This window comes from Ranitomeya imitator, chromosome 1 (genome assembly GCF_032444005.1).
Source record: "Ranitomeya imitator isolate aRanImi1 chromosome 1, aRanImi1.pri, whole genome shotgun sequence".
NCBI lineage: Eukaryota > Metazoa > Chordata > Amphibia > Anura > Dendrobatidae > Ranitomeya > Ranitomeya imitator.
The window spans coordinates 101,613,650-101,685,738 of record NC_091282.1 but is presented as its reverse complement, the minus strand read 5'-3'; positions in this window follow the sequence as shown (position 1 = coordinate 101,685,738).

The following is a 72,089-nucleotide window of genomic DNA, read 5'->3' as shown; positions in this document are numbered from 1 at the left end:
AGACTGGCACACAAGCAGAAGGGGCAATATGAATCTCCCACAGATTTTTTTTTTTTTTTTTTTTTTCAGGGAGACTTGAGAGAAAAAAAAATACAAAAAAAATGATTTTTTTCAGGAATAATTTAGAAACCAAAGAAAATAAAATGATTGTTTCAGGGAGAATTTAGAAAACAAATAAAACAAAAAATAGGCTTTCTAGGGCCCACTGAGTGACAGATGACGCACACAGGAGTCAGGAGTGGCACACAAGCCCAGAGGCCAATATTAATCTCCCACTGATTGATTTAGTGATTTTTTTCGGTAGATTTTGGAACCCAAATCAAGCAAAAAAATTAATAGGCTTTCTATGGCCCACAATTGGGGAGAGAGAGAGAGATGGCACACCCAGGAGTCAAGACTGGCACACAAGCAGAAGGGGCAATATGAATCTCCCACAGATTTATTTTTTTTTTTTTTTCAGGGAGACTTGAGAGAAAAAAAAATACCAAAAAAATGTTTTTTTTCAGGAATAATTTAGAAACCAAAGAAAATAAAATGATTGTTTCAGGGAGAATTTAGAAAACAAATAAAACAAAAAATAGGCTTTCTAGGGCCCACTGAGTGACAGATGACGCACACAGGAGTCAGGAGTGGCACACAAGCCCAGAGGCCAATATTAATCTCCCACTGATTGATTTAGTGATTTTTTTCGGTAGATTTTGGAACCCAAATCAAGCAAAAAAATTAATAGGCTTTCTATGGCCCACAATTGGGGAGAGAGAGAGAGATGGCACACCCAGGAGTCAAGACTGGCACACAAGCAGAAGGGGCAATATGAATCTCCCACAGATTTATTTTTTTTTTTTTTTCAGGGAGACTTGAGAGAAAAAAAAATACCAAAAAAATGTTTTTTTTCAGGAATAATTTAGAAACCAAAGAAAATAAAATGATTGTTTCAGGGAGAATTTAGAAAACAAATAAAACAAAAAATAGGCTTTCTAGGGCCCACTGAGTGACAGATGACGCACACAGGAGTCAGGAGTGGCACACAAGCCCAGAGGCCAATATTAATCTCCCACTGATTGATTTAGTGATTTTTTTCAGGTAGATTTTGGAACCCAAATCAAGCAAAAAAATTAATAGGCTTTCTATGGCCCACAATTGGGGAGAGAGAGAGAGATGGCACACCCAGGAGTCAAGACTGGCACACAAGCAGAAGGGGCAATATGAATCTCCCACAGATTTATTTTTTTTTTTTTCAGGGAGACTTGAGAGAAAAAAAAATACAAAAAAAATGATTTTTTTCAGGAATAATTTAGAAACCAAAGAAAATAAAATGATTGTTTCAGGGAGAATTTAGAAAACAAATAAAACAAAAAATAGGCTTTCTAGGGCCCACTGAGTGACAGATGACGCACACAGGAGTCAGGAGTGGCACACAAGCCCAGAGGCCAATATTAATCTCCCATTTTTTTTTTTCCAGGGAAAATTTATAAACCCAATAAAAAAAATAATAATAAATAGGCTTTCTATGGCCCACTATCTGAGAGAGAGAGATGGCACGCTTAGGACTGGCACACAAGCCCAAAGCCCAATATTAATCTCCCACTGATTGATTTAATGATTTTTTCAGGTAGAATTTAGAACCCAAATCAAGCAAAAAAATTAATAGGCTTTCTATGGCCCACTGAGTGAGAGATGGCACACACAGGAGTAAGGAGTGGCACACAAGCCCTGAGGCCAATATTTTTCTCCCACTGATTGATTGATTGATTTTTTCAGGTAGAATTATGAACCCAAATCAACCCAAAAAATAAATAGGCTTTCTATGGCCCACTATTTGTGAGAGAGATGGCACGCTCAGGACTGGCACACAAGCCCAGAGGCCAATATTAATCTCCCACTTTTTTTTTTTTTCCAGGGAAAATTTATAAACCCAATACAAAAAATAATAATAAATAGGCTTTCTATGGCCCACTATCTGAGAGAGAGAGATGGCACGCTTAGGACTGGCACACAAGCCCAAAGGCCAATACTAATCTCCCACTGATTGATTGATTGATTTTTTAAGGTAGAATTATGAACCCAAATCAACCAAAAAAATAAATAGGCTTTCTATGGCCCACTATTTGTGAGAGAGATGGCACGCTCAGGACTGGCACACAAGCCCAGAGGCCAATATTAATCTCCCACTTTTTTTTTTTTCCAGGGAAAATTTATAAACCCAATAAAAAAAATAATAATAAATAGGCTTTCTATGGCCCACTATCTGAGAGAGAGAGATGGCACGCTTAGGACTGGCACACAAGCCCAAAGGCCAATACTAATCTCCCACTGATTGATTGATTGATTTTTTAAGGTAGAATTATGAACCCAAATCAACCAAAAAAATAAATAGGCTTTCTATGGCCCACTATTTGTGAGAGAGATGGCACGCTCAGGACTGGCACACAAGCCCAGAGGCCAATATTAATCTCCCACTTTTTTTTTTTTTCCAGGGAAAATTTATCAACCCAATAAAATAATAAAAAAATAGGCTTTCTATGGCCCACTATCTGAGAGAGAGAGAGATGGCACGCTTAGGACTGGCACACAAGCCCAAAGGCCAATATTAATCTCCCACTGATTGATTTATTGATTTTTTCAGGTAGAATTTAGAACCCAAATCAAGCAAAAAAATTAATAGGCTTTCTATGGCCCACTGAGTGAGAGATGGCACACACAGGAGTAAGAAGTGGCACACAAGCCCTGAGGCCAATATTTTTCTCCCACTGATTGATGTTGTGATTTTTTCTGGTAGATTTTGGAACCCAAATCAAGCAAAAAAATAAATAGGCTTTCTATGGCCCACTGAGTGAGAGATGACACAGACAGAGATGGCACTCTAGCAGAAATGTCAATCTTAATCTCCCACCAAAAAAAAAAAAAAAAAAAAAAGGAACTGTCCTTCAATTACTATCTCCCTGCAGTAATCTCAGCCAGGTATGGCAGGCAGCAATAAGGAGTGGACTGATGCACAAATTAAATAAAAAGTGTGGACAAACAAACAAGATAGCTGTGCAGAAAGGAAGGAACAAGAGGATTTGTGCTTTGAAAAAAGCAGTTGGTTTGCACAGCGGCGTACACACAGCAATGCAGCTATCAGGGAGCCTTCTAGGGCAGCCCAATGAGCTACAGCGCTGAGGAAAAAAAAAAAAAAAAGGAGCTTCCACTGTCCCTGCACACCGAAGGTGGTGTTGGGCAGTGGAAATCGCTACAGCACAAGCGGTTTTGTGGTTAATGGACCCTGCCTAACGCTATCCCTGCTTCTGACGAAGCGGCAGCAACCTCTCCCTAAGCTCAGATCAGCAGCAGTAACATGGCGGTCGGCGGGAACTCCCCTTTATAGCCCCTGTGACGCCGCAGACAGCAAGCCAATCACTGCAATGCCCTTCTCTAAGATGGTGGGGACCAGGACCTATGTCATCACGCTGCCCACACTCTGCGTTTACCTTCATTGGCTGAGAAATGGCGCTTTTCGCGTCATTGAAACGCGACTTTGGCGCGAAAGTCGCGTACCGCATGGCCGACCACGCACAGGGGTCGGATCGGGTTTCATGAAACTCGACTTCGCCAAAAGTCGGCGACTTTTGAAAATGTTCGACCCGTTTCGCTCAACCCTACTATGCGCCAGTCCTGCGGAACAGACCCCGTCGCTATAGAGTCCCTAAAAATAAGAAATAATGGTTTATCTATTACATTACTTAGTTCTCTTGGTACTCGTGGGTGTATGCCATCCGGACCCGGAGATTTATCTATTTTAATCTTATTTAGCCGGTTCCGCACCTCTTCTTAGGTTAGATTGGTGACCCTTAATATAGGGTTTTCATTGTTTCTTGGGATTTCACCTAGCATTTCATTTTCCACCGTGAATACCGTGGAGAAGAAGGTGTTTAATATGTTAGCTTTTTCCTCGTCATCTACAACCATTCTTTCCGCACTATTTTTTAAGGGGCCTACATTTTCAGTTTTTATTCTTTTACTATTGATATAGTTGAAGAACAGTTTGGGATTAGTTTTACTCTCCTTAGCAATGTGCTTCTCTGTTTCCTTTTTGGCAGCTTTAATTAGTTTTTTAGATAAAGTATTTTTCTCCCTATAGTTTTTTAGAGCTTCAATGGTGCCATCCTGCTTTAGTAGTGCAAATGCTTTCTTTTTACTGTTAATTGCCTGTCTTACTTCTTTGTTTAGCCACATTGGGTTTTTCCTATTTCTAGTCCTTTTATTCCCACAAGGTATAAACCGCTTACACTGCATATTTAGGATGTTCTTAAACATTTCCCATTTATTATCTGTATTCTTATTTCTGAGGATATTGTCCCAGTCTACCAGATTAAGGGCATCTCTAAGCTGGTCAAACTTTGCCTTCCTAAAGTTCAGTGTTTTTGTGAGTGCCTGACAAGTCCCCCTAGTGAAAGACAGGTGAAACTGCACAATATTGTGGTCGCTATTTCCTAGATGCCCGACCACCTGCAGATTTGTTATTCTGTCAGGTCTATTAGATAGTATTAGGTCTAAAAGTGCTGCTCCTCTGGTTGGATTCTGCACCAATTGTGAAAGATAATTTTTCTTGGTTATTAGCAGAAACCTGTTGCCTTTATCGGTTTCACAGGTTTCTGTTTCCCAGTTAATATCCGGGTAGTTAAAGTCCCCCATAACCAGGACCTCATTATGGGTTGCAGCTTCATCTATCTGCTTTAGAAGTAGACTCTCCATGGTTTCTGTTATATTTGGGGGTTTGTAACAGACCCCAATGAGAATTTTGTTACCATTTTTCCCTCCATGAATTTCGACCCATATGGACTCGACATCCTCATTCCCTTCGCTAATATCCTCCCTTAAAGTGGACTTTAGACAAGACTTTACATATAGACAAACCCCCCCTCCTCTCCGATTTTTACGATCCTTTCTAAACAGACTGTAACCCTGTAAGTTAACTGCCCAGTCATAGCTTTCATCTAACCATGTCTCGGTTATTCCCACTATGTCAAAGTTACCTGTAGATATTTCTGCTTCTAGTTCTTCCATCTTGTTTGTCAGGCTTCTGGCGTTTGCGAGCATGCAGTTTAGAGGATTTTGTTTTGTTCCAATCTCCTCGCTGTGGATTGTTTTAGAAATGTTCTTACCTCCCATCTGAGTATGTTTTCCTGGGTCTTCTTTGTTCGAGTCTAATGTTTTTCTTCCCGTCCCCTCTTCTTCTAGTTTAACGCCCTCCTGATGAGTGTAGCGAGTCTTCTGGCGAATGTGTGTTTCCCAGGTTTGTTGAGGTGTAGTCCGTCTCTGGCGTGGAGTCCATCGTACCAGTAATTCACACCGTGGTCCAGGAATCCGAATCCTTGTTGTCTGCACTATCGTCTTAGCCAGTTGTTTGCATCAAGGATCCTGTTCCATCTCCTGGTGCCATGCCCGTCTACTGGAAGGATAGAAGAAAAAACTACCTGTGCATCCAGTTCCTTTACTTTCTTCCCCAACTCTTCAAAGTCTTTGCAGATTGTCTGTATGTCCTTCCTTGCCGTGTCATTGGTGCCAACATGTATCAGAAGAAATGGGTGGACGTCGTTGGAGCTGAAGAGCTTTGGTATCCTACCGGTCACATCCTTGATCATCGCACCTGGAAGGCAGCATACTTCTCTTGCAGTTATGTCCGGTCTGCAGATGGCTGCTTCTGTGCCTCTCAGTAGTGAAATGATCTCTTATTGCCAGTAGCCCCGTCACAGGTGCTGAATCTGCCTGCCACAGCCTTGGTTCAACTGAACTACCTTTTGGCCAGAGCTATTGCAACATTTGCCAAAATATGATGGTACCATTACTGTCCATCTGGCATCGACCTCTAGGGCAGTCAGTGCTATTTCTGTTCACAACTCCGGGATCATGTTGCACATTTTAATAACACTCTGCAACCTTTCTGTCCAGTCATGCAATGCCATGTTTTTACCATCATATTTTGGCAAATGTTGCAATAGCTCTGGCCAAAAGGTACTTCAGTTGAACCAAGGCTGTGGCAGGCAGATTCAGCACCTGTGACGGGGCTACTGGCAATAAGAGATCATTTCCCTCCATGCACCCATCCGTGGCAATTGCGGTATCCTGCAAACTTCACCAAGTTGTACACCGTGTACTGGGATGGTCTCTCCCAGAAAACAGCGGTTAAGGACAAAGATCACGACCAGACAATTTGTCAAGGGACTACTTTTTACTGACAACAGAACTGAGTTACCCTGACAACACAATAAAGAAACACGGTTACTTTTCATATGAGCCTAGCTCATGTCGGCTGCACAACCTATAGGCCCAGAATGTTTTATCAGATACACTATATTTTGCCTGACCTGTGTTTCCACCTAATAACGTAACAGAGTTAACCAAGGGCATAATTGGATGGATACAAGAGGCGGTCGCTGCAGTTGTGCAGTGCAGCTGTTCACAAACTTAACAATTCTCTAAATTACAATTACATTTCTATAAGGCTATGTATAGCCTACAATCTGAAGTAACCACCGATCGACCAAGCCACTGCACGACCAGCTCTACCCTCGCCTACTGTATCCTCACCCATCCCTTGTAGATTGTGAGCCCTCGTGGGCAGGGTCCTCACTCCTCCTGAACCAGTCATGACTTGTATTGTTTAAGATTACTTTACTCGTTTTTATTATGCATACCCCTTTTTACATGTAAAGTGCCATGGAATAAATTGCGCTATAATAATAAATAATAATCTGTCTGTAAGGCTATGTGCACACATCAGGATTTCTTGCAGAAATTTCCTGAACAAAACCGGACATTTTCTGCAAGAAATCCGCATGCATTTTTTTTCGTGTTTTTTTGCGCGTTTGTTTTGTGGATTTTTTGCGTTTTTTTCCGGAGGTTCCCAATGTAATAACATAGAGGAAAACCTTACATTTATCATTGTTAAACCTCATCTGCCACCTTTCAGCCCAAGTTTCCAACTTATCCAGATCCATCTGTAGCAGAATACTATCTTCTCTTGTATTAACTGCTTTACATAGTTTTGTATCATCTGCAAATATCGATATTTTACTGTGTAAACCTTCTACCAGATCATTAATGAATATGTTGAAGAGAACAGGTCCCAATACCGACCCCTGCGGTACCCCACTGGTCACAGCGACCCAGTTAGAGACTATACCATTTATAACCACCCTCTGCTTTCTATCACTAAGCCAGTTACTAACCCATTTACACACATTTTCCCCCAGACCAAGCATTCTCATTTTGTGTACCAACCTCTTGTGCGGCACGGTATCAAACGCTTTGGAAAAATAGAGATATACCACGTCCAATGACTCACCGTGGTCCAGCCTATAGCTTACCTCTTCATAAAAACTGATTAGATTGGTTTGACAGGAGCGATTTCTCATAAACCCATGCTGATATGGAGTTAAACAGTTATTCTCATTGAGATAATCCAGAATAACATCCCTCAGAAACCCTTCAAATATTTTACAAACAATAGAGGTTAGACTTACTGGCCTATAATTTCCAGGTTAACTTTTAGAGCCCTTTTTGAATATTGGCACCACATTTGCTATGCGCCAGTCCTGCGGAACAGACCCCGTCGCTATAGAGTCCCTAAAAATAAGAAATAATGGTTTATCTATTACATTACTTAGTTCTCTTAGTACTCGTGGGTGTATGCCATCCGGACCCGGAGATTTATCTATTTTAATCTTATTTAGCCGGTTCCGCACCTCTTCTTGGGTTAGATTGGTGACCCTTAATATAGGATTTTCATTGTTTCTTGGGATTTCACCTAGCATTTCATTTTCCACCGTGAATACCGTGGAGAAGAAGGTGTTTAATATGTTAGCTTTTTCCTCGTCATCTACAACCATTCTTTCCGCACTATTTTTTAAGGGGCCTACATTTTCAGTTTTTATTCTTTTACTATTGATATAGTTGAAGAACAGTTTGGGATTAGTTTTACTCTCCTTAGCATGTGCTTCTCTGTTTCCTTTTTGGCAGCTTTAATTAGTTTTTTAGATAAAGTATTTTTCTCCCTATAGTTTTTTAGAGTTTCAATGGTGCCATCCTGCTTTAGTAGTGCAAATGCTTTCTTTTTACTGTTAATTGCCTGTCTTACTTCTTTGTTTAGCCACATTGGGTTTTTCCTATTTCTAGTCCTTTTATTCCCACAAGGTATAAACCGCTTACACTGCCTATTTAGGATGTTCTTAAACATTTCCCATTTATTATCTGTATTCTTATTTCTGAGGATATTGTCCCAGTCTACCAGATTAAGGGCATCTCTAGGCTGGTCAAACTTTGCCTTCCTAAAGTTCAGTGTTTTTGTGACTGCCTGACAAGTCCCCCTAGTGAAAGACAGGTGAAACTGCACAATATTGTGGTCGCTATTTCCTAGATGCCCGACCACCTGCAGATTTGTTATTCTGTCAGGTCTATTAGATAGTATTAGGTCTAAAAGTGCTGCTCCTCTGGTTGGATTCTGCACCAATTGTGAAAGATAATTTTTCTTGGTTATTAGCAGAAACCTGTTGCCTTTATCGGTTTCACAGGTTTCTGTTTCCCAGTTAATATCCGGGTAGTTAAAGTCCCCCATAACCAGGACCTCATTATGGGTTGCAGCTTCATCTATCTGCTTTAGAAGTAGACTCTCCATGGTTTCTGTTATATTTGGGAGTTTGTAACAGACCCCAATGAGAATTTTGTTACCATTTTTCCCTCCATGAATTTCGACCCATATGGACTCGACATCCTCATTCCCTTCGCTAATATCCTCCCTTAAAGTGGACTTTAGACAAGACTTTACATAGAGACAAACCCCTCCTCCTCTCCGATTTTTACGATCCTTTCTAAACAGACTGTAACCCTGTAAGTTAACTGCCCAGTCATAGCTTTCATCTAACCATGTCTTGGTTATTCCCACTATGTCAAAGTTACCTGTAGATATTTCTGCTTCTAGTTCTTCCATCTTGTTTGTCAGGCTTCTGGCGTTTGCGAGCATGCAGTTTAGAGGATTTTGTTTTGTTCCAATCTCCTCGCTGTGGATTGTTTTAGAAATGTTCTTACCTCCCATCTGAGTATGTTTTCCTGGGTCTTCTTTGTTCGAGTCTAATGTTTTTCTTCCCGTCCCCTCTTCTTCTAGTTTAACGCCCTCCTGATGAGTGTAGCGAGTCTTCTGGCGAATGTGTGTTTCCCAGGTTTGTTGAGGTGTAGTCCGTCTCTGGCGAGGAGTCCATCGTACCAGTAATTCACACCGTGGTCCAGGAATCCGAATCCTTGTTGTCTGCACCATCGTCTTAGCCAGTTGTTTGCATCAAGGATCCTGTTCCATCTCCTGGTGCCATGCCCGTCTACTGGAAGGATAGAAGAAAAAACTACCTGTGCATCCAGTTCCTTTACTTTCTTCCCCAACTCTTCAAAGTCTTTGCAGATTGTCGGTAGGTCCTTCCTTGCCGTGTCATTGGTGCCAACATGTATCAGAAGAAATGGGTGGACGTCGTTGGAGCTGAAGAGCTTTGGTATCCTATCGGTCACATCCTTGATCATCGCACCTGGAAGGCAGCATATTTCTCTTGCAGTTATGTCCGGTCTGCAGATGGCTGCTTCTGTGCCTCTCAGTAGTGAAATGATCTCTTATTGCCAGTAGCCCCGTCACAGGTGCTGAATCTGCCTGCCACAGCCTTGGTTCAACTGAAGTACCTTTTGGCCAGAGCTATTGCAACATTTGCCAAAATATGATGGTACCATTACTGTCCATCTGGCATCGACCTCTAGGGCAGTCAGTGCTATTTCTGTTCACAACTCCGGGATCATGTTGCACATTTTAATAACACTCTGCAACCTTTCTGTCCAGTCATGCAATGTCATGTTTTTACCATCATATTTTGGCAAATGTTGCAATAGCTCTGGCCAAAAGGTACTTCAGTTGAACCAAGGCTGTGGCAGGCAGATTCAGCACCTGTGACGGGGCTACTGGCAATAAGAGATCATTTCCCTCCATGCACCCATCCATGGCAATTGCGGTATCCTGCAAACTTCACCAAGTTGTACACCGTGTACTGGGATGGTCTCTCCCAGAAAACAGCGGTTAAGGACAAAGATCACGACCAGACAATTTGTCAAGGGACTACTTTTTACTGACAACAGAACTGAGTTACCCTGACAACACAATAAAGAAACACGGTTACTTTTCATATGAGCCTAGCTCATGTCGGCTGCACAACCTATAGGCCCAGAATGTTTTATCAGATACACTATATTTTGCCTGACCTGTGTTTCCACCTAATAACGTAACAGAGTTAACCAAGGGCGTAATTGGATGGATACAAGAGGCGGCCGCTGCAGTTGTGCAGTGCAGCTGTTCACAAACTTAACAATTCTCTAAATTACAATTACATTTCTATAAGGCTATGTATAGCCTACAATCTGAAGTAACCACCGATCGACCAAGCCACTGCACGACCAGCTCTGCCCTCGCCTACTGTATCCTCACCCATCCCTTGTAGATTGTGAGCCCTCGTGGGCAGGGTCCTCACTCCTCCTGAACCAGTCATGACTTGTATTGTTTAAGATTACTTTACTCGTTTTTATTATGCATACCCCTTTTTACATGTAAAGTGCCATGGAATAAATTGCGCTATAATAATAAATAATAATCTGTCTGTAAGGCTATGTGCACACATCAGGATTTCTTGCAGAAATTTCCTGAACAAAACCGGACATTTTCTGCAAGAAATCCGCATGCATTTTTTTTCGTGTTTTTTTGCGCGTTTGTTTTGTGGATTTTTTGCGTTTTTTTCCGGAGGTTCCCAATGGAATAACATAGTGGAAAATCAGCAAAAAATCAGCAAATTAATGAACATGCTGCATTTTTTACCACGATGCATTTTTTTCGTGGAAAAAAATGCAACATATGCACAAAAATTGCGGAATGCATTATAAATAATGGGATGCATATGTATGCATTTTTAAAGCGTTTTTATAGCGAAAAAACTCAAAAAATCCTGAACGTGTGCACACAGCCTAACAGAGTCTCTCCAAGAGACAACAGTTACCTTTTTTGGCTAGAGCTTGATACTGCAAGGCTATTCATTTATATCTCACAGAAACCCAACAAGTTGGCTAGACACAACTTACCTTTCATGAATCCATGCTGGATATCAGTTAATTATTCTCTGCAATATATTTCTGCAAGTCATCTCTTATAATACCCTCTAAAACCTTGCATACTACTGATGTCAGACTTACCAGGTGGTAGTTGCCATTTCATTTTCTCGATACCATGTCAGTCATCCTCCAATCCTGTGGTACCAACCCTGTTACAAGAGAGGAGATGAGATACAGCGGTCTGTTAATTTCAGAGCTCAATTCTCTCAATATCTATGGATGAATGCCATTGGGGGTGGGCGACTTGCAAAGACACAAGAGTACTTCTTGTGTTTAACTAGTTTTATCAGTTGGTGAATTTTGATTTTTGCCTTTTTGAGTGATCCCTGGAATAATCAGTTCATTGGTGAACATGGATGAAAAGTGCCTGTTTAACATCTCAGCCTTTTCTTTGTCTTGTATGATTATCTTATTACTAGATGGTGGCTCGATTCTAACGCATTGGGTATTCTAGAATATGTATGCGTAGTGTATAGCACAGTACATTGCGCAGCCCACGCAGTACATTGTGCAGCCCATGCAGTACATTGCGCAGCCCACGCAGTACATTGCTCAGCCCACACAGTACATTGCGCAGCCCATGCAGTACACATTGTATATTGCACAGCCCACGTAGTACATTGCGCAGCGCATGTTGTATATTGCGCAGCCTACGTAGTATATTGCGGAGCCCACGTTGTATATTGTGCAGCCCACATTGTATATTGTGCAGCCCACGTTGTATTTTGCGCAGCCCACGTAGTATATTGCGCAGCCCACGTAGTTTATTGCCCAGCCCACGTAGTACATTGCGCAGCCAACGGTGTACATTGCGCAGCCCACGTAGTATATTGCGCAGCCCACGTTGTATATTGCGCAGCCCACATTGTATATTGCGCAGCCCACGTAGTATATTGCGCAGCCCACGTAGTATATTGCCCAGCCCACGTAGTACATTGCGCAGCCCACATAGCACATAGTATATTGCGCAGCCCACGTTGTATATTGCCCAGCCCACGTAGTATATTGTGCAGCCCACATAGTATATGCACAGCCCACGTTGTATATTGCACAGCCCACGTAGTACATTGCACAGTCCATGTAGTATATTGCACAGCCCACGCAGTCTATAGCAATGTGGGCACCATATCCCTGTTAAAAAAAGACTTAAAATAAAAAATAGTTACATACTCACCCTCCGATGGCCCCCCCGAATCGAAGCGGTTACCGACGCTCCTCGTGCGCTCTGGTCTGAAGAGTGCATTGCGGTCTCGCGGGACCGCACGTCATCATCTCGCGAGACCGCAATGCATGGAGCGGTCACCGTGGTGTCACGAGGAGCGTCGGTAACCGCTTCGATCCCGGGGGGCCACCGGAGGATGAGTATATAATTATTTTTAATTTTTTTAAATTATTTTTAACATTAGATTTTTAACATAGGCAGCACGAATAGTAAAAAGTTGGTCACACAGGGTTAACCCCTTTCTGACATCGGACGTACTATCCCGTCGAGGTGGGGTGGGCCCCCATGACCATGGACGGGATAGTACGTCCAGCGCGATCGGCGGCGCTCACGGGGGGAGCACAGCCGATCGCGGCCGGGTGTCAGCTGCCTATCGCAGCTGACATCCGGCACTATGTGCCAGGAGCGGTCACGGACCGCCCCCGGCACATTAACCCCTGGCACACCGCGATCAAAGATGATCGCGATGTGCCGGCAGTGCAGGGAAGCATCGCGCAGGGAGGGGGCTCCCTGCGGGCTTCCCTGAGCCCCCCGCAGCAACGCGATGTGGTCGCGTTGCTGCGAGGGTCTTACCTCCCTCCCTGCCTGCTCGAGCCCCGGATCCAAGATGGCCGTGGATCCGGGTCCTGCAGGGAGGGAGGTGGCTTCACAGAGCCTGCTCAGAGCAGCCTGCACTGCTATCAGATCGGTGATCTGACAGAGTGCTATGCAAACTGTCAGATCATCGATCTGTGATGTCCCCCCCTGGGACAAAGTAAAAAAGTTAAAAAAAAATTCTTCAAATGTGTAAAAAAGAATAAAAAAAAATATTCCAAAATAATGAAAAAAAAAATCTTATTCCCATAAATACATTTCTTTATCTAAATAAAAAAAAAAACAATAAAAGTACATATATTTAGTATCGCCGCATCCGTAACGGCCCGACCTATAAAACTGGGCCACTAGTTAACCCCTTCAGTAAACACCGTAAGAAAAAAAAAAAAAAAAACGAGGCAAAAAACAACGCTTTATTATCATACCGCCGAACAAAAAGTGGAATAAAACACGATCAAAAAGACAGATATAAATAACCATGGTACCGCTGAAAACGTCATCTTGTCCCGCAAAAAACGAGCCGCCATACAGAATCATCAGCAAAAAAAATAAAAGTTATAGTCCTGAGAATAAAGCAATGCAAAAATAATTATTTTTTCTATAAAATAGTTTTTATCGTATAAAAGCGCCAAAGCATAAAAAAATGATATAAATGAGGTGTCGCTGTAATCGTACTGATCCGAAGAATAAAACTGCTTTATCAATTTTACCAAACGCGGAACGGTATACACGCCTCCCCCAAAAGAAATTCATGAATAGCTGGTTTTTGGTCATTCTGCCTCACAAAAATCGGAATAAAAAGCGATCAAAAAATGTAACGTGCCAGAAAATGTTACCAGTGAAAACGACAACTCGTCCCGCAAAAAACAAGACCTCACATGACTCTGTGGACCAAAATATGGAAAAATTATAGCTCTCAAAATGTGGTAACGCAAAAAATATTTTTTGCAATAAAAAGCGTCTTTCAGTGTGTGACAGCTGCCAGTCATAAAAATTCGCTAAATAACCCGCTATAAAAGTAAATCAAACCCCCCTTCATCACCCCCTTAGTTAGGGAAAAATTAAAAAAATGTATTTATTTCCATTTTCCCATTAGGGTTAGGGCTAGGGTTAGGGCTAGGGCTAGGGTTAGGGCTAGGGTTAGGGCTAGGGTTAGGGCTAGGGTTAGGGCTAGGGTTAGGGTTAGGGCTAGGGTTAGGGCTAGGGTTAGGGCTAGGGATAGGGCTAGGGTTAGGGCTAGGGTTAGGGCTAGGGCTAGGGCTAGGGTGAGGGCTAGGGTTAGGGCTAGGGTTAGGGCTAGGGTTAGGTGTTGTGAATTCTGTGGTCGAGCTCCCTCCTGTGGTCACAAGTGGTACTTCGGCTGATTTTGTCTATGAGCTTCCGTTGGTGGAGGTGAGTGGTACTGCGGCTTCTAAGTTTCCTTCCTCAGGTGATGTGGTGAAGTCGTTAGGTGCTGCTCTATTTAACTCCACCTAGTGCTTTGCTCCTGGCCTCAAGTCAATGTTCTAGTGTGGATCTTGCATTCTCCTGGATCGTTCCTGTGGCCTGTCTTTCCTGCATAAGCTAAGTTTTGCTGGTGTTTCTTTTGTTGCTATATTTTCTGTCCAGCTTGCGCTATTGGTTTTTCTTGCTTGCTGGAAGCTCTGGGACGCAGAGGGGGTACCTCCGTACTGTTAGTCGGTGCGGAGGGTCTTTTTGCACCCTCTGCGTGGTTGTTTGTAGGGTTTTGTGTTGACCGCAAAGTAATCTTTCCTATCTTCGGTCTGTTCAGTCAGTCGGGCCTCACTTTGCTAAAATCTATTTCATCTCTGTGTTTGTACTTTCATCTCTACTCACAGTCATTATTAGTGTTGAGCGATACCTTCCGATATCGGAAAGTATCGGTATCGGTTGGGATCGGCCGATATTCAAAAAATATCGGATATCGCCGATACCGATACCCGATCCCAATGCAAGTCAATGGGACCAAAATATCGGAATTAAAATAAACCCTTTCTTTCCTTGTAGGTTCATTCTACATCAAGGAAAACAACTAAGAATAATGTAGGATGTATTGTGGGAGGTGGCGGAGACATTAAAGGCAATGAGGTTTAGCCCAATCAAATAGAATAGCATGTTTTTTTTTTTTTTTAAGACGTTCGGAGTGAAAAAGATATTGAGTATGTAAACTTTTTTTTATTTTGTCAGATATTGATGTTTCACTATTCCACGCCCTTCCCCTTCTTTTTTTTCTTTTTTTTTTTACTTTTCCCACACTTTCATCTTCATCATCATCAGCATCTTTGACATCAACTTCTTCTTCACCTTATTCATCTTCTTCTTCATCTTCTACCTATTTTTTTTTTTTATTACATTCTTCATATTCATTTTATTCAACTATTATTATCCTTCCTATTCTACATATTCTTTTTATTCCACTGTTATTATTCTTCCTATTCTACTTCTTCATCATATTCTCATTTGTGACAGGCATTCCCGTAGTTGTTATCTATAAAAGTTGGAAGATTACACCTTCCGTTCTGCCAGTCACAAAAGTTACATTTGTCCGCGTTCAGTTTGGCCTGCAGCATCAGGCTTTATCCAGGGGCACCACGAGGAGGAACGGACTCACCCCCATACACTGCTTAGTCTTCTTCTGCATATAATTTAGATAATATCTTTTGCTCTGATATTAAGTCTTATGCTAAATGTTCTTCTGCTCTTTGTTCTGCAGCCTCTTGTTCTTCTGCTTCTCGGTCTTCCATGTCGTCGTCTCCAGGGTCGTCGTCTCCAGTGTCGTCATCTCCGCCGTCGTCGTCTCAGCTGTCGTCGTCTCCGCCGTCGTCGTCTCCGCCGTCGTCATCGGGGTGGTCTTCCGGGTCGTCGTCATCGGGGTGGTCTTCCGGGTCGTCGTCATCGGGGTGGTCTTCCGGGTCGTCGACTTTAGGGTCTTAAACTTGGAAATGTAGCAGAAGGTACAAGAAGGCTGAGAAAATGCCAAGAACCAGCTGATGGAACTGGAACTCGGATGGCTACCCGAAGGTTCAAGAGCCTATGGAACTACCGAGGACCAGCTGACGTTACTGGAACCCGGTCACTAAGCAGGAGGTACCCGTGCTAAAAAGCACTACCAAGGACCGCCTGGCGTTGGCAGAACTCGGATACCCAGAAGGAGGCACCTAAGCCAAAGGCTCTGCCCGGAACCAGCTGACGTTACTGGAACCAGGATGGGGAGCAGAAGGTACAAGAGCAAAAGACACTGCCGAGAACCAGCTGACGGTACTGGAACCCGGATGGGTAGCCGAAGGTCTAAGAGCTAATGGAACTACCGAGGACCAGCTGACGTTACTGGAACCCGGTTACTAAGCAGGAGGTACCCGTGCCTGAAAGCACTACCAAGGACCACCTGACGTTGGTGGAACTTGGATACCCAGAAGGAGGCACCTAAGCCAAAGGCTCTGCCCGGAACCAGCTGACGGTACTGGAACCAGGATGGGGAGCAGAAGGTACAAGAGCAAAAGACACTGCCGAGAACCAGCTGACGGTGCTGGAACCAGGTGGTGGACCCGAAGGCCCACAGGAGAGGAGAGAACAGCTAGGCCGCGAGGCAGCCGCAGTTACCGAACCCCAACAGTCCTACAGGGGGAGCTGGGCCTACTGGCACTACAGAACCAGCCTTGACTACCAGTTCACGCAGCCCACATAGGAAGCTCCTAAACTGGAGGCACCCTGGAGTTGGCTAACCCGACTGCAACACGACGGGGCAAACATAGGCGTCTCAGCGAGTTTGACACACCCCGGAAACAGCTGACGGTGCTGAAACCAGGTTTGGCACGAGGGAGTACCTGTGACAAAAACACTGCCGAGAACCAGCTGGCGGTGCTGGAAAACAGATGCGTTGCCCCAGTGTGCAAGAGCCAATGGCACGACCGAGGACCAGCTGACGGTGCTGGAACACGGTTACTAAGCTGTAGGTGCCCGCGCTTAAAAGCACTACCAAGGACCGCCTGACGTTGGCAGAACTCGGATACCCAGGAGGAGGCACCTAAGCCAAAGGCTCGGCCCGGAACCAGCTGACGGTGCTGGAACCAGGTGGTGGACCCCAAGGCCCACAGGAGAGGAGAGAACAGCTAGGCCGCGAGGCAGCCGCAGTTACCGAACCCCAACAGTCCTACAGGGGGAGCTGGGCCTACTGGCACTACAGAACCAGCCTTGACTACCAGTTCACGCAGCCCACATAGGAAGCTCCTAAACTGGAGGCACCCTGGAGTTGGCTAACCCGACCGCACCACGACGGGGCAAGCATAGGCGTCTCAGTGAGCTTGACACAACCCGGAAACAGCTGACGGTGCTGAAACCAGGCTTGGCACGAGGGAGTACCTGTGACAAGAACACTGCCGAGAACCAGCTGGCGGTGCTGGAACCCAGATGCGTTGCCCCAGTGTGCAAGAGCCAATGGCACGACCGAGGACCAGCTGGCGGTGCTGGAACCCGGTTACTAAGCTGTAGGTGCCCGCGCTTAAAAGCACTACCAAGGACCGCCTGACGTTGGCGGAACTCGGATACCCAGGAGGAGGCACCTAAGCCAAAGGCTCGGCCTGGAACCAGCTGACGGTGCTGGAACCAGGTGGTGGACCACAAGGCCCACAGGAGAGGAGAGAACAGCTAGGCCGCGAGGCAGCCGCAGTTACCGAACCCCAACAGTCCTACAGGGGGAACTGGGCCTACTGGCACTACAGAACCAGCCTTGACTACCAGTTCACGCAGCCCACATAGGAAGCTCCTAAACTGGAGGCACCCTGGAGTTGGCTAACCCGACCGCACCACGACGGGGCAAGCATAGGCGTCTCAGTGAGCTTGACACAACCCGGAAACAGCTGACGGTGCTGAAACCAGGCTTGGCATGAGGGAGTACCTGTGACAAGAACACTGCCGAGAACCAGCTGGCGGTGCTGGAACCCAGATGCGTTGCCCCAGTGTGCAAGAGCCAATGGCACGACTGAGGACCAGCTGGCGGTGCTGGAACCCGGTTACTAAGCTGTAGGTGCCCGCGCTTAAAAGCACTACCAAGGACCGCCTGACGTTGGCGGAACTCGGATACCCAGGAGGAGGCACCTAAGCCAAAGGCTCGGCCTGGAACCAGCTGACGGTGCTGGAACCAGGTGGTGGACCCCAAGGCCCACAGGAGAGGAGAGAACAGCTAGGCCGCGAGGCAGCCGCAGTTACCGAACCCCAACAGTCCTACAGGGGGAGCTGGGCCTACTGGCACTACAGAACCAGCCTTGACTACCAGTTCACGCAGCCCACATAGGAAGCTCCTAAACTGGAGGCACCCTGGAGTTGGCTAACCCGACCGCACCACGACGGGGCAAGCATAGGCGTCTCAGTGAGCTTGACACAACCCGGAAACAGCTGACGGTGCTGAAACCAGGCTTGGCACGAGGGAGTACCTGTGACAAGAACACTGCCGAGAACCAGCTGGCGGTGCTGGAACCCAGATGCGTTGCCTATTAAAGATTGTCTTCCTAGAGCCCCAACTAGCGGTGTTGGAGCTAAGGGTAAGCAGGGGGAGCAGAGTGTAGGCCGAAGCCTGCACTGGAGGCAGCTTTGTGTCTGCGTTGCGTTTGCAGGACACTTTGCCGGCTACACAGTGGGGGAACAGCTGGCGTTGCTGAACCCCACTAACACAATGGCGTGTGTTTTTCTCTGTGCAGCTAGCACTTGCGGTCAAAAACTAGCGATGTTAGAGCCCGTGTTGAAGCAGGAGGAGGAGGAGAGGAGCAGAGTGTAGGCCGAAGCCTATTTGAACCAATTTCAAAGGAAACCTTTAACCCCCCCTCAGGTGTTACAAAGTACAAGAGACACACCTTGTGCAGTATTAATGCTGCACAAGTGAAAGGTTGCTCTATTAATTTGTCTACTTGCACACGCTGAATGAAAGACGTACACAATTTAGCCCATTCTACAGTCAAACTGTAGTGGATGCGTGACTTGGCTTTTTAAGGAGACGCAGCACAGGTGTCCCAAATAACGCCTTGGTGCTTGGCGCAGCTTCCTGAGCGTTGTTATTTGCTGTACAGGAGTCTGCGCTCTTGTGTTATCCCTTGGCAATGCCCTGTTAGAGCTGCCCGTCTTATGACCTCATTTCATGTTGGCCGGTGCGGTTAACGATGGCCATAAATCCCAGACCCACAGTGCCTTTTCATAAAGTCACACTGCGGTGCTGTGATTCGTGGCCTTGAGCAGTAAATATTTTGGCCGCTCACACACGTCCTTACACCTGCTTCAGACTGGGCGGCCTCTGCTGATCCCTTCTCGCATGCCGCGGCCATGAGGCTGCACAGTCTGAAGAAGGCGGAAGGAGATGAATTAAGACAGGTGAAGATATGCACTGCTCGTGCCCATCAATCACACCCTCGCAGTCAAAATAAGACAACGAGGAGCATTGTTTCAGGCAGGGCGGACGCACAGGCGCAACAAGCCAACCAATGATGTCAGAAGACGGGAAGCGCTACCAAGGGGGGTGCTGCGTATCATTAGAAAGGAAAGTCACACCTCAGGGACAGTGGAATGGTCTCAATGAGACACATTTTGTACGTTTTGAGTTCCACGTGGGCAAGGACAAAAAGTCAGCCACCTTGTACAAATGCAGCAGTACTGCTGTACAAGGTGGCTGTTATACATAGAAACACCTGGGGGTGGGGGGCAGGCTCCCTTCAATTTCAGTTCATGTGCCTGCGTGGCGTTTGCAGGACACGTTGCCAGCTACACAGCAGGGGAACAGCTGGCGGTGCTGAACCCCACTAACACATTGGCTGGTGTTTTTCTCTGTGCAGCTAGCATGTCCGGGCAGAAACTGGCGTTGTTTGAGCCCAGGGTCAGCAGGAGGAGGAGAGGAGCAAAGTGTAGGCCGAAGCCTGCACTGGTGGCAGCTTTTGGTCAGTTGTGCCAGCGTGGCTTGTGCTGGACACGATGCCGACTACACAGCAGGGGAACAGCTGGCGGTGCTGAACCCCACTAACACATTGGCTGGTGTTTTTCTCTGTGCAGCTAGCATGTCCGGGCAGAAACTGGCGTTGTTTGAGCCCAGGGTCAGCAGGAGGAGGAGAGGAGCAAAGTGTAGGCCGAAGCCTGCACTGGTGGCAGCTTTTGTTCTGTTGTGCCAGCGTGGCTTGTGCTGGACACGTTGCCGACTACACAGCAGGGGAACAGCTGGCGTTGCTGAACCCCACTAACACATTGACTGGTGTTTTTCTCTGTGCAGCTAGCAGTTCCGGGCAAAAACTAGCGGTGTTTGAGCCCAGGGTCAGCAGGAGGAGTAGAGGAGCAGAGTGTAGGCCGAAGCCTAGTTGAACCAATTTCAAAGGTTACCTTTAACCCCCCCCTCAGGTGTTGCAAGGTACAAGAGCCACACCTTGAACAGCATTAATGATGCACAAGTCAAAGGTTGCTCTATTTAATTTTGCTCCTTGCACACGCTGAATTAAACACGTACACTATTTAGCCCATTATACTGTAAAACAGTAGTGGAGGCGTGACTACTAGTCTTTTTAAGGAGACGCAGCATAGGTGTACAAATTTACACCTAGGTGCTGTGCGCAGATTCCTTACCGTTGTTATTTGCAGTACAGGAAACTACGCTCTTGTGTTATCCCTTGGCAATACCCTGTTAGTGCAGGCCGTCTCATGACCTCATTTCATGTTGGCCGGTGCGGTTAACGATGGCCATAAATCCCAGACCCACAGTGGTTTTTCCTAAAGTCACACTGCGGTGCTGGGATTCGTGGCCTTGTGCAGTAAATATGTTCGCCGCTCACACATGTCCTTACACCTGCTTCAGACTGGGCGGCCTCAGCTGATCCCTTATCGCATGCCGCGGCCATGAGGCCGCACAGTCAGAAGAAGGCGGAAGGAGGGGAGTGAAGACAGGGGAACATATGCACTGCTCGTGCCCATCAATCACACCCTCGCAGTCAAAATATATGAGACAACGGGGGGCGTTGTGTCGGGCAGGGGGGACGCACAGGCACAGCCAGCCAACCAATGATGTCAGGAGACGGGCAGCGCTAACAATGGGGGTGCTGCGTGTCATTAAAAAGGAAAGTCACACCTCAGGGACAGTGGAATGGTCTGTAATGAGACACATTTTGTACTTGTTGAGTTCCACGTGTGCAAGGAGAAAAAGTCAGCCACCTTGTACAAATGCAGCAGTACTGCTGTACAAGGTGGCTGTTATACATAGAAACACCTGGGGGGGTGGGGGGCAGGATCCCTTCAATTTCAGTTCATGTGCCTGCGTGGCGTTTGCAGGACACGTTGCCAGCTACACAGCAGGGGAACAGCTGGCGGTGCTGAACCCCACTAACACATTGGCTGGTGTTTTTCTCTGTGCAGCTAGCATGTCCGGGCAGAAACTGGCGTTGTTTGAGCCCAGGGTCAGCAGGAGGAGGAGAGGAGCAAAGTGTAGGCCGAAGCCTGCACTGGTGGCAGCTTTTGTTCTGTTGTGCCAGCGTGGCTTGTGCTGGACACGTTGCCGACTACACAGCAGGGGAACAGCTGGCGTTGCTGAACCCCACTAACACATTGACTGGTGTTTTTCTCTGTGCAGCTAGCAGTTCCGGGCAAAAACTAGCGGTGTTTGAGCCCAGGGTCAGCAGGAGGAGTAGAGGAGCAGAGTGTAGGCCGAAGCCTAGTTGAACCAATTTCAAAGGTTACCTTTAACCCCCCCCTCAGGTGTTGCAAGGTACAAGAGCCACACCTTGAACAGCATTAATGATGCACAAGTCAAAGGTTGCTCTATTTAATTTTGCTCCTTGCACACGCTGAATTAAACACGTACACTATTTAGCCCATTATACTGTAAAACAGTAGTGGAGGCGTGACTACTAGTCTTTTTAAGGAGACGCAGCATAGGTGTACAAATTTACACCTAGGTGCTGTGCGCAGATTCCTTACCGTTGTTATTTGCAGTACAGGAAACTGCGCTCTTGTGTTATCCCTTGGCAATACCCTGTTAGTGCAGGCCGTCTCATGACCTCATTTCATGTTGGCCGGTGCGGTTAACGATGGCCATAAATCCCAGACCCACAGTGGCTTTTCCTAAAGTCACACTGCGGTGCTGGGATTCGTGGCCTTGTGCAGTAAATATGTTCGCCGCTCACACATGTCCTTACACCTGCTTCAGACTGGGCGGCCTCAGCTGATCCCTTATCGCATGCCGCGGCCATGAGGCCGCACAGTCAGAAGAAGGCGGAAGGAGGGGAGTGAAGACAGGGGAACATATGCACTGCTCGTGCCCATCAATCACACCCTCGCAGTCAAAATATATGAGACAACGGGGGGCGTTGTGTCAGGCAGGGGGGACGCACAGGCACAGCCAGCCAACCAATGATGTCAGGAGACGGGCAGCGCTAACAATGGGGGTGCTGCGTGTCATTAAAAAGGAAAGTCACACCTCAGGGACATTGTAATGGTCTGTAATGAGACACATTTTGTACTTGTTGAGTTCCACGTGTGCAAGGAGAAAAAGTCAGCCACCTTGTACAAATGCAGCAGTACTGCTGTACAAGGTGGCTGTTATACATAGAAACACCTGGGGGGGTGGGGGGCAGGCTCCCTTCAATTTCAGTTCATGTGCCTGCATGGCGTTTGCAGGACACATTGCCAGCTACACAGCAGGGGAACAGCTGGCGGTGCTGAACCCCACTAACACATTGGCTGGTGTTTTTCTCTGTGCAGCTAGCATGTCCGGGCAGAAACTGGCGTTGTTTGAGCCCAGGGTCAGCAGGAGGAGGAGAGGAGCAAAGTGTAGGCCGAAGCCTGCACTGGTGGCAGCTTTTGGTCAGTTGTGCCAGCGTGGCTTGTGCTGGACACGATGCCAACTACACAGCAGGGGAACAGCTGGCGGTGCTGAACCCCACTAACACATTGGCTGGTGTTTCTCTCTGTGCAGCTAGCATGTCCGGGCAGAAACTGGCGTTGTTTGAGCCCAGGGTCAGCAGGAGGAGGAGAGGAGCAAAGTGTAGGCCGAAGCCTGCACTGGTGGCAGCTTTTGGTCAGTTGTGCCAGCGTGGCTTGTGCTGGACACGATGCCGACTACACAGCAGGGGAACAGCTGGCGGTGCTGAACCCCACTAACACATTGGCTGGTGTTTTTCTCTGTGCAGCTAGCATGTCCGGGCAGAAACTGGCGTTGTTTGAGCCCAGGGTCAGCAGGAGGAGGAGAGGAGCAAAGTGTAGGCCGAAGCCTGCACTGGTGGCAGCTTTTGTTCTGTTGTGCCAGCGTGGCTTGTGCTGGACACGTTGCCGACTACACAGCAGGGGAACAGCTGGCGTTGCTGAACCCCACTAACACATTGACTGGTGTTTTTCTCTGTGCAGCTAGCAGTTCCGGGCAAAAACTAGCGGTGTTTGAGCCCAGGGTCAGCAGGAGGAGTAGAGGAGCAGAGTGTAGGCCGAAGCCTAGTTGAACCAATTTCAAAGGTTACCTTTAACCCCCCCCTTAGGTGTTGCAAGGTACAAGAGCCACACCTTGAACAGCATTAATGATGCACAAGTCAAAGGTTGCTCTATTTAATTTTGCTCCTTGCACACGCTGAATTAAACACGTACACTATTTAGCCCATTATACTGTAAAACAGTAGTGGAGGCATGACTACTAGTCTTTTTAAGGAGACGCAGCACAGGTGTACAAATTTACACCTAGGTGCTGTGCGCAGATTCCTTACCGTTGTTATTTGCAGTACAGGAAACTGCGCTCTTGTGTTATCCCTTGGCAATACCCTGTTAGTGCAGGCTGTCTCATGACCTCATTTCATGTTGGCCGGTGCGTTTAACGATGGCCATAAATCCCAGACCCACAGTGGCTTTTCCTAAAGTCACACTGCGGTGCTGGGATTCGTGGCCTTGTGCAGTAAATATGTTCGCCGCTCACACATGTCCTTACACCTGCTTCAGACTGGGCGGCCTCAGCTGATCCCTTATCGCATGCCGCGGCCATGAGGCCGCACAGTCAGAAGAAGGCGGAAGGAGGGGAGTGAAGACAGGGGAACATATGCACTGCTCGTGCCCATCAATCACACCCTCGCAGTCAAAATATATGAGACAACGGGGGGCGTTGTGTCGGGCAGGGGGGACGCACAGGCACAGCCAGCCAACCAATGATGTCAGGAGATGGGCAGCGCTAACAATGGGGGTGCTGCGTGTCATTAAAAAGGAAAGTCACACCTCAGGGACATTGTAATGGTCTGTAATGAGACACATTTTGTACTTGTTGAGTTCCACGTGTGCAAGGAGAAAAAGTCAGCCACCTTGTACAAATGCAGCAGTACTGCTGTACAAGGTGGCTGTTATACATAGAAACACCTGGGGGGGTGGGGGGCAGGCTCCCTTCAATTTCAGTTCATGTGCCTGCATGGCGTTTGCAGGACACGTTGCCAGCTACACAGCAGGGGAACAGCTGGCGGTGCTGAACCCCACTAACACATTGGCTGGTGTTTTTCTCTGTGCAGCTAGCATGTCCGGGCAGAAACTGGCGTTGTTTGAGCCCAGGGTCAGCAGGAGGAGGAGAGGAGCAAAGTGTAGGCCGAAGCCTGCACTGGTGGCAGCTTTTGGTCAGTTGTGCCAGCGTGGCTTGTGCTGGACACGATGCCGACTACACAGCAGGGGAACAGCTGGCGGTGCTGAACCCCACTAACACATTGGCTGGTGTTTCTCTCTGTGCAGCTAGCATGTCCGGGCAGAAACTGGCGTTGTTTGAGCCCAGGGTCAGCAGGAGGAGGAGAGGAGCAAAGTGTAGGCCGAAGCCTGCACTGGTGGCAGCTTTTGGTCAGTTGTGCCAGCGTGGCTTGTGCTGGACACGATGCCGACTACACAGCAGGGGAACAGCTGGCGGTGCTGAACCCCACTAACACATTGGCTGGTGTTTTTCTCTGTGCAGCTAGCATGTCCGGGCAGAAACTGGCGTTGTTTGAGCCCAGGGTCAGCAGGAGGAGGAGAGGAGCAAAGTGTAGGCCGAAGCCTGCACTGGTGGCAGCTTTTGTTCTGTTGTGCCAGCGTGGCTTGTGCTGGACACGTTGCCGACTACACAGCAGGGGAACAGCTGGCGTTGCTGAACCCCACTAACACATTGACTGGTGTTTTTCTCTGTGCAGCTAGCAGTTCCGGGCAAAAACTAGCGGTGTTTGAGCCCAGGGTCAGCAGGAGGAGTAGAGGAGCAGAGTGTAGGCCGAAGCCTAGTTGAACCAATTTCAAAGGTTACCTTTAACCCCCCCCTCAGGTGTTGCAAGGTACAAGAGCCACACCTTGAACAGCATTAATGATGCACAAGTCAAAGGTTGCTCTATTTAATTTTGCTCCTTGCACACGCTGAATTAAACACGTACACTATTTAGCCCATTATACTGTAAAACAGTAGTGGAGGCGTGACTACTAGTCTTTTTAAGGAGACGCAGCACAGGTGTACAAATTTACACCTAGGTGCTGTGCGCAGATTCCTTACCGTTGTTATTTGCAGTACAGGAAACTGCGCTCTTGTGTTATCCCTTGGCAATACCCTGTTAGTGCAGGCCGTCTCATGACCTCATTTCATGTTGGCCGGTGCGGTTAACGATGGCCATAAATCCCAGACCCACAGTGGCTTTTCCTAAAGTCACACTGCGGTGCTGGGATTCGTGGCCTTGTGCAGTAAATATGTTCGCCGCTCACACATGTCCTTACACCTGCTTCAGACTGGGCGGCCTCAGCTGATCCCTTATCGCATGCCGCGGCCATGAGGCCGCACAGTCAGAAGAAGGCGGAAGGAGGGGAGTGAAGACAGGGGAACATATGCACTGCTCGTGCCCATCAATCACACCCTCGCAGTCAAAATATATGAGACAACGGGGGGCGTTGTGTCGGGCAGGGGGGACGCACAGGCACAGCCAGCCAACCAATGATGTCAGGAGACGGGCAGCGCTAACAATGGGGGTGCTGCGTGTCATTAAAAAGGAAAGTCACACCTCAGGGACATTGTAATGGTCTGTAATGAGACACATTTTGTACTTGTTGAGTTCCACGTGTGCAAGGAGAAAAAGTCAGCCACCTTGTACAAATGCAGCAGTACTGCTGTACAAGGTGGCTGTTATACATAGAAACACCTGGGGGGGTGGGGGGCAGGCTCCCTTCAATTTCAGTTCATGTGCCTGCGTGGCGTTTGCAGGACACGTTGCCAGCTACACAGCAGGGGAACAGCTGGCGGTGCTGAACCCCACTAACACATTGGCTGGTGTTTTTCTCTGTGCAGCTAGCATGTCCGGGCAGAAACTGGCGTTGTTTGAGCCCAGGGTCAGCACGAGGAGGAGAGGAGCAAAGTGTAGGCCGAAGCCTGCACTGGTGGCAGCTTTTGGTCAGTTGTGCCAGCGTGGCTTGTGCTGGACACGATGCCGACTACACAGCAGGGGAACAGCTGGCGGTGCTGAACCCCACTAGCACATTGGCTGGTGTTTCTCTCTGTGCAGCTAGCATGTCCGGGCAGAAACTGGCGGTGTTTGAGCCCGGGGTCAGCAGGAGGAGGAGAGGAGCAGAGTGTAGGCCGAAGCCTGCACTGGTGGCAGCTTTTGGTCGGTTGTGCCAGCGTGGCTTGTGCTGGACACGATGCCAACTACACAGCAGGGGAACAGCTGGCGGTGCTGAACCCCACGAACACATTGACTGGTGTTTTTCTCTGTGCAGCTAGCAGTTCCGGGCAGAAACTAGCGGTGTTTGAGCCCAGGGTCAGCAGGAGGAGTAGAGGAGCAGAGTGTAGGCCGAAGCCTAGTTGAACCAATTTCAAAGGTTACCTTTAACCCCCCCTCAGGTGTTGCAAGGTACAAGAGCCACACCTTGAACAGCATTAATGATGCACAAGTCAAAGGTTGCTCTATTTAATTTTGCTCCTTGCACACGCTGAATAAAACACGTACACTGTTTAACCCATTATACTGTCAAACAGTAGTGGAGGCGTGACTACTAGTCTTTTTAAGGAGATGCAGCACATGTGTCAAAATTTACACCTAGCTGCTGTGCGCAGATTCCTGAGCGTTGTTATTTGCTGTACAGGAGTCTGCGCTATTGGGATCCCTTGGCCATGCGCTGTGAGCGCTTCCTGTCTTCTGACCTCATTTAATGTCGGCCGTTACGGTTAGCAATGGACATGAATCCCAGACCCACAGTGTGTTTTCAAAAAATCACACTGCGTGGCTGGGATTCGTGGCCTTGTGCAGTAAATAGGTTTGCCGCTTACACATGTCCTTACACCTGCTCCAGACTGGGCGGCCTCAGCTGATCCCTTATCGCCTACCACGGCCAGGAGGCCGCACAGTCTGAAGAAGGCGGAAGGAGATGAGTTAAGACAGGCGAACATATGCACTGCTCGTGCCCATAAACCACACCCTCGCTGACAAAATAAATATGACAACGAGGGGCGTTGTTTCTAGCAGGGCGGATGCACAGGCGCAGCCAGCTAACCATGATGACAAAAGACGGGAAACGCTACCAAGGGGGGTGCTGCGTATCATTAGAAAGGAAAGTCACACCTCAGGGACAGTGGAATGGTCTCAATGAGACACATTTTGTACGTGTTGAGTTCCACGTGGGCAAGGAGAAAAAGTCAGCCACCTTGTACAAATGCAGCAGTACTGCTGTGCTAGGTGGCTGTTATACATAGAAACACCTGGGGGGGTGGGGCCAGGTTCCCTTTAATTTCAGTTCATGTGCCTGCGTGGCGTTTGCAGGTCACGTTGCCGGCTACACAGCAGGGGAACAGCTGGCGTTGCTGAACCCCACTAACACATTGGCTGGTGTTTTTCTCTGTGCAGCTAGCACTTCCGGGCAAAAACTAGCGGTGTTTGAGCCCAGGGTCAGCAGGAGGAGGAGAGGAGCAGAGTGTAGGCCGAAGCCTGCACTGGTGGCAGCTTTTGTTCTGTTGTGGCAGCGTGGCTTGTGCTGGACACGTTGCCGACTACACAGCAGGGGAACAGCTGGCGGTGCTGAACCCCACTGACACATCACCTAGTGTTTTTTCTGTGTAGACAACACTTCCAGGTGGCAACTGACAGTGTTGAAACCCAGGGAATCAAAGAGGAGCAGAGTGTAGGCCGAAGCCTGCAGTGGAGCAAGTTGAAAGGGAACCTTTAACCCCCCCCCCAGGCATTTGTTGCTGAAAGAGCCATCTTGTACAGCAGTAATACTGCACATGGAAAATGGTGGCTCCGAAAATTATGCTCCTTGCAAACGCTGAAGTACACACTCATATAATGTGTCCCCTCACACCGTCAAACCATCCCGGAAGTGGGACTTTCCTTTGTAATGTGACACAGCACAGCCGTCATTCCAACCCCCTTGGTGCCGGGCGCCTCCTCCTCAACGTTGTTTGGTTCTGTCACGGAGCCCGCGCTGTAATGTTATCCCTTGGCCATGCACAGTTAGCGGTGCCCGTCTTCTGACATCATGTAGGTGTCAGGCTGGCAGTGCCTGTGCGTCCAAGCTGCCCGAGATCCAACCTTGCAGTGTCATCTAATGTAGTCCCACTGCGGGCCAGGGATCCATGGGCATGCGCAGTGCATATCATCGCCTCTCACTCACCTCCTTCCTGCTTCTTCAGACTGTGCGGCGTCACGGCCGTGGCATGCTATTAGGGATCAGCTGACGCCGCCTAGTCTGAAGAAGCGTGAAGAAGGGGAGTGAGAGGCTAGTATATGCACTGCGCATGGCCATGGATACCAGGCCCACTGTGGGATCACATTAGACGACACTGCGAGGTGTGATTTCGGGCAGCGTGGACGCACAGGCGCAGCCAGGACGACAACAAATGATGTCAGAGGACGGGCAGCGCAAACTCTGCATGGCCAAGGGATAACATAACAGCGCAGGGTCCATGACGGAATCAAACAACGCTAAGGAGGCAGCGCGCGGTGCCAAGGGGGTAGCAATGACGGCTGTGCTGCGTCACATTACAAAGGAAAGTCCCACCTCCGGGATGGTTGGACGGTGTGAGGGGACACATTACATGAGTGTGTAGTTCAGCGTTTGCAAGGAGCATAATTTCAAGAGCGACCTTTCCCTTGTGCAGTATTAGTGCTGCACATGGTGGCTCTTTCAGTAACAAACGCCTAGGGGGGGGGCGACACGTCCCCTTACATTTTAGTTGTGCCAGCGTGGCGGTCGCATGACACGTTGCTGGATACACAGCTGGGGATCAGCTGACGTTACTGAACCTCAATAACAGAGGAGCGACTGTTGACTGTGCACACAGCACTTCCAGGCACCAACTGGCGGTGTTAGAGCCCAGGGACAGCAGGAGGAGCAGATTGGAGGTATTGCCGCACACACAGCTGGGGATCAGCTGACGTTACTGAACCCCAATAACAGAGGAGCGACTGTTGACTGTGCACACAGCACTTCCAGGCACCAACTGGCGGTGTTAGAGCCCAGGGACAGCAGGAGGAGCAGAGGAACAGAGTGTAGGCCGAAGCCTGATTGGAGCAAGTTGAAAGGAAACCTTTAACCCCCCCCCCAAGACGTTTGCAGCTGAAAGAGTCATCTTGTGCAGCACTAAGGATGCAAAAGGAAAAGGTTGCTCTTTTAATTATGCTCCTTGCAAACACCGAAGTAAACACTAAAAATGTGTCCCTTTATACCGTTAAACCGTTCCGGAGGTGCGAATTTCCTTCGTAATGGGACACAGCACAGCTGTCATTCCTATCCCCTTGATGCCGTGCGCTGCCTCCTCAGCGTTGTTTTAAGCTGTCAGGGAGCCTGCGCTGTTCTGTTAGCCCTTGGCCATGCCCAATTAGCGCTGCCTGTCTTCTGACATAATTTGGTGTCAGGCTGTCAGTGCCTGTGCGTCCACGCTGCTCCAGATCCCACCTCGCAGTCTCGTCTAACGTAATCCCACTGCGGGCCTTGGAACCATGGGCATGCACAGTGCATAACCTCGACTCTCACTCCCCTCCTTCCCTCTTCTTCAGACTGTGCGGTGTCACGGCCGTGGCATGCTAGGGATCAGCTGACGGCGCACAGTCTAAAGAAGGCGGAGGGAAATGAGCGAGAGCCCGAGGGGAAGATATGCACTGCGCATGCCCATGGATCCCAGGCCCGCAGTGTGACTCAATCAGAAGACACTGCGAGGCGGGATCTCGGGCAGCGCGGCCGCACAGGCGCAGCCAGCCTGACACCAAATTATGTCAGAAGACAGGCAGCGCAAATAGGGCATGCCCAAGGGATAACAGAACAGCGCAAGCTCCGTGACAGCTTAAAACAACGCTGAGGAGGCAGCGCATGGCACCAAGGGGGTAGGAATGACGGCTGTGCTGCGTCACATTACGAAGGAAAGTCCCAGCTCCGGGACGGTATAACGGTATCAGTGAACACATTTTATAAGTGTTAAGTTCTGCGTGTGCAAAGAGCTAAAAAAAAAGAGCTACCTTTTCCTTGTGCAGCATTACTGCTGCACAAGATGGCTCTTTCAGTAACAAACGATGGGGGGGGGGGACAGGTTCCCTTACATTTAGGTTGTTGTGCCAGCGTGGCGGTCGCAGGACACATTGCCGGCTACACAGCTGGGGATCAGCTGACGTTACTGAAACCCAATAACACTGGGTCGTATGTTTTTACTGTGCAGCCTGCACTTCTGAGCCGCAACTGGCAGTGTTGGAGCCCAGGAATAGCAGTTCAGGTGGTAGAAAGATGAACACAGCAGGAGACCTGGATGACACCCAATTACTTAATCAGGCAGAGGAGTGGCAAATTCCTGCGAGATCCAGGCCTGGTTCATTTTCAGGAAAGTAAGCCGGTCAACGTTATCGGAGGATAGTCGCATGCGACGGTCTGTTAGTACACCACCTGCGGCACTAAAGACACGTTCCGATAAGACACTAGCCGCAGGGCAAGCCAGCACCTCCAATGCATACTGGCTTAGCTCTGGCCATGTATCCAGCTTAGAGACCCAAAACTTGAACGGGGAAGAGCCGTCTGGGAGTACAGTAAGAGGGCAAGCCATGTAGTCTGTCACCATCTGACGGAACCGTTGCCTCCTGCTGACTGGAGCCGCCGGTGATGGTGTAGACATTTGGGGCGGGCACACAAAAGTGTGCCAGAGTTGTGCCATACTGGGCTTGCCTTGGGCAGAGGCACTGCTTCTGCTCCCTCTTTGGGCAGAGCCTCCCCCACTGCCTCGACGCACTGAGCTGCTTTGTAAAGCACTAGCAGCACTCCTCTCAGTTGGACAGGAGAAGATGATGGAATTCACCAGTGTGTCGTGGTACTCCCGCAATTTACGCTCCCGGGTCAACGCAGGGATGAGGTTTTGGACGTTGTCCCGGTAGCGAGGATCGAGGAGGGTGAACACCCAATAATCAGGCATGTTGAGAATGTGGTCGATGCGGCGGTCGTTTCTCAGGCACTGCAGCATGAAATCCACCATGTGCTGCAGAGTGCAAACTGGCCCAGAAACGCTGTCCCCTGCTTGAGACATGATCTCTGCCCGCTCGTCATCACCCCACCCTCGCTGTACACACTGACCACTGGACAATTGTGTCGCTCCCTCCTCTGGACGGAGCTCTTCCTCCTCCATTGACTCCTCCTCATCCTCCTCACAAATTGGCCCCTGCGTACCCCTTTGTGAGGAACCACGTGGCGCTGACTCTCCAGAAGCTGATGGAAAAGGTGACTCCTCATCCTCCACCTCTTCCACCACATCATCCCTTAACCCTTGCAAAGTTTGCTGAAGCAGGCAGATAAGGGGGACAGTCATGCTGACTAGTGCATCATCTGCACTTGCCATCCGCGTGGAATAATCAAAAGGACGCAAAACCTGGCAGACGTCCTTCATAGTGGCCCACTCTGTGGTTGTGAAGTCTGATCGGCGCTGACTGCGACTTCTTTGCGCCTGATGCAGCTGGTACTCCATAACTGCTTGCTGCTGCTCACACAACCGCTCCAACATATGTAACGTGGAATTCCACCGGGTAGGTAGGTCACATATGATGCGGTGTTCCGGAAGGCGGAATCGGCGCTGCAGAGCAGCAATGCGGGATCTGGCCAAGCTGGAACGCCGCAAGTGAGCACACTCTAGGCGGACCTTGTGCAGCAGGGCATCAAGATCCGGATAGTCCCTCAGAAAACTCTGCACAACCAAATTGAGCACATGTGCCAGACATGGGATGTGAGTGAGGTTGCCAAGAGCCAAAGCTGCCACCAGATTTCGGCCATTGTCACACACTACCATGCCTGGCTGGAGATTCGCTGGCTGTAACCACACATCGCTCTCCTGCTTGATGGCATTCCAGAGCTCCTGCGCTGTGTGGTTTCGATGCCCCAATGAAACTAGTTTCAAGACGGCCTGCTGACGTTTGGCCACGGCTGTGCTCATGTCGGTCATAGGTAAACGTTCACGGGTCCATGTGGAGGTGGACTGTGACGGATCCTGCAGAGAGGAATCAGAGGAACTGGTGTAAGAGGAGGAGTCGATGCGTACAGACTGGATTCCTGCAATCCTTGGAGTGGGCAGGACACGTCCTGCGCCACTCGCACGATCTGTACCTGGCTCAACAACATTAACCCAATGGGCAGTGAGGGAAACATATCGCCCCTGTCCATGCTGACTGGTCCACGCATCGGTGGTGAGGTGGACCTTGCTACTGACGGCGTTCAGTAGCGCATGTTTTATGTTTGCCTCAACATGCCTGTGCAGGGCAGGGACAGCCTGCCTGCTGAAGTAAAACGGCTGGGCACCTTGTACTGTGGGACTGCCAATGCCATCAAGTCACGGAAGCTGTCAGTCTCCACCAGCCTGAACGAGAGCATTTCCAGGGACAACAGTTTGGCAATGCCTGCATTCAGAGCCTGTGCTCGGGGGTGGTTGGCCGAGAATGCCCGCCTTTTCTCCCATGCCTGGACTACCGATGGCTGTAGAGTAGACTGGGAGTGTGAGGATGACTGGGAAGGTGGTGCTGTGGGTGGAATTACACTAGGTCTCTGGACAACAGTGGAGGAAGAGGCAACACGAGATGAAGAGGTGGTAGCTGCCGCTGTTGGTTGGCCTACGTCTTCACTGTGTTTCTGTAACTCCACCGCGTGCCTGTTCCGCACATGTTTCCACATATTTGTGGTATTGAGGTTGCTGACACTTTTACCTCTTTTTACTTTCTGATGACACAGCTTGCATTTGACAAAACAAATGTCATCTGCAACTGTGTCAAAAAAGGACCAGGCACTGCAAGTCTTGGGAGCGCCCTTTTTGGCTTTGGAAAGAGACAGGCTCCTAACGGGTGCCAAAGTGGAGGCTACAGGCTCCGCAGTCTTCCCCCTCCCTTTCCCTCTTTGGCCCGTAAGGGGAAGCTCTTCCTCAGAGCTGCTCCCACCACCTTCCTGTTCCTCACGCCACGATGGGTCAAGGACCTCATCATCTCCACTACCCTCTGCCACCAACTGCTCCTCCTGGGTAGTCTCGGCAGCACAGTACGCATCAGAAAGCGGCACCTGAGTTTCATCATCAGATGCGTACTGCGCTGTGGTCACCGGAGGCACTGGCCCACCTGCCTCTTCAGAGTCAGAGAGATAAAGCTTTTGGGCATCACTGCACACTGCCTCTTCTTCCATTTCTCCAATGCTGCTTGGCTGGCCCCCTGTTTCCAAGCCAAGAGATTCAGAGAACAGAAGTAGAGACGGCTCCTGTCCTGGGCTCTCTGACTGCCTGGCCAATTTGGCAGGTGGTGAAGAGACAGATGGCTGCTCTCCAGTGCTCTGTGCCTGAGAGGATGTGGCACTAACTGAAGTCGATGCCGAGGCGTTAGCTGCCATCCACCCGACAACGGCTTCAATTTGGTCTTCACGTAGCAGCGGTGCACGGCGCTCTCCGACAAAGCTGCGCATGAAGGACTGTTCCCTGCTGAAACTGAGTGACGACGAGTCACCGGCGCCCGCAGCAGGCACAGAATCACCACGTCCTCTCCCTGCTCCTCTCCCTGCTCCGTGCCCACACCCACGTGCCTTACTCCCTGCCCTCTTCATCTTGGTTGACAGATAAAGATAAGCAGAAAAGTACTAAGGCCTTAGTGTGCTTATTCCTGAAATGCTCCTCCTAACAGGTGTAAGAAACACTAATGTTGTAAATTGTGGACTAAACTTTATTATTTTTCAAATGTGGCCTACACAAGTGTTAAGTTGTGTTTGGTGAACTTAACTTTTTTTTTGGTGCAGATCGGGCTACAGAGCTAGTTTAAATCACACGGAGACCGTGTAGACAGCCGTAAACGGCGCTGCAAGGCCAAAAAACCCTCCTCTCGGTTATCCTATATAGTGTTTTTCCACTATTTAGCTGGATACGAGTGGAAAGACACTAATAGGAATTTTTTTTTTCAAATTTTAAACTGGCTGCACTATTTGAAAAAAAGGAAATTGTTTTTCAAGGTATGAGGCAGTAACGCACCCTGAGCTGAATCCAACCGGCTATGGCTGCACACAGACTACAGGGCGAGCTGCGCTCACACAGAGACCGTGCAGACAGCCGTAAACGGCGCTGCAAGGCCAACAAACCCTCCTCTAGGTTATCCTATATAGTGTTTTTCCACTATTTAGCTGGATACGAGTGGAAAGACACTAATAGGAATTTTTTTTTTCAAATTTTAAACAGGCTGCACTATTTGAAAAAAAGTAAAATTTTTCTCAAGGTATGAGGCAGTAACGAACCCTGAGCTGAATCCAACCGGCTATGGCTGCACACAGACTACAGGGCGAGCTGGGCTCACACGGAGACCGTGCCGACAGCCGTAAACGGCGCTGCAAGGCCAAAAAAACCTCCTCTAGGTTATCCTATATAGTGTTTTTCCACTATTTAGCTGGATACGAGTGGAAAGACACTAATAGGAATTTTTTTTTTCAAATTTTAAACTGGCTGCACTATTTGAAAAAAAGGAAATTGTTTTTCAAGGTATGAGGCAGTAACGCACCCTGAGCTGAATCCAACCGGCTATGGCTGCACACAGACTACAGGGCGAGCTGCGCTCACACAGAGACCGTGCAGACAGCCGTAAACGGCGCTGCAAGGCCAAAAAACCCTCCTCTAGGTTATCCTATATAGTGTTTTTCCACTATTTAGCTGGATACGAGTGGAAAGACACTAATAGGAATTTTTGTTTTTCAAATTTTAAACAGGCTGCACTATTTGAAAAAAAGTAAAATTTTTCTCTAGGTATGAGCCAGTAACGAACCCTGAGCTGAATCCAACCGGCTATGGCTGCACACAGACTACAGGGCGAGCTGGGCTCACACGGAGACCGTGCAGACAGCCGTAAACGGCGCTGCAAGGCCAAAAAACCCTCCTCTAGGTTATCCTATATAGTGTTTTTCCACTATTTAGCTGAATACGAGTGGAAAGACACTAATAGGAATTTTTTTTTTTCAAATTTAAACAGGCTGCACTATTTGAAAAAAAGTAAAATTTTTCTCAAGGTATGAGCCAGTAACGAACCCTGAGCTGAATCCAACCGGCTATGGCTGCACACAGACTACAGGGCGAGCTGGGCTCACACGGAGACCGTGCAGACAGCCGTAAACGGCGCTGCAAGGCCCAAAAACCCCCCTCTAGGTTATCCTATGTAGTGTTTTTCCACAATAGAGCTGGAGACTGGTGGAAAAACACTAATAGGAAATTTGAGAAAAAATGTGCAGCAGGCTGCACAAAGAGCAAAAAAGGACAACTGTGTGAGGCAGTGTGAACCCCCCCTGAGCTGAATACAACCGGGTATATGGCTGCACACAAACTACAGAGTGAGCTGCACACACACACACAGAGACCTTGCAGAACGCTGTTAAAACAGCGCTGCAAGGCAAGAGCAAGGTGAACAGTGAAGAACACACAGCGTTTTGCTAAATTAGCCTTTGGAAAGGAAAATAAAGCAATTAGCTAGCTCGACTGGCCCTCAGTTAGAACACAGCGTCCTGTCCCTAACTGAAATCACAGCAGAGTGAGCGCAAAATGGCGGCAGCGTTTTTTATAGTGCAGAGTGACATCATTTCAGCAGCCAATCCAAGCCTTGCCAGTACTTACATGCCCACCATGCTAAACAGGATGTGCCCACACTTCCAATCATTCCTCATTGGCTGCTGCGTTCAGTTTGAATTCTGGGAACTTCCGATTCCGGTATCCGATACGCGGGAAGTATCGGAATTCGGTATCGGAATTCCGATACCGCAAATATCGGCCGATACCCGATACTTGCGGTATCGGAATGCTCAACACTAGTCATTATATGTGGGGGGCTGCCTTTTCCTTTGGGGAATTTCTCTGAGGCAAGGTAGGCTTATTTTTCTCTCTTAGGGCTAGCTAGTTTCTCAGGCTGTGATCGAGGCGCCTAGGCCTGGACAGGAGCGCTCCACGGCTACCTTTAGTGTGGTATGATAGGATTAGGGATTGCGGTCAGCAGAGCTCCCACGTCTCAGAGCTCGTCCTTGTTATTGGTAACTATCAGGTCACCTTGTGTGCTCTTAACCACTAGACCCATTGTGGTTCTGAATTACCTGTTCATAACAGTACTGGAGGCCCAAAGTACTAATGCTTCTCAATAGATGGAAAAAAGAAGTTCTGAGACCATTTTTTTTTCTTTGCACTGTGTTTTGCCTTTTTTTTCCCCTAGACATTTGGGTGGTTCAGGACACAGGTGTAGTGATGGACATTAAAGGTCTGTCTTCATGTGTGGATCATCTCACTGCAAGAGAACAAAATATTCAAGACTTTGTGGTTCAGAATTCTATGTTAGAACCAAGAATTCCTATTCCTGATTTGTTTTCTGGAGATAGAGCTAAATTTCTGAGTTTCAAAAATAATTGTAAACTGTTTCTGGCTTTGAAACCCTGCTCCTCTGGTGACCCAGTTCAACAAGTTAGGATCATTATTTCTTTATTACGTGGCGACCCTCAAGACTGGGCATTTTCCCTTGCGCCAGGAGATCTTGCATTATGTAATATTGATGCGTTTTTTCTGCCGCTCGGATTGCTGTATGAAGAACCTAATTCAGTGGATCAGACAGAGAAAAATTTGCTGGCTCTGTGTCAGGGTCAGGATGAGGTAGAGGTATATTGTCAGAGGTTTAGGAAGTGGTCCGTGCTCACTCAGTGGAATGAATGTGCGCTGGCAGCGATTTTCAGAAAGGGTCTCTCTGAAGCCCTTAAAGATGTCATGGTGGGATTTCCTATGCCTGCTGGTTTGAATGAGTCTATGTCTTTGGCCATTCAGATCGGTCGACGCTTGCGTGATCGTAAATCTGTGCACCATTTGGCGGTATTATCCGAGCATAAACCTGAGCCTATGCAGTGCGATAGGACTTTGACCAGAGTTGAACGGCAAGAACACAGACGTCAGAATGGGCTGTGTTTCTACTGTGGTGATTCCACTCATGCTATCTCCAATTGTCCTAAGCGCACTAAGCGGTTCGCTAGGTCTGCCACCATTGGTACGGTACAGTCAAAATTTCTTTTTTCCGTTACTTTGATCTGCTCTTTGTCATCTTATTCTGTCATGCCATTTGTGTATTCAGGCGCTGCCCTGAATTTGATGGACTTGGAGTATGCTAGGCGTTGTGGGTTTTTCTTGGAGCCCTTGCAGTATCCTATTCCACTGAGAGGAATTGATGCTACGCCTTTGGCCAAGAATAAGCCTCAGTACTGGACCCAGCTGACCATGTGCATGGCTCCTGCACATCAGGAGGATATTCGCTTTCTGGTGTTGCATAATCTGCATGATGTGGTCGTGTTGGGGTTGCCATGGCTACAAGTCCATAACCCAGTATTAGATTGGAAATCAATGTCTGTGTCCAGCTGGGGTTGTCAGGGGGTACATGGTGATGTCCCATTTCTGTTTATTTCGTCATCTACCCCTTCTGAGGTCCCAGAGTTCTTGTCTGATTACCGGGATGTATTTGATGAGCCCAAGTCCAATGCCCTACCTCCGCATAGGGATTGTGATTGTGCTATCGATTTGATTCCTGGTAGTAAGTTTCCTAAAGGTCGACTGTTTAATTTATCTGTGCCTGAGCACGCCGCTATGCGGAGTTACGTGAAGGAGTCCTTGGAGAAGGGTCATATTCGCCCGTCATCGTCGCCATTGGGAGCGGGGTTCTTTTTTGTGGCCAAGAAGGATGGTTCGCTGAGACCTTGTATTGATTACCACCTTCTAAATAAAATCACGGTCAAATTTCAGTACCCCTTGCTGCTGCTATCTGATTTGTTTGCTCGGATCAAGGGGGCTAGTTGGTTCACCAAGATAGATCTTCGTGGTGCGTATAATCTTGTGCGTATTAAGCGGGGCGATGAGTGGAAAACTGCATTTAATACACCCGAGGGCCATTTTGAGTACCTAGTTATGCCATTCGGACATGCCAATGCTCCATCAGTGTTTCAGTCCTTTATGCATGACATCTTCTGAGAGTACCTGGATAAATTCCTGATTGTATACTTGGATGATATTTTGGTCTTCTCGGATGATTGGGAGTCTCATGTGAAGCAGGTCAGAATGGTGTTCCAGGTCCTGCATGCTAATTCTTTGGTTGTGAAGGGATCAAAGTGTCTCTTTGGTGTTCAGAAGGTTTCATTTTTGGGGTTCATTTTTTCCCCTTCTACTATCGAGATGGACCCTGTTAAGGTCCAGGCCATCTATGATTGGACTCAGCCGACATCTCTGAAGAGTCTGCAAAAGTTCCTGGGCTTTGCTAATTTTTATCGTCGCTTCATCTGTAATTTTTCTAGTATTGCTAAACCATTGACCGATTTGACCAAGAAGGGTGCTGATGTGGTCAATTGGTCTTCTGCTGCTGTGGAAGCTTTTCAAGAGTTAAAGCGTCGTTTTTCTTCTGCCCCTGTGTTGTGTCAACCAGATGTTTCGCTTCTGTTCCAGGTCGAGGTTGATGCTTCTGAAATTGGAGCGGGGGCTGTTTTGTCGCAAAGAGCTTCTGATTGCTCGGTGATGAAGCCATGCGCCTTCTTTTCCAGGAAGTTTTCGCCTGCTGAGCGAAATTATGATGTTGGCAATCGAGAGATGCTGGCCATGAAGTGGGCATTCGAGGAGTGGCGTCATTGGCTTGAAGGAGCTAAGCATCGCGTGGTGGTCTTGACTGATCACAAGAACTTGACTTATCTCGAGTCTGCCAAATGGTTGAATCCTAGACAGGCTCGTTGGTCGCTGTTTTTCTCCCGTTTTGACTTTGTGGTTTCGTACCTTCCGGGCTCTTAAAATGTGAAGGCGGATGCCCTGTCTAGGAGTTTTGTGCCCGACTCTCCGGGTTTGTCTGAGCCGGCGGGTATTCTCAAAGAGGGAGTAATTTTGTCTGCCATCTCCCCTGATTTGCGGCGGGTGCTGCAAAAATTTCAGGCTAATGAACCTGATCGTTGCCCAGCGGAGAAACTGTTTGTCCCTGATAGGTGGACGAATAAAGTTATCTCTGAGGTTCATTGTTCGGTGTTGGCTGGTCATCCTGGAATCTTTGGTACCAGAGATTTAGTGGCTAGATCCTTTTGGTGGCCGTCTCTGTCGCGGGATGTGCATTCTTTTGTGCAGTCCTGTGGGATTTGTGCTCGGGCTAAGCCCTGCTGTTCTCGTGCCAGTGAGTTGCTTTTGCCTTTGCCAGTCCCGAAGAGGCCTTGGACACATATCTCTATGGATTTTATTTCGGATCTCCCCGTCTCTCAAAAAGTGTCGGTCATTTGGGTGGTTTGTGATCGCTTCTCTAAGATGATCCATTTGGTACCCTTGTCTAAATTACCTTCCTCCTCTGATTTGGTGCCATTGTTCTTCCAGCATGTGGTTCGTTTACATGGAATTCCAGAGAACATCGTTTCTGACAGAGGTTCCCAGTTTGTTTCGAGGTTTTGGCGAGCCTTTTGTGCTAGGATGGGCATTGATTTGTCTTTTTCCTCGGCTTTCCATCCTCAGACAAATGGCCAGACTGAACGAACCAATCAGACCTTGGAAACATATCTGAGATGCTTTGTTTCTGCTGATCAGGATGATTAGGTGTTCTTATTGCCGTTGGCTGAGTTCGCCCTTAATAATCGGGCCAGCTCGGCTACCTTGGTTTCGCCGTTTTTCTGCAATTCTGGGTTCCATCCTTGTTTCTCTTCAGGGCAGGTTGAGTCTTCGGACTGTCCTGGTGTGGATACTGTGGTGGACAGGTTGCAGCAGATTTGGACTCATGTAGTGGACAATTTGACCTTGTCCCAGGAGAAGGCTCAACATTTCGCTAACCGCAGTTGCTGTGTGGGTCCCCGACTTCGTGTTGGGGATTTGGTTTGGTTGTCATCTCGTCATATTCCTATGAAGGTTTCCTCTCCTAAGTTTAAGCCTCGTTTCATTGGTCCGTATAGGATTTCTGAGGTTCTTAATCCTGTGTCTTTTCGTTTGACCCTTCCAGATTCTTTTTCCATCCATAACGTATTCCATAGGTCATTGTTGCGGAGATACGTGGCACCTATGGTTCCATCTGTTGATCCTCCTGCCCCGGTTTTGGTGGAGGGGGAGTTGGAGTATATTGTGGAGAAGATTTTGGATTCTCGTGTTTCGAGACGGAAACTCCAGTATCTGGTTAAGTGGAAGGGTTATGGTCAGGAAGATAATTCCTGGGTCTTTGCCTCTGATGTCCATGCTGCCGATCTTGTTCGTGTCTTTCATATGGCTCATCCTGGTCGGCCTGGGGGCTCTGGTGAGGGTTCGGTGACCCCTCCTCAAGGGGGGGTACTGTTGTGAATTCTGTGGTCGAGCTCCCTCCTGTGGTCACAAGTGGTACTTCGGCTGATTCTGTCTATGAGCTTCCGTTGGTGGAGGTGAGTGGTACTGCGGCTTCTAAGTTTCCTTCCTCAGGTGATGTGGTGAAGTCGTTAGGTGCTGCTCTATTTAACTCCACCTGGTGCTTTGTTCCTGGCCTCCAGTCAATGTTCTAGTGTGGATCTTGCTTTCTCCTGGATCGTTCCTGTGGCCTGTCTTTCCTGCATAAGCTAAGTTTTGCTGGTGTTTCTTTTGTTGCTATATTTTCTGTCCAGCTTGCGCTATTGGTTTTTCTTGCTTGCTGGAAGCTCTGGGACGCAGAGGGGGTACCTCCGTACCGTTAGTCGGTGCGGAGGGTCTTTTTGCACCCTCTGCGTGGTTGTTTGTAGGGTTTTGTGTTGACCGCAAAGTAATCTTTCCTATCTTCGGTCTGTTCAGTCAGTCGGGCCTCACTTTGCTAAAATCTATTTCATCTCTGTGTTTGTACTTTCATCTCTACTCACAGCCATTATATGTGGGGGGCTGCCTTTTCCTTTGGGGAATTTCTCTGAGGCAAGGTAGGCTTATTTTTCTCTCTTAGGGCTAGCTAGTTTCTCAGGCTGTGATCGAGGCGCCTAGGCCTGGACAGGAGCGCTCCACAGCTACCTTTAGTGTGGTATGATAGGATTAGGGATTGCGGTCAGCAGAGTTCCCACGTATCAGAGCTTGTCCTTGTTATTGGTAACTATCAGGTCACCTTGTGTGCTCTTAACCACTAGACCCATTGTGGTTCTGAATTACCTGTTCATAACAGTTAGGGTTAGGGCTAGGGTTAGGGTTAGGGCTAGGGTTAGGGCTAGGGTTAGGGCTTAGGTTAGGGCTACAGTTTGGGTTGGGGCTAAAGTTAGGGTTCGGGTTGGGGCTAAAGTTACAGTTAGGGTTTAGATTACATTTACAGTTGGGAATAGGGTTGGGATTAGGGTTAGGGGTGTGTCAGGGTTAGAGGTGTGGTTAGGGTTACTGTTGGGATTAGGGTTAGGGGTGTGTTTGGATTAGGGTTTCAGTTATAATTGTGGGGTTTCCACTGTTTAGGCACATTAGGGGCTCTCCAAACGCGACATGGCGTCCGATCTCAATTCCAGCCAATTCTGCGTTGAGAAAGTAAAACAGTGCTTCTTCCCTTCCGAGCTCTCCCGTGTGCCCAAACAGGGGTTTACCCCAACATATGGGGTATCAGCGTACTCAGGACAAATAGGACAACAACTTTTGTGGTCCAATTTCTCCTGTTACCCTTGGGAAAATACAAAACTGGGGGCTAAAAAATAATTTTTGTGGGAAAAAAAAGATTTTTTATTTTCACGGCTCTGCGTTATAAACTGTAGTGAAACACTTGGGGGTTCAAAGTTCTCACAACACATCTAGATTAGTTCCCTGGGGTGTCTATTTTCCAATATGGGGTCACTTGTGGGGGGTTTCTACTGTTTAGGTACATTAGGGGTTCTGCAAACGCAATGTGACGCCTGCAGACCATTCCATCTAAGTCTGCATTCCAAATGGCGCTCCTTCCCTTCCGAGCTCTGCCATGCGCTCAAACGGTGGTTCCCCCCAACATACGGGGTATCAGCTTACTCAAGACAAATTCGACAACAACTTTTGGGGTCGAATTTCTCCTCTTACCCTCGGGAAAATACAAAACTGGGGGCTAAAAAATAATTTTGGGGGGAAAGATTTTTTTTTTTAATTTTTACGGCTCTGCGTTACAAACTGTAGTGAAACACTTGGGGGTTCAAAGCTATCACAACACATCTAGATGAGTTCCTTAGGGGGTCTAGTTTCCAAAATGGTGTCACTTGTGGGAGGTTTCTACTGTTTAAGTACATTAGGGGCTCTGCAAATGCAATGTGACACCTGCAGACCATTCCATCTAAGTCCTCATTCCAAATGGAGCTCCTTCCCTTCCGAGCCCTCCCATGCGCCCAAACAGTGGTTCCCCCCCACATATGGGGTATCAGCGCACTCAGGACAAATTGGAAAACAAATTGTGGCGTCCAATTTCTCATGTTACCCTCGGGAAAATACAAAACTGGGGGCTAAAAAATAATTTTTGTGGGAAAAAATTTTTGTTTTATTTTTACGGCTCTCCATTATAAACTTCTGTGAAGCCCTTGGTGGGTCAAAGCGCTCAGCACACATCTAGATAAGTACCTAAGGGGGTCTACTTTCCAAAATGGTGTCACTTGTGGGGGGCTTCTACTGTTTAGGTACATTAGGGGCTCTGCAAACGCAATGTGACACCTGCAGACCATTCCATCTAAGTCTGCATTCAAATGGCACTCCTTCCCTTCTGAGCCCTCCCATGTGCCCAAACAGTGGTTCCCCCCACATATGGTATATCATCGCACTCAGGACAAATTGGGCAACAAATTTTGGGGTCCAATTTCTCCTGTTACCCTCGGGAAAATACAAAACTGGGGGCTAAAAAAATAATTTTTGTGGGAACAACATTTTGTTTTATTTTTACGGCTCTGCATTATAAACTTCTGTGAAGCACTTGGTGGGTCAAAGTGCTCACCACACCTCTAGATAAGTTCCTTAGGGGGTCTACTTTCCAAAATGGTGTCACTTGTGGGGGGTTTCAATGTTTAGGCACATCAGTGGCTCTTCAAACGCAACATGGCGTCCCATCTCAATTCCTGTAAATTTTGCATTGAAAAGTCAAACGGCGCTCCTTCCCTTCCGAGCTCTCCCATCCGCCCAAACAGTGGTTTACCCCCACATATGGGCTATCAGCGTACTCAGGACAAATTGTACAACAACTTTTGGGGTCCAATTTCTTCTCTTACCCTTGGGAAAATAAAAAATTGGGGGCCAAAATATAATTTTTGTGAAAAAAAATGATTTTTTATTTTTACGGTTCTACATTATAAACTTCTGTGAAGCACTTGGTGGGTCAAAGTGCTCACCACACCTCTAGATAAGTTCCTTAGGGGGTCTACTTTCCAAAATGGTGTCACTTGTGGGGGGTTTCAATGTTTAGGCACATCAGGGGCTCTCCAAACGAAACATGGCGTCCCATCTCAATTCCAGTCAATTTTGCATTGAAAAGTCAAATGGCGCTCCTTCGCTTCCAAGCTCTGCCATGCGCCCAAACAGTGGTTTACCCCCACATGTGGGGTATTGGCGTACTCAGGACAAATTGTACAACAATGTTTGGTGTCCATTTTCTCCTGTTACCCTTGGTAAAATAAAACAAATTGGAGCTGAATTAAATTTTTTGTGAAAAAAAGTTAAATGTTCATTTTTATTTAAACATTCAAAAAATTCCTGTGAAGCACCAGAAGGGTTAATAAACTTCTTAAATATGGTTTTGAGCACCTTGAGGAGTGTAGTTTTTAGAATGGTGTCACACTTGGGTATTTTCTATCATATAGACCCCTCAAAATGACTTCAAATGAGATATGGTCCCTAAAAAAAAATGGTGTTGTAGAAATGAGAAATTGCTGGTCAACTTTTAACCCTTATAACTCCCTAACAAAAAAAAATTTTGGTTCCAAAATTGTGCTGATTTAAAGCAGACATGTGGAAAATGTTACATATTAAGTATTTTGTGTGACATATCTCTGTGATTTAATTGCATAAAAATTCAAAGTTGGAAAATTGCTAAATTTTCATAATTTTCGCCAAATTTCTGTTTTTTTCACAAATAAACGCAGGTACTATCAAAGAATTTTTACCATTGTCATGAAGTACAATATGTCACGAGAAAACAATGTCAGAGTCACTGGGATCCGTTGAAGCGTTCCAGAGTTATAACCTCATAAAGGGACAGTGGTCAGAATTGTAAAAATTGGCCCGGTCATTAACGTGCAAACCACCCTTGGGGGTAAAGGGGTTAATAGCAGCGTTAACCGAGTGTGTTACACCACGGTCAACGCTGCCATTAACCCTGTGTGAGCGCTGACCGGAGGGGAGTATGCGAGCGCCGGGCACTGACTGCGGGGAGGAAGGAGCGGCGATTTTCTTCCGGACTGTGCCCGTCGCTGATTGGTCGTGGCTGTTTTGCTGCGACCAATCAGCGACTTGGATTTCCATGACAGACAGAGGCTGCGACCAATGAATAATATCTGTGACAGACAGATGGAAGTGGCCCTTATACAATTATATAGTAGATCATCCTTTAACTGGTCAATACCATCCATTTTATTTGTGAGCATGTTGTAATCATCCACAATGTTCTTTGACAAAAAGCATTTGAGCTGAGCAGGATGTAAGTCGAAGTGGTTACTCACTGTGTACTGAGTACTGACTGACCACTGCACCAGTGCCACCTTGATGACTGAAAGGGAGAATATAATGACTTAATCTTCTCCCTTCAGCCACACTTCTATGTAGACAACAGTAAGTGTAGAATGCTATTTCACTGCAGCTTACCACTGCAGATTTACCAAGTAAATACCTGTTGTAGTTTTTTTTTTTTTTTTTTTGACAGGTTCCCATTATGGAGTAGGATTTATAGATTGATGATAAGCATCAAACAGAGAGATTCTCAACATTTTCTCTGAGTGGAACCTATTTAGCCAAAAAAATCATAAGATGGTAGAAAGCAAGTCCAATATTTCCAGCCTTCACTGTGTTCTAGATGCATTTGCTCTCATTGTTTTGCCCATCTCCTCACCCCACTTGTTTAACCAATTGGTGTCTATTACAATTCTCACTAGAGAAGTGGATCTTTGATACCTTCAATTAGTTAGGAGCTAGTTAAACTGAGGTGCAGATTCTTAGGAATACCAAGGTCCTAGATCCTCAATCCATCCTAAGGGGAATGTTAAGGGGAATATTTGAAGCAGACGTGAATGACAAATCAGGATCAAAGCCAAGGTTTTCACCAGAGGTGAAGTAAGGATATACAAACCGAAAGCAAGACTAAAGCCCCCTCATACACTTTGAATAACTATTTGCTGGACAATATGTGAGCTGATCATTCAGCGGGTCTCAGTCTCTCCCAAATTTACCAGCATAGGAGCTCTTAGCTGATCAAGATCTCCTGTGTCCTCTACCAGAGAGATGCTGTCAGGCTCCTCTGGAGATGGCTTACTTTTTATAGGATAAATGTGTGAAAATGGATATAGTGGATCATTTTGTCCCCCCTACATCACATGTCAGGGGACAGTAGGGCGGCCCCCATGCACAATAAAGTGTAAGTATCGGATGATTTGCCAACATTAGCTTAATGTGTATGGAGACTTTAAGGAGTCAGAGTCAGGGAAACAGCAGTAACAACTCATTAGGACTGTAATCACAAAGTCAATTTTGAATCCACCACCTGAAATGATCATTGGAGCTGGTTGGTTGTCATGGAGATGTGAGGCTAGGTTCACATTAGCGTTCCTGTGAGCAGTGTATCATCTACATGCCCAAACATGCAAAAACGCATGCAAATGCATGTTTACACAGCATTTTTTATCCGCATTATCGCATGATGCCAAAAAAAGTTTATTCTCATACATTGGATATTTCCTATGCTTTTCCAGTACAATTTCCTTGACACCAGACACCCAATGGGCGTGTCTCATGTGATTTCGATATAAAGACACACTGCACTGATGAAATCAGTGTCTTTTGCAGCTGTATCCAGCTGCAAAATGGATCTTAGCGTGGAGAGGTTCATTCTTAATTGTCATGTGATTTGTCATTGAGATTGGCTGTTGCCTTTGCTGTGGCTTTTGAAGAAGAAAGAAGAGGAAGATAGAGAAGACGTAGTCATCGCTATTGGCAAAATGCCATCTTGGAAGTCCGAGAGAGCCATGGAGCCTACCGTGCATTGTACACAGAGCTGTGTGAAAACCCTGAGAAGTTTTTCGAGTACACGAGAATGTCGGAACAGAGCTTCCATGACTTGCTGCTACGTGACCGAGGAGCCATCACCAGGCAGGACACACAGCTACGTCAAGCAATTCCTGCTGAGGAACGTCTGTTGGTGACCCAACACTTGAGTAACCTGTTACTACCACATTGCAGGATTACAAAGATCACCCTCTGAGGACTACAGTACAGTGGAAGTTGCCCAAATCTACTATATAAAGCTGAATGTGTGTGTGTGTGTGTGTGTGTGTGTGTGTGTGTGTGTGTGTATGTGTGTATGTCCGGGATTGGCATCTGCACCGTCGCAGCTACAGCCACAAAATTTTGCACAGTCACACGTCTGGACCCCGAGAGCATCATAGGCTATGTTGTGAGGTGAAATTTTAACCCCGCGCTTTCCAATTCACCAAACAATTTTGCCCCTATCTACATAATGGGGAAAAAGTGAAAGGAAAAGTGTTGGAGGTGTCGCAGCTACAGCCACAAAATTTTGCACAGTCACATGTCTGGACCGTGAGAGCGTCATAGGCTACGTTGTGAGGTGAAATTTTAACCCCGCGCTTTCCAATTCACCAAACAATTTTGCCCCTATCTACATAATGGGGAAAAAAGTGAAAGGAAAAGTGTTGGAGGCGTCGCAGCTACAGCCACAAAATTTTGCACAGTCACACATCTGGACCCTGAGAGCGTCATAGGCTATGTTGTGAGGTGAAATTTTAACTCCGCACTTTCCAATTCACCAAACTATTTTTCCCCTATCTACATAATGGGGAAAAATGAAAGGAAAAGTGTTGGAGGCAAATTGACAGCTGCCAGATGTGAACAAGGGGGACTTAAAGAATGAGAGCGATGGCGCAAAAGAGTATATACCGATCAGTTGCTAAGGTGGGGCCCCGACATGGGATACTCACCACACACGGGGATATGAACACACACACAAAATGAGCCACACTACCACGTGCTTGAACACATATACCACCCTCAGCACACATTTCACCACACATACACCAACCTCGCCACATAAAAGTCGAAACACAAAAGTCGCCGCTCAAAACTCGCCACGCGCAAAACTCGCCACATGCAAAAACTAGGCTCACGCAAAACTCGCCACAAGTGCAAAACTCACCTCATGGAAAACTCGCAACACGCAAAACTTGCATACGCGGAAAAATTGCCACATGCACAAAATTTGCAACACATGCAAAAGTTGCCTCACACAAAACTTGCACATACTCAAAAGGCACCAGGCATAAAACTCACCACGCGCAAAACTCGCCATGCGCAAAACTTGCTGCACACAACTTGCTACACTTGCAACTTGTCACATGCAACTCGACACACAAAAAGTTGCTACACAAAACTCATCTCACAATAGTCGCTACATGCATGTCGCCACGCACAACTCAACACACACAACTTGACAAACGAAACTCGCCCTAAAACACACACAAGTCTGGTATTAGCCTTCAAAAATAAAAATCTGATTAATAAGCAGACAAACTACAAGAGCAACAAATGTACCATATAGGAAATACAGCAGCTATCAGTCACATGACCTGTCTATTATGTGTATGTGTGAGCTAATATATACTGCCAGGGGGAGGGCTTCCTGTTGGCTGGGGATTTATCAGGCTGCCAATTTATCTTACAAATACTGAGGTAAAAATACTGAGCAAATAACGTGTTAACGAGGTCTAATACAGGAGATCACACAGGTATATACTATATACAGGGGAGATAACACAGATATATGCTATATACAGGAGAGATGACACACAGGTATATACTATATAGAGGAGGAGATGACATACAGGTACATACTATATACAGGAGGAGATGACATACAGGTATATACTATATGCAGGAGGAGATGACACACAGGTATATACTATATACAGGAGCAGATTACCTACAGGTATATACTATATACAGGAGGAGATGACATACAGGTATATGCTATATATAGAAGATGACATACAGGTATATACTATATACAGGAGGAGATGACACACAGATATATACTATATACAGGGGAGATGACACACAGGTATATACTATATACAGGAGGAGATGACATACAGGTATATACTATATATAGGAGGAGATGACATACACGTATATACTATATATAGGAGGAGATGACATACAGGTATATACTATATATAGGAGGAGATGACATACAGGTATATACTATATACAGGGGAGATGACACACAGCAGGTATATACTATATACAGGGGAAATGACATACAAGTATATACTATATACAGGAGATGACATACAGGTGTATACTATATATAAGGGAGATGACAAACATGTATATACTGAGGTGAAAATGAGAGGTGTGAGGTGAAAATGAAAAGGTGTGAGTGCAAAATGAGAGGAGTGAGGGAAAATAGTGTAGTGATCAGAAAATGACAGATGTGAGGTCGAAATGACAAGTGTTAGGGGGGAATGAGAGGAGTGAGGGAGAAAATGAGAGGTGTGAGGGAGAAAATGAGAGATGTGAGGGGGAAAATTAAAGATGTGATTGGGAAAATGAGAGGCGTGATGGGAAAATAAGAGAAGCGACGTGCTATAACTAACCACAGATATTTACTATGCCCAGGCAACGCCGGGCTCTTCAGCTAGTGATAGATAAATTTGCTGCTACTTTGTTTCGGATATTGGACGTGTGGCATGGCAAGACGAAACGGTTTAAGCCACTAATAAGTAAAATGTACCTGAAATGTTTGCTGACTAATTACTAAACACCTTGACTGTAACACTTGTTAATACTTCATTCAACAAAACACACATGTTTAAATAAAGAGATAAAGAAAACACAGGGAGACAGGGATTGTGAAAAAAAAGATTTTTTATTAACAAAAATAAAAAAAAAGTTTAATTTAACATAAATAAATAACATAATCAGTGTCATGTCCACTTTGGGAAGCTTCCCTGGAGGACATGTTGGAATAGCAGGCAACAGTCAAGTGAAACACTACAGAAAAGAACACAGAAGAAAATTTAAACTTGTTTAAGAGCCAAACAAAAAAAAAAAATTAAAAACACAATGGACAACACTGCTTACATTACAGGCAGTAGTCCAACAGCACAGCAGGACCTGCTCATTCTGAAGTACGCATGAATATCGAACACATGCATACGCATGTCCTTGCATACCAATGCGTTCCCAAAGACAGTAATGCGTTGTTTTGACGCACTCATCCACAATCATCCACATGCACATGATTGCGCAATACTTGACGCCTCAAAAAATGCAACATGTTGCGTTCACCAGACACCGCCGCACACTGCAAAACGACGCTTACGCTTACGCATCCGCATGCAAACGCATATCCCTGCGTACACCATTTTAAAGATATGTACGCATGACGTATGTGAATTGACGCGAATCATACACTGCGCACAGATACGCTGATGTGAAACCAGCCTGACACAGCTCTATGCCAGGCAGGGTTATGTGTATGAGGTTGCAGGCGGGATAATGACACTGAAGTGGGCAATTGAGGTTAAAATGAGAGTTCTATTATTCAATTGTGTAGCTTATGGCTGGGTCCAGTGGCGTAACTACCGCGGTCGCAGCGGTCGCCAGTGCGACCGGGCCCGGCAGGTCAGGGGCCCGGCAGGCAGACTCGGACTGGCAGTGCCTCCCCCCGCTCCAGGGCCCCCCCCGCCGCCGCCGCTGCCGCTGCCTTGAATACTCACCCTGCTCCAGCGATGGTCTCGGCGTCTGCACTGCAGCTCGTTCCTGCTTGAGCGGTCACGTGACACCGCTCATTAAGATCATGAATATGCGCATATTCATGATCTTAATGAACGGTGTCACATGACCGCTCAAGCAGGAAGAAGGTGCTGCGCCGGCGCCGCCGCCTGGAGTCGGGACAGAGCGCGAGGGATGTCGGCACGGCCGTGCAGTGGGAAGACAGGTGAGTATGAGGGCCGGGGGGACGGGGGATGAAGGAGGACATAAGCCGGCGCGCCGAGCAGGAGCGGAGAGATAAGCCTGCATACAGGGGGGAATATAAGCCATGCAGGGGGGAATATAAGCCATGCAGGGGGAGATATGAGCCATGCAGGGGGGAATATAAGCCATGCAGGGGGGGATATGAGCCATGCAGGGGGGAATATGAGCCATGCAGGGGGGAATATGAGCCATGCAGGGGGAAATATGAGCCATGCAGGGGGGAATATGAGCCATGCAGGGGGGAATATGAGCCATGCAGGGGGGAATATAAGCCATGCAGGGGGGAATATAAGCCATGCATACAGGGGGGGGGGAATATGAGCCATGCATACAGGGGGGAATATAAGCCATGCATACAGGGGCGGAATATGAGCCATGCATACAGGGGGGGAATATGAGCCATGCATACATGGGGGGGAATATGAGCCATGCATACAGGGGGGAATATAAGCCATGCATACAGGGGGGAATATAAGCCATGCATACAGGGGCGGAATATGAGCCATGCATACAGGGGGGGAGATATGAGTCATGCATGCAGGAGGGGTAATATGAGCTACAGTATGTATATGGGATAGGAGGGAGATGAGCCATGCATACAGGAGGGGGGTCATTATACAGTATTGAGCATCATGTGTGGCCGTTATACAGTATGGAGCATCATTTGTGGTCATTATACAGTATTGAGCATGATGTGGGATCATTATACAGTATGGAGAACTGTGTGGCCGTTATACACTATGGAGCACTATGTGTGGGTGGTCATTATACAGTATGGAGCACTGTCTGGCCATTATACAGTATGGAGCAATGTGTGGCCATTATACACTATGGAGCATCATGTGTGGCCATTATACACTATGGAGCATCATGTGTGGCCATTATACAGTATGCAGCATCATGTGTGGCCATTATACAGTATACAGCATCATGTGTGGTGGCCGTTATACAGTATTGAGCATCATGTGTGGCCATTATTCTATGGGGGTTACATTGAGTTGTATGGCAGGGCTGCAGGGGGGGGCCCCATTTGGAAGTTCGCACCGGGGCCCCTAACTTTGTAGTTACGCCACTGGCTGGGTCCCATAGTCTAGAGTTTTGAACAGGATCCTCTACCACATCAGGCCCTTTGAAATAGACACACATAATCGTGACACTGCTGGGTCCTGACGACAACAGTAGAAAGGAGTGAAAAAAGTTTAAGAAATGCTTGATTTCAAGGAATTACATTAACAGATTTCAAGGAATTGCTAATTTGGAAAATGCAGATACAGCAACCAAAGCAGAACAAAGTCTCCAAAGGAACTAGTACCTCCTGACTGTGAATCTGTGTTCATTTTTATGAAGGAGTTAATGTTGATTACTATTCATTTAACCTCACTGCCAAGCAATTATTGAGTTTGGATAGAGTGTGCTCTAATAATATCTGCTCTACTTGTTCAGAGTAAAGCAAGAAAGGGGAACCCTGGAGCAACTGCTTATTCAAATTTATCGAATCAGTGAATTAAAAAGTCCCAAGTTAATAACATGAAAAGTCGCTCAGTCTTTTATCAGCCATAGTATACATTACTGGAAGTTAAAGTACTTGTATCAAACATATCCGCTCTTGATTAAATAACATGAAATGACATGCACTAATTCCTGCAAATGTAACACATTATTGAAGGGATTTTTCACAGTGGCCTCTAAGAACATCAAAGCAATTATCAAACAGTTGGAATGTAAAAAAATATTCACTGCTCTAATGATTATTCTACTTCTCCAGAATATCGGTATTATTCAAAAGAATTGTCCAGAGTTATAAATATGGCATCTTTCTTACAAAAAGTGCCACACCTGTCCATAGGATGTGTATGGTATGGCAGCTCCCCTCATTTATGTGAATAAGGGCAGGTGCAGACGACCATATGTTGTCCATCCAAGAAATGCAGTCCGATAATGCTAATGCAACTCTGATCAGAGTTTGGTCAGAGTGCGTGTTATGATCAGGTGACCTTGGAGCAGCATGAAAACTTTCACTGGAGTAGGTGGTAACTATACTGACCGCAAACCCTAATCTTAACACCGCAACTAGAAGTAGCCGTGGGGTGTGCCTAAGGCTACGTTCACATTAGCGTCGTGTCGCCGTTGCGTCGGCGACGCAGCGGCGACGCGCCCCTATGTTTAACATAGGGGACGCGTGCGTTGTTTTGGTGGCGTTTTTCGCCACGTGCGTCGTTTCCGACGCTAGCGTCGGACGCAAGAAAACGCTACATGTAGCATTTTCTGTGCGTCCGATTTTCGTCAAAAACGACGCATGCGTCGCAAAACGCGCGTTTTTCAGTGCATCGCCGCTGCGTCGCCGACGCAACGGTGACGCGACGCTAATGTGAACGTAGCCTAACAAAACCTAGACACCTCGACACAGCCGGAGGACTAAATACCCCTATAGATGGAAATAGGAATTTCTACCTTGCCTCAGAGCAGAACCCCAAAGGATAGGCAGCCCCCCACAAATATTGACTGTGAGTAGTAGAGAAAAAGACACACGCAGGCAGAAAACAGGATTTAGCAAATGAGGCACACACTAGCTAAATAGGAAAGGATAGGACAGGATACTAAGCGGTCAGTATTAAAAATCCTTCCAAAAATATCCACAGCAGAAAATACAAAAACTCCACCATCTAACTAAAGATGTGGAGCGTATATCTGCAACTTCAGAGAATCCAACAAGACTGAGAAAACACTGACACAGTCTAAGCTGGACAAGAGAAAACAAATGAATAGCACAGAATATAAGCACACAGCTTGTGTGCCACAGAAACAAAAACCAGACACTTATCTTTGCTGAATTGGCAGCTAAGCAGGAGAAGCCAGAAAGTGATCCAACACTTCACAAGAAACATTGACAACTGGCAAGGACTAATGAATCCTGCACACCTAAATATCCCAGTCAGAACTGCAATCAGCAGATACACCTGGCCAGGACTGCGACTCAGAGACAACTGCATTCCCACCTACAACCACTGGAGGGAACCCAAGAGCAGAATTCACAACAGTACCCCCCCTTGAGGAGGGGTCACCGAACCCTCACCAGGGCCCCAGGACGATCAAGATGAGCCAGATGAAAGGCATGGACCAAATCAGCAGTATGGACATCAGAGGCAAAAACCCAAGAATTATCCTCCTAGCCATAACCCTTCCATTTGACAAGGTACTGAAGCCTCTGCCTCGAAAAACGAGAATCCAAAATCTTCTCAACCACATACTCCAACTCTCCATCAACCAACACAGGGGCCGGAGGATCAACAGAGGGAACAACGGGCACCACATATTTCCGCAATAAAGATCTATGGAAGACATTATGGATAGCAAAAGAGGCCGGAAGTGCCAAACGAAAAGACACCGGATTAATAATCTCAGAAATCTTATAAGGACCAATAAACCAAGGCTTAAACTTAGGGGAAGAAACCTTCATAGGAACATGATGGAAAGACAACCAGACCAGATCCCCAACCCGAAGCCGGGAACCAACACACCGACGACGGTTAGCAAAACGTTGAGCCTCCTCCTGAGACAACACCAAATTGTCCACCACATGAGCCCAAATCTGCTGCAACCTGTCAACCACAGAATCCACACCAGGACAGTAAGAAGGCTCAACCTGCCCAGAAGAAAAACGAGGATGAAAACCAAAATTACAAAAGAAAGGCGAAACCAAAGTAGCTGAACTAGCCCGATTATTAAGGGCAAACTCGGCCAATGGCAAGAAGGTCACCCAATCATCCTGATCAGCAGACACAAAGCATCTCAAATAAGTCTCCAAAGTCTGATTAGTTCGCTCGGTCTGGCCATTTGTCTGAGGATGAAATGCAGAAGAAAAAGACAAATCAATGCCCAGCCTAGCACAAAAGGCCCGCTAAAACCTAGAAACAAACTGGGAACCTCTGTCGGACACAATATTCTCCGGAATACCATGCAAACGAACCACATGCTGAAAAAACAACGGAACCAAATCTGAAGAGGAAGGCAATTTAGGCAAAGGCACCAAATGAACCATCTTAGAGAACCGGTCACAAACAACCCAGATTACAGACATCTTCTGGGAGACCGGAAGATCAGAAATAAAATCCATCGAAATATGCATCCAGGGCCTTTCAGGGACTGGCAATGGCAAAAGCAACCCACTAGCACGGGAACAACAAGGATTGGCCCGCGCACAAGTCCCACAGGACTGCACAAAAAAACGCACATCACGCGACAAAGAAGGCCACCAAAAGGACCTACCAACCAAGTCTCTGGTACCAAAAATGCCAGGATGACCAGCCAACATGGAACAGTGAACCTCAGAAATCACTCTACTAGTCCATCTGTCAGGAACAAACAGTTTCCCTACAGGACAGCGGTCAGGTTTGTCAGCCTGAAATTCCTGAAGAACCCGACGTAAATCAGGGGAAATGGCAGAAAGGACCACCCCTTCTTTCAGAATACCGACCGGTTCTAAGACCTCAGGAGAATCAGGCAAAAAACTCCTAGAGAGGACATCAGCCTTAATATTCTTAGAACCCGGAAGGTACGAGACCACGAAATCAAAACGGGAAAAAAACAAGGACCATCGAGCCTGTCTAGGATTCAGCCGTTTGGCAGACTCGAGGTAAATCAGATTCTTATGATCGTCAAGACCACAATACGGTGCTTAGCTCCCTCAAGCCAATGTCGCCACTCCTCAAACGCCCACTTCATAGCCAACAACTCCCGATTGCCGACATCATAATTGCGTTCAGCAGGCGAAAACTTACGGGAAAAGAAGGCACACGGTTTCATCAAGGAACCAACAGGATCCCTCTAGAACAAAACGGCCCCTGCTCCAATCTCAGAAGCGTCAACCTCAACCTAAAACGGAAGAGAAACATCCAGTTGGCGCAACACAGGAGCAGAAGTAAATCGACGTTTAAGCTCCTGAAAGGCAGAGACAGCCGCAGAGGACCAATTCGCCACATCAGCGCCTTTCTTTGTCAAATCGGTCAAGGGTTTAACCATGCTGGAAAAATTAGCAATGAAACGGCGATAAAAATTTGCAAAACCCAAAAATTTCTGAAGGCTCTTCACGGATGTGGGCTGAATCCAATCATGAATGGCCTGAACCTTAACCGGATCCATCTCTATAGACGAGGGAGAAAAAATAAAGCCCAAAAAAGAAACCTTCTGCACCCCAAAGAGACACTTAGACCCTTTCACAAACAAAGCATTGTCACAAAGGATCTGAAATACCATCCTGACCTGTTGCACATGAGACTCCCAATCATCAGAAAAAATCAAAATATCGTCCAAATATACAATCAAGAATTTATCAAGATAAGTCCGGAAGATATCATGCATGAAGGACTGAAAAACAGATGGAGCATTAGAGAGTCCGAATGGCATCACAAGGTATTCAAAATGGCCTTCAGGTGTGTTAAACGCAGTTTTCCATTCATCACCCTGCTTAATACGAACAAGATTATATGCCCCCGAAGGTCAATCTTCGTAAACCAACTAGCTCCCTTAATCCTAGCAAACAAATCGGAAAGCAAAAGGTAAAGGGTATTGAAACTTGACCGTGATCTTATTCAAGAGGCGATAATCAATACACGGTCTCAAGGAACCATCTTTTTTAGCAACAAAAAAGAACCACGCTCCCAACGGTGAAGAAGATGGTCGAATATGCCCTTTCTCCAAAGACTCCTTAATATAGTTCCGCATGGCGGTATGCTCAGGCACAGACAGGTTGAAAAGTCGACCCCTAGGAAACTTACAGCCTGGAATTAAGTCAATAGCACAATCGCAGTCCCTGTGCGGTGAAAGGAAACTGGACTTGGGCTCATCGAATACATCTTGAAAATCAGACAAAAACTCTGGAATTTCAGAAGAGGAAGAAGAGGAGATTGACATCAAAGGAACATCATTATGAACCCCTTGACAACCCCAACTAGTCACAGACATGGACTTCCAATCCAACACAGGATTATGTACATGCAACCACGAAAAACCCAGCAGCACGATAGCATCATGCAAATTATGCAACACCAGAAATCAACAATCTTCCTGATGGACTGGCGCCATGCGCATGGTCACCTGTGTCCAAAACTGGGGCTTATTTTTAGCCAAGGGTGTAGCATCAATGCCCCTTAAAGGAATAGGGTTCTGCAAAGGCTGCAAAGGAAAACCACAACGCTTGGCAAACTCAAAGTCCATTAAGTTCAAGGCGGCGCATGAATCCACAAACGCCATGACAGAAAATGATGACAATGAGCAGATCAAGGACACAGATAACAAAAATTTAGGCTGTACAGTACTGATGGTAATTGAACTGGCGATCCTCTTTGTCTGCTTAGGGCAGACAGAAATGACATGAGAAGCATCGCCACTAGTGTTGAGCGATACCGTCCGATACTTGAAAGTATCGGTATCGGATAGTATCGGCCGATACCCGAAAAGTATCGGATATCGCCGATACCGATATCCGATACCAATACAAGTCAATGGGACACCAAGTATCGGAAGGTATCCTGATGGTTCCCAGGGTCTGAAGGAGAGGAAACTCTCCTTCAGGCCCTGGGATCCATATTAATGTGTAAAATAAAGAATTAAAATAAAAAATATTGATATATTCACCTCTCCGGCGGCCCCTGGACATCACCACGGGTAACCGGCAGGCTTCTTTGTTTAAAATGAGCGCGTTTAGGACCTGAGGAATGACGTCGCGGCTTCTGATTGGTCGCGTGCCGCCCATGTGACCGTCACGCGACCAATCAGAAGCCGCGACGTCATTCCTCAGGTCCTAAATTCCTAGAATGAGGAGTTTAGTGCCTGAGAATGACGTCGAGGCTTCTGATTGCTCGCGTGGCGGTCACATGGGCGGCACGCGACCAATCAGAAGCCGCGACGTCATTCCTCAGGTCCTAAACGCGCTCATTCTAGGAATTTAGGACCTAAGGAATGACGTCGCGGCTTCTGATTGGTCGCGTGGCGGTCACATGGGCGGCACGCGACCAATCAGAAGCCGCGACGTCATTCCTCAGGTCCTAAACGTGCTCATTTTAAACAAAGAAGCCTGCCGGTTATCCGCGGTGATGTCCAGGGGCCGCCGGAGAGGTGAATATATCAATATTTTTTATTTTAATTCTTTATTTTACACCTCACTATGGATCCGATACCGATACCCGATACCACAAAAGTATCGGATCTCGGTATCGGAATTCCGATACCGCAAGTATCGGCCGATACCCGATACTTGCGGTTTCGTAATGCTCAACACTAGTCGCCACAATAATAACACAACCTATTCTGACATCTGAAACCTTGTCGTTCCATTCTAGACAGAATCCTATCACACTGCATTGGCTCAGGAATTTGCTCTGAGGATAACGCCACAGCGCGCACAGTTCTGCGCTCCCGCAAGCGCCGGTCAATCTGAATGGCCAGAGACATAGAGTCACTCAGACCGGAAGGCGTGGGAAACCCCACCATAACATCTTTAACGGATTCAGAAAGGCCCTTTCTGAAAATTGCCACCAAAGCATCATTATTCCATTTAGTCAACACCGACCATTTTCTGAATTTCTGACAATACAATTCTGCCACCTCTTGACCCTGAGACAGGGCCAACAAGGTCTTCTCAGCTTGATCCACAGAATTAGGTTCATCATATAACAATCCCAAAGCCTGAAAAAAGGAATCTACATCAAGCAAAGCCGGATTCCCAGATTCCAGGGAAAATGCCCAATTCTGCGGGTCACCACGCAGCAGGGGGATGACAATTTTAGTTTCAATAGATTTTTATTTTCTCAATAAAATTTAACAGTAATTGTCCCTTGCAAGGGATTATCATTCAATTGTAAAACATGTAACATAAGGACATGAGCCGTATAAGAACGACTAAACTTAACTTATTCAAAGTAATCATTAAAACAATAAGACATAGACAAAGAAGGATAACACGTAAGGATGGGGGGGGGGTTTAATAGCCATTGAGCATTTTGCAACAGGAATGAGTGCAAACAGAATCAAAACCATCACAAGGATAATAATAAGGTCTGCTCCAGGTTACTATTAACATCCAGGTCTATCCAAGGTCGCCAAGTCTGGTAAAAAATGTCCCATGTGTCGTTTCTCGTGGCCTGGATACGTTCATAGAGAAGTATGGTGTTCATCTTGTCCATTACCGCCGTCAGCGAAAGCGAGGGAGTCTTCCATTTCGATGCAATGTGTAGTTTTGCTGCCATGCAGAGCTGGGCAACCAAATTGTGAAATTTATTTGAAGAACCCGGTATCTTAGTCCCTAGAAGAAACACTGTAGGGTTTAATAAAACTCTCTTGCCGGACATTCTCTCCACCATAGATCGCACCCCTCTCCACAGTGCCGAGACCACCGAACATCCCCACCAGACATGTTCTAGGTCGCCCCGCGCCCCACATCCCCGAAAACAACGATCTGATGTGTTAGGGTATATGGTGTGCAATTTACTTGGAACTAGATAGGTTCTGTGCAAGAGCTTAATAGATGCCTCAATTAACGAAGTTTGACAACTTCCCCTGGTAAGTGTAATACAACTTCTACGCCATTCCTCTAAGGACATCGATATATTCAGATCAGCCTCCCACTGCTCCATGCATTTTAGTTTTTCATCTCCCTGGGTGTCATTTAAGGATGAGTAAATGAGTGAAATGGTTCCTCTTCCCAAGGGGTCTATCATACATCTTTGTTCATAGTTAGTCGGGCGCGGAGGGACCCTATGTTGTAATATCTGGTTAGCAAAATGAAATATTTGACATAAGCGTAGTGCCTCTCTTGCTGGTGGGGTGAATTTCTGAGTAAACTCTTGTCGGGTAAGCAACGTGTGAAAAGGGGTGCAAAGCTGCCTCAAAGCGAGGATGCCATTCGAGATCCACCATGAGAACGGGCGGGGGTCCAGCCCTGGCAAAAAGTCAGGATTATGGAAAAGGTGCGTCATCAGGGAGGATTTAGATTGGAGATTATGCTTAAATCTCTCTTTTCGCCAAATGATTAAGGAATGGAAAGTGAATGGGGCTGCTATGTGTATACCCTTTGGGAGTTTTTGCATAGTCCAAAGAAGGCCCGGAAGGGAAAAAGGTGTCAACAAAAAGGACTCCAACTCAATCCATCTAGGTTGAGTGTTTTTGTCAGTGCAGGACGATGCTAGCTGGGCTAGTTGAGCCGATTTGTAATACAGCATAAAGTTGGGCAGCGACAATCCACCCAACCTCCTGTGTCTAAATAGGGTTTTTTGTCTGATCCGGGGTCTCTTTCCCTGCCAAAGGAATTTTGAGATCATGATATGGATCTCATGTATTGTTCTAGACGGTATCGGAATGGGTAGGGACCGGAAGAGATATAAAAATTTTGGGAGGGAAACCATCTTAATGGCATGTAACCTGCCGAGCCAAGAGAGCGTCATGGAGGACCATCTAGCAAGATCTGATTGGAGACTCTTTATTAACGGGAGGTAGTTCCATTTAAATAGGGACGACTTATGCGGGGTCAAGTTTACTCCCAAATAGGTTAGGTAATGATCTTTTTTAGTGAATTTAAATTGGGAAACTATGTTATTCTGCACTTCTCTTGGGGTATTGATGAATAGGGCCTCCGACTTATCTATGTTAATTTTGAGGCCTGAAATCATCTCAAAATCATGTAGGACTGTGAATAGGTTCGGGAGTGTGGTAATTGGGTTGGTGAGTGTCAGAAGTAGGTCGTCCGCAAAAAGGCTTGTTTTATACTGCTTGCCCAGGTCTCGTGGCCCATGTATATTGGGGTTAACTCGGATTGCCTCTGCCAGGGGCTCCATAGCTAATGCAAACAGGGCGGGGGACAGTGGGCAACCTTGTCTCGTGCCTCGCTGTACAGTTAGGGCCAGAAATATTTGGACAGTGACACAAGTTTTGTTATTTTAGCTGTTTACAAAAACATGTTCAGAAATACAATTATATATATAATATGGGCTGAAAGTGCACACTCCCAGCTGCAATATGATAGTTTCCACATCCAAATCGGAGAAAGGGTTTAGGAATCATAGCTCTGTAATGCATAGCGTCCTCTTTTTCAAGGGACCAAAAGTAATTGGACAATGGACTCTAAGGGCTGCAATTAACTCTGAAGGTGTCTCCCTCGTTAACCTGTAATCAATGAAGTAGTTAAAAGGTCAGGGGTGGATTCCAGGTGTGTGGTTTTGCATTTGGAAGCTGTTGCTGTGAGCAGACAACATGCAGTCAAAGGAACTCTCAATTGAGGTGAAGCAGAACATCCTGAGGCTGAAAAAAAAGAAAAAATCCATCAGAGAGATAGCAGACATGCTTGGAGTAGCAAAATCAACAGTTGGGTACATTCTGAGAAAAAAGGAATTGACTGGTGAGCTTGGGAACTCAAAAAGGCCTAGGCGTCCACGGATGACAACAGTGGTGGATGATCGCCGCATACTTAATTTGGTGAAGAAGAACCCGTTCACAACATCAACTGAAGTCCAGAACACTCTCAGTGAAGTAGGTGTATCTGTCTCTAAGTCAACAGTAAAGAGAAGACTCCATGATAGTAAATACAAAGGGTTCACATCTAGATGCAAACCATTCATCAATACCAAAAATAGACAGGCCAGAGTTAAATTTGCAGAAAAACACCTCAAGAAGCCAGCTCAGTTCTGGAAAAGTATTCTATGGACAGATGAGGCAAAGATCAACCTGTACCAGAATGATGGGAAGAAAAAAGTTTGGAGAAGAAAGGGAACGGCACATGATCCAAGGCACACCACATCCTCTGTAAAACATGGTGGAGGCAACGTGATGGCATGGGCATGCATGGCTTTCAATGGCACTGGGTCACTTGTGTTTATTGATGACATAAGAGCAGACAAGAGTAGCCGGATGAATTCTGAAGTGTACCGGGATATACTTTCAGCCCAGATTCAGCCAAATGCTGCAAAGTTGATTGGACGGCGCTTCATAGTACAGATGGACAATGATCCCAAGCATACAGCCAAAGCTACCCAGGAGTTCATGAGTGCCAAAAAGTGGAACATTTTGCAATGGCCAAGTCAATCTCCAGATCTAAACCCAATTGAGCATGCATTTCACTTGCTCAAATCCAGACTTAAGACGGAAAGACCCACAAACAAGCAAGACCTGAAGGCTGCGGCTGTAAAGGCCTGGCAAAGCATTAAGAAGGAGGAAACCCAGCGTTTGGTGATGTCCATGGGTTCCAGACTTAAGGCAGTGATTGCCTCCAAAGGATTTGCAACAAAATATTGAAAATAAAAATATTTTGTTTGGGTTATGTTTATTTGTCCAATTACTTTTGACCTCCTAAAATGTGGAGTGTTTGTAAAGAAATGTGTACAATTCCTACATTTTCTATCAGATATTTTTGTTCAACCCTTCAAATTAAACGTTACAATCTGCACTTGAATTCTGTTGTAGAGATTTCATTTCAAATCCAATGTGGTGGCATGCAGAGCCCAACTCGCGAAAATTGTGTCACTGTCCAAATATTTCTGGCCCTAACTGTATATTGATAGGAGTAGGTTTATTAGAGGGTAGTTTTAAATAGGCTGTAGGACTATCGTATAACAATTTAAGGCTTGATATAATGTTTGGTGGAATGCCAAATTTTGCCAGGACTTCGAATAGGTAGGACCAGGAGATCGAATCAAAGGCCTTCTCTATATCGAGAGCTAACACCAAAAGGGATTGTTTGAGGTGGTTAGCTGAGTGTATGAGGTTAAGATTTCGTCTGATATTATCTGGGCCTTGCCTTTTGGGTATAAATCCTACTTGGTCGCGGTGTATTAGCCCAGGTAGAATGGTATTAAGCCTGGTAGTGATGATGGACGTGAAAATTTTTAAGTCTACATTCAATAGAGAGATGGGTCTGTAATTTTTGGGGTATAGATGGTCTTTCTTTGGTTTAGGGATAATTGTCACATGAGCTGTATAGAATTCAGATGGCATTTGCTTTCCATTTAGTAGAGCATTACAATATTGTTGGATGTGGGATGTGAAAGTACGTCCCCGAATTTTTTATAATAGATCGCAGTAAGGCCATCGGGCCCGGGGGCTTTATTTTTTTTTAGATTTTTAATTGCTAGTGTTACCTCCTCCACAGTGACAGGGGTCTGAAGGGAGGCAGCAGCTGGGGTGGATATTTTAGGAAGTGCCAATTTTTCTAGAAAAGAATGAAGATGTCGCGGAGGGGGGTGTTGGGGGGCAGTATATAGCGTTTGGTAGTATTTGTGAAATGTATTATATATTACTTCTGGGTGGGCCGTAATATGACCAGTCGGGTCCTTGATGGAGGGAATATTATTTAAAAGTTCCCTTTTCCTGAGCATACGGGCCAGCATGTTGCTGGGCTTGTTGGCGTATCTGTAAAAAGATGATTTAATCCATGTCAATGTTTTTTCAGTTCTGTTTGTTAATAGTGTATTTAATTGTAGTTTAACATCATGGATCTGTTTGATTAAGTAGAGCGACATATTAGTTTGGTTTGCCTGTTCCAACTTAGAAAGTTTGTTTTCCAATTGTAACTGTTGTTCCGATCTTTGTTTCTTTTTAGTAGAGGCAATTTTAATTAGAGATCCGGTTATGAATTTTTTGTGCGCCATCCACACAGAGCCAGGTGAAACATCCCCAGTGTTATTGGCCTCAAAATAGATATTTAGGTCTTTTTTAATGTCTGCTAAAATGGTAGGGTCAGTAAGCAGGGACTCATTCAACCTCCATTTGAATAGTCTAGAGGTTACAATGTCAAATTTGAACATTGATAGGACAACGTCGTGATCTGACCATGATGAAGGGATATGCCTAGAAAAGAGGATCGAGGGGAGGGTTGCAGCAGAAGTTAGGTGAAGGTCTATTCTTGAGTAGGATTTTTGCGCTGGTGAGTAGTAGGTGTATCCCCGTGTGGGCCCATTTAGCTCCCTCCAAGCATCCGCAATATGATTTTCCTTCATCAGTTGAAGGATCTTTTTCCTATTGGCTTTTATTATGTCCGTACGCCTTAAGGAGCTGCTATCTAGTGATGGGTTTATAGTAAGGTTGAAATCGCCACACCAGATAAGGTGTTGGTATGTGAGTGGGGTGAGTTTTGATAAGATTAGTTGAAAGGTGTGGGTCTGAGCCTCAGCTGGAGAGTAACTATTGATGATGCATATATTGAGGCCCTGGGAAGTTCCAAGGAGGATGACAAATCTACCCTCTGGGTCAGAGTATGTGTTAGTGCAGTGAAATGGGAAGTTATTTCTGATAAAGATAGCTACACCTCTCCTCTTGCGGTCCCAGGACGACAAATAATGTTGTGAGAAGTGTGAGTCAAAGTACTTTGGGAATGAGGAGTTAGTGAAATGAGTCTCCTGCAAACATATTATATCAGGTTTCTGTTTCTGATAATCTAGAAAAGCCTTCTTGCGCTTTATAGGCGAATTGAATCCCCGGACATTGTGAGAAAGGACTCTACACATGTTTAAATGTGTGTCTATTGCTAATGAATGTGAGGTAGTAAACTAAGGTCACAATAGCCTCTATCCCATCACTGCGTTTGGTTATTTTGAAATTATAACGACTATTTCTAAAGGAAAACATAAGGAAGGAGACAGACATGGGGAAGACAGCAACAAACAAAACAGATAGTACAGTCAAAAGGACACTAAGTCCAAGTATTATGGTGATCTGGGTTCCCATAATAAGTAGTAAACCAGTGGTCACCAATTTCAGGCAGCATGTAATAACTCCGAGGGTCCCAACCCCTGTGGGAGGTTAGTAAAACAACAAAAAAAAAAAAAAAAAGGGGGGGGGGGGTGGAAGGGAAAAGCGAAGTAGGATAGTGGGGTAGGGAAAGGTGGTGGATTGGGGAGGGTAGGTGGAATTTGGGTAATTATAATAAACTTGTGGTATGTAAACCAGGCACAGATTGTTAGTATACTCATCTGGATCCGTTAAATAATAGATAGGACAAGTTCAGGTATTGTAGAGACCGCAATTGCGAAATGAGTCACAACTTCCTTTCATGTTGTTGTCCCATCTAGTCAGGTGACCCTTGCATTTTGGCTTCTTGTTCTGGGGGAGTCCTTCCATTCCCTTATCGGTCTGGATCTTCTTTGGGGTAGAGGGGGGATGTCGGTGGAAATCGGTATTCCCGCTTTAGTTAGGGCCTGTTTTCCCTCCTCCAATGACCGGCAGACATACAATTGTGAATTAGTTGTAAAATTTAGGGCGAAAGGGAACCCCCATCGGTATTTAATCTGAGCTCCCTGGAGGGAGGCTGTGATGGGTCTGAGTGATCTCCTTCTGGCCAGCGTGGCCGCCGCAATGTCCGCATAAATATGGACAGTATCAGGGGGATGACAATTTTAACCCGCTGAATGGAATCACCGGAGGATCGAGGTCTCAAAGCAAAAAACAGTTTACAGTTGTTTTTAAAACTCAAAAATTTGTACCTGTCACCAAAAAACAAATCAGGAGTAGGAATCTTCAGTTCTAAAACAGGAGTCTGAACAATATAATCAGAAATACCCTGTACCCGAGCAGCAAGCTGGTCTACACGAGAAACTAATTCCTGAACAGTCATGCTAGCACAAGGCTCTTCAGCCACCCAGAGATAAAGAGGGAAGAGAAGACAAAGTAGACTGAAGAAAAAAAAATGGCTCAAGACCTTTCTTCCCTTCTTCTGAGATGCATTTAACTCATTATTGGCCAGTTGTACTGTTATGATCAGGTGACCTTGGAGCAGCATGAAAACTTTCACTGGAGTAGGTGGTAACTATACTGACCGCAAACCCTAATCTTAACACCGCAACTAGAAGTAGCCGTGGGGTGTGCCTAACAAAACCTAGACACCTCGACACAGCCGGAGGACTAAATACCCCTATAGATGGAAATAGGAATTTCTACCTTGCCTCAGAGCAGAACCCTAAAGGATAGGCAGCCCCACACAAATATTGACTGTGAGTAGTAGAGGAAAAGACACACGCAGGCAGAAAACAGGATTTAGCAAATGAGGCACACACTAGCTAAATAGGAAAGGATAGGACAGGATACTAAGCGGTCAGTATTAAAAATCCTTCCAAAAATATCCACAGCAGAAAATACAAAAACTCCATCTAACTAAACATGTGGAGCGTATATCTGCAACTCCAGAGAATCCAACAAGACTGAGAAAACACTGACACAGTCTAAGCTGGACAAGAGAAAACAAATGAATAGCACAGAATATAAGCACACAGCTTGTGTGCCACAGAAACAAAAACCAGACACTTATCTTTGCTGAATTGGCAGCTAAGCAGGAGAAGCCAGAAAGTGATCCAACACTTCACAAGAAACATTGACAACTGGCAAGGACTAATGAATCCTGCACACCTAAATATCCCAATACCATCAAAAGGCCCCCAAGAATATATTTCAGGGCACAGAATGTTTAGTTCAAAACATATAAATTTAATTGATCCATAAGAACAACTTTGTAAAAAAACACATACAGTATAATATAAGAAATTGTGCAAGTACCTCTAATCCAAATAAACAACCATTGATATGAGTTTAATGGTTACACCTGACATACATGCTGACCTTAATTTGAGACCGTGTAATGGGTCAGGTTGTTGCATGATAATGCTATTTCAGGCTCTAAATTCTTGTTACAAGGTTACTGTTTTAATATGAACTTTCTAAAGTGCCAATGTGCCTAGGTATCTATCTAGATGCTGGGATTTTGCGGCCAAGATCCACTATGATACTGCCAATATATATATATAAGAGTAGGAAATACAGCACTACTTCTATGGCTCATGCCCTGATAAAAAATCCCTTCATAGTGCGCACATGCCTAGTTAGAACTTTAAGATGGTAAGTATAGAACATAAAAACATACTCACCTTGCTGAAGCACACTCAAAGGAAACCCCTACGCGCGTTTCGATTGTATCTTCATCCGGGGGCGTCCGTGTGCTTCAGCAAGGTGAATATGTTTTTATGTTCTATACTTACCATCTTAAAGTTCTAACTAGGCATGTGCGCACTATGAAGGGATTTTTTATTTATTTTTTTCTGAATATTTTCCCATGCTCGTGTTCATATGAGGACATCCAGCAGAGGGCGCATCACCGGGACTGAAGGTAACTACAGGTCATTGACCTACTTTCCATTCATTCGCTGGGGTTTTACAGCGACGAACACAGCTGCATTAGCAGAGCTTCTGGGTGTAAAATTATTTAACCCCTTCAGATGGATTTACATCGTGGGACATGACTAGGGTTGAGCGACTTTTACTTTTATAGGATCGGGTCGGGTTTCACGAAACCCGACTTTTTCAAAAGTCGGGTCGAGTGAAATCGGCCGATCCTATAAAAAAGTCGGGGTCGGGGTCGGCCGAAACACGAAACCCAATGCAGTGCATTGGGTTTCCAATGGTTCCCAGGGTCTGAAGGAGAGGAAACTCTCCTTTAGGCCCTGGGATCCATATTTAAGTGTAAAATAAAGAATTAAAATAAAAAATATTGCTATACTCACCCTCGGACGCGCCCTGGTACTAACTGGCAGCCTTCCTTCCTTAGAATCAGCGCGTGAAGGGCCTTAGATGACGTCGCGGCTTGTTATTGGTCGCGCGACCGCCCATGTGACCGCTCACACGACCAATCACAAGCCGTGACGTCACCGAAGGTCCTTCAAGCGCTGATTCTTAGGAAGGAAGGCTGCTGGAAAGAAGCAGGGAGCGTCAGAGGGTGAGTATAGCAATATTTTTTATTTTAATTCTCTATTTTACACTTAAATATGGATTCCGATACCGATTTCCGATATTGCAAACATATCGGAACTCGGGATCGGAATTCCGATACCAGATTCTGAAGATCGCCGACCTCATGGCCGACCCCACACAGGGGGTCGGGTCGGGTATCATGAAACCCGACTTTGCCAAAAGTTGGCGACTTCTGAAAATGGCCGACCTGTTTCGCTCAACCCTAGACATTAGGGTTGAGCGAAACAGGTCGTTCATTTTCAAAAGTCGCCGACTTTTGGCAAAGTCGGGTTTCATGAAACCCGATCCGACCCCTGTGCGGGGTCGGCCATGCGGTACGCGACTTTCGCGCCAAAGTCGCGTTTCAATGACGCGAAAAGCGCCATTTCTCAGCCAATGAAGGTAAACGCAGAGTGTGGGCAGCGTGATGACATAGGTCCTGGTCCCCACCATCTTAGAGAAGGGCATTGCAGTGATTGGCTTGCTGTCTGCGGCGTCACAGGGGCTATAAAGGGGAGTTCCCGCCGACCGCCATGTTACTGCTGCTGATCTGAGCTTAGGAAGAGGTTGCTGCCGCTTCGTCAGAAGCAGGGATAGCGTTAGGCAGGGTCCATTAACCACCAAACCGCTTGTGCTGTAGCGATTTCCACTGCCCAACACCACCTTCGGTGTGCAGGGACAGTGGAAGCTACATTTTTTTTTTTTTCCCCCTCAGCGCTGTAGCTCATTGGGCTGCCCTAGAAGGCTCCCTGATAGCTGCATTGCTGTGTGTACGCCGCTGTGCAAACCAACTGCTTTTTTCAAAGCACAAATCCTCTTGTTCCTTCCTTTCTGCACAGCTATCTTTTTGGTTTGTACACACTTTTTATTTAATTTGTGCATCAGTCCACTCCTTATTGCTGCCTGCCATACCTGGCTGAGATTACTGCAGGGAGATAGTAATTGAAGGACACTCCCTGTTTTTTTTTTTTTTTTGTGGGAGATTAAGATTGACATTTCTGCTAGAGTGCCATCCCTGTCTGTGTCATCTCTCACTCAGTGGGCCATAGAAAGCCTATTTATTTTTTTGCTTGATTTGGGTTATAAAATCTACCTGAAAAAATCACTACATCAATCAGTGGGAGAAAAATATTGGCCTCAGGGCTTTTGTGCCACTCTTGACTCCTGTGTGCATCATCACTCACTCAGTGGGCCATAGAAAGCCTATTTATTTTTTTGCTTGATTTTGGTTCTAAAATCTACCTGAAAAAATCACTACATCAATCAGTGGGAGAAAAATATTGGCCTCAGGGCTTGTGTGCCACTCCTGACTCCTGTGTGCATCATCACTCACTCAGTGGGCCATAGAAAGGCCATTTTTTTTTTTTTTGCTTTATTTGGGTTCTAAATTCTACCTGAAAAAATCAATAAATCAATCAGTGGGAGATTAATATTGGCCTTTGGGCTTGTGTGCCAGTCCTAAGCGTGCCATCTCTCTCTCTCAGATAGTGGGCCATAGAAAGCCTATTTATTTTTATTTTTTTTATTGGGTTTATAAATTTTCCCTGGAAAAAAAAAAAAAGTGGGAGATTAATATTGGCCTCTGGGCTTGTGTGCCAGTCCTGAGCGTGCCATCTCTCTCACAAATAGTGGGCCATAGAAAGCCTATTTTTTTTTTTTTTTTTGGTTTTATAAATTCTCCCTTAAAAAAAAAAGGGAGATTAATATTGGCCTTTGGGCTTGTGTGCCAGTCCTAAGCGTGCCATCTCTCTCTGTCTCTCAGATAGTGGGCCATAGAAAGCCTATTTATTATTTTTTTTATTGGGTTTATAAATTTTCCCTGGAACAAAAAAAAAAAAGTGGGAGATAAATATTGGCCTCTGGGCTTGTGTGCCACTCCTGACTCCTGTGTGCGTCATCTCTCACTCAGTGGGCCATAGAAAGCCTTTTTTTGTTTTATTTGTTTTCTAAATTCTCCCTGAAAAAATCATTTTATTTTATTTGGTTTCTAAATTCTTCCTGAAAAAATCATTTTATTCTATTTTTTTTTTCCTAAAGTCTCCCTGAAAAAAAAACAAAAAAACAAATCAGTGGGAGATTAATATTGCCCTTTCTGCTTGTGTGCCAGTCTTGACTCCTGGGTGTGCCATCTCTCTCTCTCTCTCCAATTGTGGGCCATAGAAAGCCTATTATTTTTTTAGCTTGATTTGGGTTCCAAAATCTACCTGAAAAAATCACTACATCAATCAGTGGGAGATAAATATTGGCCTCTGGGCTTGTGTGCCACTCCTGACTCCTGTGTGCATCATCACTCACTCAGTGGGCCATAGAAAGCCTATTTATTTTTTTGCTTGATTTTGGTTCTAAAATCTACCTGAAAAAATCACTACATCAATCAGTGGGAGAACAATATTGGCCTCAGGGCTTGTGTGCCACTCCTGACTCCTGTGTGCATCATCACTCACTCAGTGGGCCATAGAAAGGCCATTTTTTTTTTTTTTTGCTTTATTTGGGTTCTACATTCTACCTGAAAAAATCAATAAATCAATCAGTGGGAGATTAATATTGGCCTTTGGGCTTGTGTGCCAGTCCTAAGCGTGCCATCTCTCTCTCTCAGATAGTGGGCCATAGAAAGCCTATTTATTTATTTTTTTTTATTGGGTTTATAAATTTTCCCTGGAAAAAAAAAAAAAGTGGGAGATTAATATTGGCCTCTGGGCTTGTGTGCCAGTCCTGAGCATGCCATCTCTCTCACAAATAGTGGGCCATAGAAAGCCTATTTATTTTTATTTTTTTGGTTTTATAAATTCTCCCTTAAAAAAAAAGGGAGATTAATATTGGCCTTTGGGCTTGTGTGCCAGTCCTAAGCGTGCCATCTCTCTCTGTCTCTCAGATAGTGGGCCATAGAAAGCCTATTTATTATTTTTTTTATTGGGTTTATAAATTTTCCCTGGAACAAAAAAAAAAAAGTGGGAGATAAATATTGGCCTCTGGGCTTGTGTGCCACTCCTGACTCCTGTGTGCGTCATCTCTCACTCAGTGGGCCATAGAAAGCCTTTTTTTGTTTTATTTGTTTTCTAAATTCTCCCTGAAAAAATCATTTTATTTTATTTGGTTTCTAAATTCTTCCTGAAAAAATCATTTTATTCTATTTTTTTTTTCCTAAAGTCTCCCTGAAAAAAACAAAAAAAAAACAAATCAGTGGGAGATTAATATTGCCCTTTCTGCTTGTGTGCCAGTCTTGACTCCTGGGTGTGCCATCTCTCTCTCTCTCTCTCCAATTGTGGGCCATAGAAAGCCTATTATTTTTTTAGCTTGATTTGGGTTCCAAAATCTACCTGAAAAAATCACTACATCAATCAGTGGGAGATAAATATTGGCCTCTGGGCTTGTGTGCCACTCCTGACTCCTGTGTGCGTCATCTCTCACTCAGTGGGCCATAGAAAGCCTTTTTTTGTTTTATTTGTTTTCTAAATTCTCCCTGAAAAAATCATTTTATTTTATTTGGTTTCTAAATTCTTCCGGAAAAAATCATTTTATTCTATTTTTTTTTTCCTAAAGTCTCCCTGAAAAAAAACAAAAAAAAACAAATCAGTGGGAGATTAATATTGCCCTTTCTGCTTGTGTGCCAGTCTTGACTCCTGGGTGTGCCATCTCTCTCTCTCCAATTGTGGGCCATAGAAAGCCTATTATTTTTTTAGCTTGATTTGGGTTCCAAAATCTACCTGAAAAAATCACTACATCAATCAGTGGGAGATAAATACTGGCCTCTGGGCTTGTGTGCCACTCCTGACTCCTGTGTGCGTCATCTCTCACTCAGTGGGCCATAGAAAGCCTTTTTTTGTTTTATTTGTTTTCTAAATTCTCCCTGAAAAAATCATTTTATTTTATTTGGTTTCTAAATTCTTCCTGAAAAAATCATTTTATTCTATTTTTTTTTCCTAAAGTCTCCCTGAAAAAAAAAAAAAAAAAAATCAGTGGGAGATTAATATTGCCCTTTCTGCTTGTGTGCCAGTCTTGACTCCTGGGTGTGCCATCTCTCTCTCTCCAATTGTGGGCCATAGAAAGCCTATTATTTTTTTAGCTTGATTTGGGTTCCAAAATCTACCTGAAAAAATCACTACATCAATCAGTGGGAGATAAATACTGGCCTCTGGGCTTGTGTGCCACTCCTGACTCCTGTGTGCGTCATCTCTCACTCAGTGGGCCATAGAAAGCCTTTTTTTGTTTTATTTGTTTTCTAAATTCTCCCTGAAAAAATCATTTTATTTTATTTGGTTTCTAAATTCTTCCTGAAAAAATCATTTTATTCTATTTTTTTTTTCCTAAAGTCTCCCTGAAAAAAAAAAAAAAAAAAAATCAGTGGGAGATTAATATTGCCCTTTCTGCTTGTGTGCCAGTCTTGACTCCTGGGTGTGCCATCTCTCTCTCTCTCTCCAATTGTGGGCCATAGAAAGCCTATTATTTTTTTTAGCTTGATTTGGGTTCCAAAATCTACCTGAAAAAATCACTACATCAATCAGTGGGAGATAAATATTGGCCTCTGGGCTTGTGTGCCACTCCTGACTCCTGTGTGCGTCATCTCTCACTCAGTGGGCCATAGAAAGCCTTTTTTTGTTTTATTTGTTTTCTAAATTCTCCCTGAAATAATCATTTTATTTTCTTTGGTTTCTAAATTCTTCCTGAAAAAATCATTTTATTCTATTTTTTTTTTCCTAAAGTCTCCCTGAAAAAAAAAAAAAAATCAAATCAGTGGGAGATTAATATTTACATTTGTGCTTCAGTGACAGTCCTGCGTGTGTGGCATCTCTCTCA